This window comes from Ascaphus truei, unplaced genomic scaffold, assembly GCF_040206685.1.
Source record: "Ascaphus truei isolate aAscTru1 unplaced genomic scaffold, aAscTru1.hap1 HAP1_SCAFFOLD_536, whole genome shotgun sequence".
Lineage (NCBI taxonomy): Eukaryota > Metazoa > Chordata > Amphibia > Anura > Ascaphidae > Ascaphus > Ascaphus truei.
The window spans coordinates 1-72,089 of NW_027456867.1; the positions used below are offsets into that span (position 1 = coordinate 1).

Sequence of the window (72,089 nt, forward strand, 5' to 3'; positions counted from 1 at the left end):
GGGGGTGGTGTGTGTTCTCTAGCAGGGTTTCTAAGAATGTTACTGGGTTGCTTGTTTGCCAATCGATCTTGTCTAATAAAAACTACAACTCCCATGATCCCCTACCTGTGAGCATGTGCAGTAGAGCATAGGGCTGTGACCCGGATGTAGTAGGCTGTGAAGTGCACACAGATAGTCCCGTGAGAAAAGCAGAGGATCTGTGAGTGATGCAGCAATGTGAACTCACTTACTCGTGCTGCCCTGTCTGCAACAACCCGCCCACCCGGAGATTTCAGGGGCAAACCCGGAGCCCGGAGAAGGGGATGCCAAACCCGGAGTCTCCGGGTGAAACCCGGAGAGGTGGCAACCCCGAGTGGTGCCCAAAATTATACTCCATATTCAAGGTGTGGTCTTACTAATGCTTTGTAAAGGGGCATAATTATGTTTACTTCCCTTCCATCCACTGCCCGTTTGATGCAAGATAAGATCTTGTTTGCCTTTGCAGCTACTGCATGACATTGGGCACTATTGCTAAGCCAGCTGTCTACAAGCACTCCTAAATCCTTCTCCATCAAGGATTCCCCCAATATATCTCCATTTCATTTGTAAGTCGCCTTTTTATTTTTGCATCCCAAATGCATAACCTTACATGTATCTGTATTAAACCTCAGCTGCCATTTACCTGCCCACGTTTCCAGTCTCTCCAAGTCCTTCTGAAGAGAAATTACATCCTGCTCTGATTCTACTACCTTACACAATTTAGTATCATCAGCAAACTAAGTCATGTTGCAAAATGTGTGATTTTTACTATGCGGCCATAGACTGGAGCAATGAGATTAGATTACAACTAAAGAAAATCATTTTTTTGGGGGTGTTAAAAAACAATTGCATGACCCAAATTATTGAGGACCAACCAGGAGAGGGGCAATACTGAATTTGGTAATATCAAACAATGTAGGAGAAATAACAAACAGTGAAGTCCTGGAACAATTGGGAACAGTGATCATAACATGGTCTCATTTGAAAAAAAGTATTAAAAAAATATTATATGAGTTCAACAAAGACTTAACATTTTAGAAAGGCAGATGTTAATAAGCTGAGCAATAATAATAATGGGCCGTGACACAGGACATTTAAACTTGCAGGAGATACTGGAACCCGATACAGGGGCCTGATCCTCGGGAAACAGGGGTCCCGGACCTGAAATTAATGCAGTTCAGCTCCGCAGACTCCCTGTTTTAATCCTAGTAATAAAAATAAAAGCAGCACATTAGCCTGTAAGAGCTGTGCAGGGTGACAGAGAGAGGGACCGCTTCTCTCTGATCTCTCTGCTGTAAGAGCTGTGTGGGGAGACAGAGAGAGAGGGACCGCTTCTCTCTGCTCTCTCTGCTGTAAGAGCTGTGCGGGGAGACACAGAGAGAGGGACCGCTTCTCTCTGATCTCTCTGCTGTAAGAGCTGTGCAAGGAGACAGAGAGAGAGGGACCGCTTCTCTCTGCTGTAAGAGCTGTGCGGGGAGACACAGAGAGAGGGGCCGCTTCTCTCTGATCTCTCTGCTGTAAGAGCTGTGCGGGGAGACAGAGAGAGGGACCGCTTCTCTCTGCTCTCTCTGCTGTAAGAGATGTGCTGGGAGACACAGAGAGGGACCGCTTCTCTCTGCTCTCTCTGCTGTAAGAGCTGTGCGGGGAGACACAGAGAGAGGGACCGCTTCTCTCTGATCTTTCTGCTGTAAGAGCTGTGTGGGAGACACAGAGAGAGGGACCGCTTCTCTGCTCTCTCTGCTGTAAGAGCTGTGCAGGGAGACACAGAGAGAGGGACCGCTTCTCTCTGATCTCTCTGCTGTAAGAGCTGTGCAAGGAGACAGAGAGAGAGGGACCGCTTCTCTCTGCTGTAAGAGCTGTGCGGGGAGACACAGAGAGAGGGGCCGCTTCTCTCTGCTCTCTCTGCTGTAAGAGCTGTGCGGGGAGACAGAGAGAGAGGGACCGCTTCTCTCTGCTCTCTCTGCTGTAAGAGATGTGCTGGGAGACACAGAGAGGGACCGCTTCTCTCTGCTCTCTCTGCTGTAAGAGCTGTGCGGGGAGACACAGAGAGAGGGACCGCTTCTCTCTGATCTTTCTGCTGTAAGAGCTGTGTGGGAGACACAGAGAGAGGGACCGCTTCTCTGCTCTCTCTGCTGTAAGAGCTGTGCAGGGAGACACAGAGAGAGGGACCGCTTCTCTCTGCTCTCTCTGCTGTAAGAGCTGTGCAGGGTGACAGAGAGAGGGACCGCTTCTCTCTGATCTCTATGCTGTAAGAGCTGTGCAGGGTGACAGAGAGAGAGGAACCGCTTCTCTCTGCTCTCTGCTGTAAGAGCTGTGCAGGGAGACAGAGAGAGAGGGACCGCTTCTCTCTGATCTCTCTGCTGTAAGAGCTGTGCGGGGAGGCACAGAGAGAGGGACCCCTTCTCTCTGATCACTCTGCTGTAAGAGCTGTGCAGGGAGACACAGAGAGAGGGAATGCTTCTCTCTGATCTCTCTGCTGTAAGAGCTGTGCGGGGAGACACAGAGAGAGGGACCGCTTCTCTCTGCTCTCTCTGCTGTAAGACCTGTGTGGGGAGACACAGAGAGAGGGGCCGCTTCTCTCTGCTCTCTCTGCTGTAAGAGCTGTGCGTGGAGACACAGATAGAGGGACCGCTTCTCTCTGATCTCTCTGCTGTAAGAGCTGTGCAGGGAGACAGAGAGAGAGGGACCGCTTCTCTCTGATCTCTCTGCTGTAAGAGCTGTGCGGGGAGACAGAGAGAGGGGCCGCTTCTCTCTGATCTCTCTGCTGTAAGAGCTGTGCAGGGAGACAGAGAGAGAGGGACCGCTTCTCTCTGCTCTCTCTGCTGTAAGAGCTGTGCGGGGAGATACAAAGAGAGGGGGACCGCTTCTCTCTGCTGTAAGAGCTGTGCGGGGAGACAGAGAGAGAGTGGCCGCTTCTCTCTGATCTTTCTGCTGTAAGAGCTGTGCGGGGAGACACAGAGAGGGGGACCGCTTCTCTCTGATCTCTCTGCTGTAAGAGCTGTGCAGGGAGACACAGAGAGAGGGACCGCTTCTCTCTGATCTCTGCTGTAAGAGCTGTACGGGGAGACACAGAGAGAGGGGCCGCTTCTCTCTGCTCTCTCTGCTGTAAGAGCTGTGTGGGGAGACACAGAGAGAGGGACCGCTTCTCTCTGATCTCTCTGCTGTAAGAGCTGTGCGGGGAGACACAGAGAGAGGGACCGCTTCTCTCTGATCTCTGCTGTAAGAGCTGTGCGGGGAGACACAGAGAGAGGGACCGCTTCTCTCTGATCTCTCTGCTGTAAGAGCTGTGCGGGGAGACACAGAGAGAGAGTGACCGCTTCTCTCTGATCTCTCTGCTGTAAGAGCTGTGTGGGGAGACACAGAGAGAGGGACCGCTTCTCTCTGCTCTCTCTGCTGTATGAGCTGTGCGGGAAGACACAGAGAGAGGGACCGCTTCTCTCTGATCTCCGCTGTAAGAGCTGTGCGGGCAGACACAGAGAGAGGGACCGCTTCTCTCTGCTGTAAGAGCTGTGCGGGAGACAGAGAGAGGGACCGCTTCTCTCTGCTGTAAGAGCTGTGCGGGGAGACACAGAGAGAGGGACCGCTTCTCTCTGATCTCTCTGCTGTAAGAGCTGTGCGGGGAGACACAGAGAGATGGACCGCTTCTCTCTGATCTCTCTGCTGTAAGAGCTGTGCGGGGAGACAGAGAGAGGGACCGCTTCTCTCTGATCTTTCTGCTGTAAGAGCTGTGTGGGGAGACACAGAGAGAGGGGCCGCTTCTCTCTGATCCCTCTGCTGTAAGAGCTGTGTGGGGAGACACAGAGAGAGGGACCGCTTCTCTCTGCTCTCTCTGCTGTAAGAGCTGTGCGGGGAGACACAGAGAGAGGGACCGCTTCTCTCTGCTCTCTCTGCTGTAAGAGCTGTGCGGGGAGACACAGAGAGAGGGACCGCTTCTCTCTGATCTCTCTGATGTAAGAGCTGTGCGGGGAGACACAGAGAGATGGACCGCTTCTCTCTGATCTCTCTGCTGTAAGAGCTGTGCGGGGAGATACAGAGAGATGGACCGCTTCTCTCTGATCTCTCTGCTGTAAGAGCTGTGCGGGGAGACAGAGAGAGGGACCGCTTCTCTCTGATCTCTCTGATGTAAGAGCTGTGCAGGGAGACACAGAGAGATGGACCGCTTCTCTCTGATCTCTCTGCTGTAAGAGCTGTGCGGGGAGACACAGAGAGAGGGACCGCTTCTCTCTGATCTCTCTGCTGTAAGAGCTGTGCGGGGAGACACAGAGAGAGAGTGACCGCTTCTCTCTGATCTCTCTGCTGTAAGAGCTGTGCGGGGAGACACAGAGAGAGGGACCGCTTCTCTCTGATCTCTCTGCTGTAAGAGCTGTGCGGGGAGACACAGAGAGAGAGTGACCGCTTCTCTCTGCTCTCTGCTGTAAGAGCTGTGCAGGGAGACAGAGAGAGAGGGACCGCTTCTCTCTGATCACTCTGCTGTAAGAGCTGTGCAGGGAGACAGAGAGAGAGGGACCGCTTCTCTCTGATCTCTCTGCTGTAAGAGCTGTGCAGGGAGACAGAGAGAGAGGGGCCGCTTCTCTCTGATCTCTCTGCTGTAAGAGCTGTGTGGGGAGACACAAAGAGAGGGGCCGCTTCTCTCTGCTGTAAGAGCTGTGCAGGGAGACAGAGAGAGAGGGGCCGCTTCTCTCTGATCTCTCTGCTGTAAGTGCTGTGCGGGGAGACAGAGAGAGAGTGGCCGCTTCTCTCTGATCTCTCTGCTGTAAGAGCTGTGCGGGGAGACCCAGAGAGAGTGGCCGCTTCTCTCTGATCTCTCTGCTGTAAGAGCTGTGCGGGGAGACACAGAGAGAGGGACCGCTTCTCTCTGCTCTCTCTGCTGTATGAGCTGTGCGGGAAGACACAGAGAGAGGGACCGCTTCTCTCTGCTGTAAGAGCTGTGCGGGGAGACACAGAGAGAGGGACCGCTTCTCTCTGCTGTAAGAGCTGTGCAGGGAGACACAGAGATTGGGACCGCTTCTCTCTGATCTCTCTGCTGTAAGAGCTGTGCGGGGAGACACAGAGAGATGGACCGCTTCTCTCTGATCTCTCTGCTGTAAGAGCTGTGCGGGGAGACAGAGAGAGGGACCGCTTCTCTCTGCTCTCTCTGCTGTAAGAGCTGTGCGGAGAGACACAGAGAGATGGACCGCTTCTCTCTGATCTCTCTGCTGTAAGAGCTGTGCGGGGAGATACAGAGAGATGGACCGCTTCTCTCTGATCTCTCTGCTGTAAGAGCTGTGCGGGGAGACAGAGAGAGGGACCGCTTCTCTCTGATCTCTCTGCTGTAAGAGCTGTGCGGGAGACACAGAGAGAGGGACCGCTTCTCTCTGATCTCTCTGCTGTAAGAGCTGTGCAGGGAGACACAGAGAGAGGGACCGCTTCTCTCTGATCTCTGCTGTAAGAGCTGTACGGGGAGACACAGAGAGAGGGGCCGCTTCTCTCTGATCTCTCTGCTGTAAGAGCTGTGCGGGGAGACACAGAGAGAGAGTGACCGCTTCTCTCTGATCTCTCTGCTGTAAGAGCTGTGCGGGGAGACACAGAGAGAGGGACCACTTCTCTCTGATCTCTCTGCTGTAAGATCTGTTCTGGAAGAGACAGAGAGAGGGGCCGCTTCTCTCTACTGTAAGAGCAGTGTGGGGCGACACAGAGAGAGTGGCCGCTTCTCTCTGCTGTAAGAGCTGTGCGGGGAGACACAGAGAGAGGGACCGCTTCTCTCTGATCTCTGTGTTATAAGAACTGTGCGGGGAGACACAGAGAGAGGGACCGCTTCTCTCTGATCTCTGTGTTATAAGAACTGTGCGGGGAGACACAGAGAGAGGGACCGCTTCTCTCTGCTCTCTCTGCTCAGCTGTGCGGGGAGACAGAGATAGAGGGGCCGCTTCTCTCTGATATCTTTGCTGAGCTGTGCGGGGAGACCCAGAGAGAGGGACCGCTTCTCTCTGATCTCTCTGCTGTAAGAGCTGTGCGGGGAGACACAGAGAGAGGGACCGCTTCTCTCTGATCTCTCTGCTGTAAGAGCTGTGCGGGGAGACACAGAGAGGGGACCGCTTCTCTCTGATCTCTCTGCTGTAAGAGCTTTGCAGGGAGACACAGAGAGAGGGACCGCTTCTCTCTGATCTCTCTGCTGTAAGAGCTGTGCGGGGAGATACAGAGAGAGGGCGCGCTTCTCTCTAATCTCTCTGCTGTAAGAGCTGTGCGGGGAGACAGAGAGGGGACCGCTTCTCTCTGATCTCTCTGCTGTAAGAGCTGTGCAGGGAGACACAGAGAGAGGGACCGCTTCTCTCGGCTCTCTCTGCTGTAAGATCTGTGCGGGGAGACACCGAGAGAGGGATCGCTTCTCTCTGATCTCTCTGCTGTAAGAGCAGATTACTCTTTGACAAAGCGCCCTGTGCGTGAAACGCGTCAGAGTACCTGCCAAGACTATCCATGTACCTGTTTTTAGCTAATAAACGTTATTTTTGATTTTTGAATCCTGCTTCTACCAGTTCATTTGGTTAGCTGTGCTCTGGTTTTCCCTTTGGGACTATCTACTAACCTGAGCATGCGCACAGATGCACGCTGTGCTGGAGACCACTCTATCTGCTTTCTATCTCCTGCTTCCTGTTGATGGTGCAGAGAGTTCACATAGAAGCAAGGCTACGCAGCATCCAGCTGATTCCCCGGCGGCGGCCACACAAGGCTTCAGCTGACGCAGACGGTTCCTTAACCGTCGGGGCTCTCAGACACCTGTCAGCCTATCGAAGAGGGTCTTAGCAGCTACCAGGTCTCTCTTCAACAGCTGTGAATACAGCCTTGAGCTACGTCGCTGACACAGCTTTTTCCCTTCTCCACACCCCAGGACTCGCAAGCGGGTAACCGTGAGTACCACGCAGGCAAAATGTTGGTGCTATATGAGATTAGCCAGTTGCCTTTTTTTTTTCAACTTCAGTTTTTATTGGGTTTTACAGAGCATACAATGTGCCACATTCCATAGTTTGGTATCACATTACCCATATAAGTACAGCCTCCAATGCCGTAGGTGCAGGGATAGAGCACCAACATTTGTCAACTTTGACTCACAACATTTACACACTGGACTTGACAAACCTAACCCACATGACTTGGACAAGACAACAGTAGGTTTACATAGGAAGGAAAAAAGGGGGGGTGGGGGGGGCGGGACGGCCTTGAACCTGTTGTATGGATGTTGCATCCTTGATTTCATCCTTGCAGCTGTATCCTTCCTAGGATTGGAGGCTTCACTGCCCTGTCATCTAGTCTCGGGGCTTGTCCTACCTGTCTCCTAATTGATAGTGCCTGAGTCTTGTCCCGTCATCGGAGAACGCAATCAACTCTATTAATGCAGGATTGTGTCGGCATCTACCCCTGGGATGTCTGTTTGGGCAATCCATGGCGCCCATACTTTTAGGAAATTTGAGCCAGAGTCGTTGACCCAACTAGTCAACTGTTCCATCTGGCACACGTGCCAAATTCTATTCCGAATTCTGGGGATAACTGGAATTTCATCTCGTTTCCATACTGCTGCGATCTCACATCGTGTGGCGCTTTTTGGCAGTCCCTGGATTCGTCTGCCCAAAAGGAACAGCCACGGATCCAGCGGGATCTCCAAGTTTAGGATCCTCTGTAACCATTCCCTAATGTTTTCCCAAATCGGGACCACCCTCGGGCAAGACCACAGCATATGTTTCAAATCCGCTGATTCTCCACACTGCTTTGGGCAGAGCGGCGAATACCCTTTAACAAATTTAGATAGTTTAAGTGGGGTATGATACCAATGCATGAGGACCTTAAATGCGTTCTCCTTTAGCGTGGCACAGACCGAGCTTTTGGCTGCAGCCTGAAGGATATGATCCCAGTCTTCGTCTTCTAGTGTCTCCCCTAAGTCAGTCTCCCATCTCGTCATGTAGTTGAGTCTGGGTTCGTCAGTCTTTCCAGGACAGATCACTTCCATGTACATCCTAGAGGTTAGTCCCCTTGTGTCCGTTCCTCTAGAACACATTTGCTCAAAATTCATTCTTGGGGGTCGAATTGGGAATTTATTGTAAAAAGCTCTGATCTGGAGGTATCTAAATAGTTCCGAGTTTGGTACTCTTTTTCTGATTTAATTTGCTCAAATGTTTTAATAAATTTCCTCCCCTCCAGATCTTTGAGTCGTTTATAACCCGACTGAGACCAAATTAAAAAGTTTTTACTAAGCATCCCCGGAGCGAAATCTGGATTCTTGAGTAATGGGGTGATCAGGGATTGTTTAGTGGTAAGCGTATGTCTAAATTTGGAATTCTCCCATACCGCCAGAGAGTTCGGCACGGCCTGAAGCCGCATCTTTATTGTGTTTCCACACCTTTTGGGTAGCCAGATTAAATCGTGCAGCTCAACTGGTGCACAGCAGTCTCTCTCCAGTGCCACCCATCTCCGCAAAGGCGGGTCTGCGTACCACTGGACAATTTTGCTCAATTGGGCTGCCTTGTAATATGCCAACAAGCAAGGTACCGCTTATCCCCCTTTTGTGACTGGTCTTTTTAATATGCTCTTCACAATTCGCGGGCTTCTGTTGTTCCAAATAAAATTCAATATTCGAGACTGTAAGTAGAGGACATCAGCGTTAACCAACGGTACCGGTAGGGTCTGGAAGAGATAGAGCACCCTGGAGAGCAGGTTCATTTTAATACTATGAATTCTCCCGAACCGTGAAATACCATAACCGGCCCATACTCTGAGGTCCTCCCTTTGAGTCCTGAACAATTTCGGGTAATTTGCTTTATAGAGTGAATTATAATCTCTGGTAATATATACCCCGAGATATTTGATAGAGGAGGCTTGCCATTTGAAATTGAAATTTATTTCTATCAATTTTTCTACTAGTCATGGTAGATTTATGTTGAGGGCTTCTGATTTGGTCTGATTGATTTTGAACCCAGAAATTTGATTACATTTTCCCAAAATCCCAAAGACATTAGGCAGGGAGGTGAAGGGTTTAGACAGTGTCAGGATCACGTCATCCGCATACAGCGCTACTTTATGAGCTTGGTCCTTTACCTCTATCCCTGAGATATCGGGGCTTAAGTGAATATGCGCTGCTAGAGGTTCGATACACAGGGCGAATAACAGCGGGGACAGAGGGCACCCCTGTCTTGTCCCACTACAGATCTTAAATTGATCCAAGGGGAAGCCCTGGTGTCGGACCCTAGCTGTAGGGCCGTTGTATAATGCCAGGATGGCCTCGAGAATCCGTCCTTCAAAGCCAAATGCTCTCAATGCCTCCCTCAGGTAGGACCAATCTATTCTATCGAAGGCCTTCTCCGCGTCCAGACTCAATACCATTGACGGGATATTACGTTTCTTGGCCAAGTCAATCAGATCAATTATCCGTCTGGTATTGTCTGCCGCTTGCCTGCCTCCGATAAACCCCACCTGATCTGGGTGTATTAGTCTGGGAAGAACGATACCCACCCTGTTAGCTACAAGTTTAGAGAAGATTTTTACATCCGAATTAATCAGGGAGATGGGCCGGTAGCTCTTACAGTCTGCCGGGTCCTTACCCGTCTTATGGATCAGTGAGATGGAAGCCTGGAGCATCTGAGTTGGGAAGGAGGCCCCTGCGAGAATTTCATTGAATAATTTCAGTAGTTGGGGGGCTAAAGTTTTCAGGTATTTTTTATAATATTGAGAAGCCATCCGGACCTGGAGCCTTGGCTGGCTTAAGTGACTTTATTACCTCAGCTAGTTCTTCTGAGGTAAAGTCCCCCTGTAGCGCTTCTCTCTCTCCTCTGCTCAATTTGGGTAATCGTGCCTCTTTTAAAAAGACTTTAAGTCTCTCTCCTGTTTGTTGTGTGTGGCTGACCTTATCTCCATCATAGAGAGTTTCATAATATCGTTTAAATTCCTCCACGATCATTCTAGGATTGGAGGTAAGGTCCCCCCCTGGGTCCGAATCGATGAGATACAGTAATTTGGAAGCCTATTTCGTAGCTTATTGGCAAGTAAGGTATCTGGCTTGTTGGCTTTTTCGTAAAACTTACGCCTTGACCATGCCAACTCTCTTTCAGCCTCGGAGGTTAGCAACAGATTGGGTTTAATTTTGGTGTCCGATATCTCCTTCAGGATATAATCCTGTTTATGGGCGATGTGGGCCTCTGAGAGATGTGCCAGTCTCTCCCTCAGCTCTTTTATCTTAGTCTCTTTCTCTCTCTTTTTTTTGGCGGCCAAATTCAACAAAATCCCTCTCATCGTCGCCTTATGGGCTTCCCATAGTGTCGAATGTGAGGACACACTTCCCTCATTGATTTCGAAGTATTGTTTCAGTTTATCCCCTATCTCCCGTTCGGTTACCGGGTTTTTCAGTAGGAGCTCATTTAGTTTCCAGTTCACTCCGGGTCTGTCCAGCGAACTCAGTGTGCACCGCAGCTCTATGTGTGTGTGGTCTGACCAAGAGATGTCATGAATCCCTGTGCGGGAGACCACTGGGACCACCCTGTTTGATATCAGGAAGTAATCTATCCTGATGTATCTGTTATGGGGGTGTGAGAAGAAGGTATATTCCCTCGCTATAGGATTCTGCTCCCTCTAGATGTCCACTAATTGGCAATCCCTCATCCCCTGGGCGATTGTTAGTATGTCCTGTTTCAGTGGTTGGTTAGTCCCCGTGCATCTGTCCAAGTCTGGGTCTAGTGTTCTATTGAAGTCCCCCGCTAACAGAATATTACCTTGTGCTTTGCTGTGTAGCAGTTTGAAAAATTGTATATAGAACTCTGGGGCGTGCTCACATGGAGCGTATACTGTAGCTAATGTTAGGGGCTGACCCTGTATTGTCCCTGTTAATATGATATATCTCCCATCTTTGTGTACATGGGTCTTAGCTACTTGTAGCGATAGCCTATTATGTATTAAGATTGCTACCCCTCTTTTTTTAACAGGCGCAGAGGCCAAATAATACGATCTAAAATGTTTATCTAAGTATTTGGGGTGATTATTTTGGGAGAAATTAGTTTCTTGTAGGAAGACGATATCGGCATTTTTGCGAATGTAATCTCTGAATGCTATTTTCCTCTTGATGGGATTGTTAAAGCCTTTCACGTTATGTGAAATGACCATTATTTCCTTACTCATTTGTAGGGTGTCGCTGAGCTACTGCCTCGGTGTACCTTAACTGTGCCTCCGTGTGGTTCCTTGTGGTGAGGTGGCTCCAGCCATCGTCGCTCCTTTCGGGTGTCCTCAGCCTGGGTAGGGTTAGGGCTGGAGGAGTACAAGAGGAAACATGGGGAGAGACAAACACAAAACCACACAACTAACACACATATAATGACCTCGGATCCTTGGCCCAGCCAACTGGAGACCGAGTTCATCGCCTTTGGGTGCTGGAGGGGCAGGGCAGGGTACCGCTCACCTCGAGCCTCCCCCACCCTCCTCCTCCCCCCACCCCAAAGGACTTCGCCAGAGCCATGGGTCTGAATATCACCCGGCTCAGGCCTGAGGCCCATGCGGACCGCGGAGCAGGTCTCTGTCCTGATACCCCCGCCCGCCTTTAACACATGCAACTATATCAGAAAAAATATATATTTTGCTAACTGTAGCACCCTCCCGTTCTGCTATCTTTGTGCCAAACAGAACCCTCCCCACCACCTTCAGAGATTGCCTTCTTCTCCCTCCCTTTTGCTGAGACTTGGTACCCCCACCAGTCCCTTGAGCATCCACGCTGTGATGTCAGATGAATCCACTCTCTCGTGGTTTTAGTTTCCCTGCCGCTTCTTTGTTTTCTGCAACACTTCTCGGGGTAACCCTGAACCTTCCCAATCCAACTCCCCTCCCCCTCTCCACCGTCCTGCTGCACTTCACCTACTCACTCTGCATTATACCTCCATCATTAGCGCTCCTGTCTACTCGCTCATCCCTAACCCTGCCCTCCTCCTTCTTTCCTCACTTGCCACTGCTACCCCACTATTCCCTATCACTTACCTCCTCTGTCTTCCCTTAACTTCCTTGTGTCCCGTCTCCTCCTACTGCTCCCGCCCCCTACGCCACCTGTCTTCCCTGCTTCTCCTCCTCTCGCGTAACTTCCCCCATCCTTCTATTACTTACCTAGCCCCCCTCTTCTCCTCCTCTTAACTTCCTTGCCCTGTTCCCTCCACTGTCTCTATAACTTCCCCCTACCTTCGCTGGCTCCATTCACCTTCCTTTTAGATCCCTTACCTCCATTGTCTCCTTTTGCCTACCTACCTCCCTGGCCCTATCACCTACTTACCCCCTACCTTCTCACTAACTTGCCTTTGCCCCTCCCCCTCTCCCTCATCCCTAGCACCAACCAGCTGGGCATTTGTCCCCTTTGCCTGGTTTCCCCTTAGCAGCCGCTCTTCCATGCCCCTTCTCTCTGCCCCCTGCCACCCATTCTGTTCCCTTTCTTATTGCCCCCTTGTTTGGGCCGGGGTGTGCTGGGCCGTCGCCTCTGCCGCTCGCGCTGCTGTCCGGTTACTGTCTTGCGCCGGTATGCCTTGCTGCTGCCCGCCTCCACCACTCTCCCTACTTCCGGTGGCTGCTGTCCCTCACTATCAGTGGCACTTCTGCCACCTCCAAGATGGCCGCTCCCGCTCCGCCCTCTGACGTCACCGGACGTCCGGTCTCCGCCATCTTGGATCCCATTTCGCGACCAATTGAAGGGAAGCGCGCGCTCTCCTCCTCTGCTCCATGGGTATCCGGGGTTTGCGTGTCAGCAGGCGCCTCCATCAGCCTCGTGGCAGCCGCCATCTTCCAACTCGGGGCCCCAGGTACGTGCCCTTTGCTCTTGCGTCCATATAGGTGGGCCAATCCCCCTCTTCTCCCATTACTGTGGGGGTTCCTCAGCGTGGAGCGTGGTGTAAAGGCAACTTTAATTGTCTCTTGGGGGGTGTAATAACTTGGATAACTGGATAACTGGGAGACATTAAAACTGGCGACCCCTCTACCTCACGTCCTCCCCCTCAGTCTTTATCTTTATTAACACCAGGCCTGGGGGAGCATCCCGCTGTGGACCATGTGGGGTCCTGGGCTTCCTCTGCGTCGGCTGGTTTTCCTTCAGTCCCAGCTTCTGTAAGAAGGCATCCCCCTCCTCCAGGTCCCTCATGGAGACTGGCCTCCCATTCCGGACCACCAGCAGACCGAATGGGAAGGTCCAGCGGTACCGGACGGCCTTATCTTGCAAGATCCTTGTAATGGGGATTAGATTCCTGCGTCGTAACAGCGTGGTTGGGGACAAGTGCTGAAATATTAACAGGCGAGCTCCCTCAAAGTCCAGTGCGGGGCTAGCTCGGGTCTTGCGGAGTACAGCTTCCCTAGTGCTATAATAATGCAGCCACACTATTATATCCCGCGGCTGCTCTGATTCTAGGGGCCTCGACCGCAGCGCCCGGTGACAGTGGTCCATTTCCAGTCGCTCCCTGGGTAACTCCGTTAGCAGGGACTCCATCCAGCGCAGTACATATGCTTCACAGTCACCTTCTGTCTCGGGGACCCCTCTAATGCGCACATTATTCCGCCGATCTCGGTTTTCAGTGTCCTCCTGGCGCTCTCTAATCTCATTAATTTGATGTTGGAGATCGGTGTTTTTTTTGTCCACTTTCTTTGTGGCTTTGATATTGAGGTCCAGCTGCTTCTCAATATGGCCGGTCCGCTCCCCCAGGGATCCCACTTCTTTCTTTAACTCCCTGATTTCTGCCTGCAGCAGCGTTTTTAGGTCTGTATAAAGACGATTAAAGTCACAGACCCTAACTGGCATCAATTCAGGGTTGTCACTCTCCTCTTCTTCCCCGTCATGTTCAGTGTCAGATCCTTGATTTGAAAGCTGTGCCATTGCAGGGCCCGGTTTGCTTCTCCTAGAACTTCCAAAGTATTCCGGTAATCCCATTTGTTTCGGGGTCTTTGTCAGTTTCTTCGACATCCTCCTATATTGCTAAGCTTGTGGTGCACTTTCTGGGCTTATTTGCCTGCTTTAAAAGTTTCTTTCTTAAATTGTTCAGCAGCGGGGCAGAGAGCTCTCAGTCTAGACAACCATGCTCTTTGCCTCCCAGCATGCACCTTCAGCCAGTTGCCTTTTTGATTGTTCCACAACTATTATCATTTATCGGTGGATGCGAGGAGGGATATTATGACATTATTGATACACATATTTAGTACTTAGGGTCTCCAGACACCAAATTTGCATACTCATATGCATTCATTGAGCTCCGATATCTCTGAGGGCTGACATCAGCCCTGAGTGCAAGTTTCAGTCCTTACAGGATTCGTTTAGGAATTCTGAGCTCAAACGAATTCTGGAAGATGGGTGCGAGCCTTGGTTACGATGTAGTTAACCCCTCAAACTCCAGACCCGCTGACACTGTAACTTGGATGGATCTTGGTGAATCTCAGATGAATCTAACTACAGTAGAACTGGGCTGCAGGCATTTTTTATAGAGTTACGGGTCCTATCGCTAATATACCCAGCCAATCCTCCCGTGGGAACAACTTTTTCCACCTATCCCAGACTTGCCAGTAGCTCACAAAAATGGCAGAAGTTGCTTCCCGGTTTGCTACGAGCATGTGCTAACTTGACACCTAAGCTGCTTAGCATACTGGGCCCAACCCCTTACCTGGCAACAGTAAGTCTGGGGTTTGGCTACCAAGTGTTGATAGCCCATTGTCATGGATGTGCGCGCCACACACTGAGACCGGACTGCGGGGCTGAGGTGGGGTTACATAATCACCGACCTTAGGCCTCGGAGCCAAATCCGGAGTGCGAAGTTCATGGTCAAACAAGCCGGGGTCCGGACTGGAGAAGGCATCATAGTCTGAGGACAAGCCAGGGTCAGGATCGGAGAAGGCAGCATCATCGTGATTCAGGCAGGAGTTTGGCAACGGGTAGACAGGTGCTCTTTGCTTCAGCGTAGGAGCGAGAGCGTGGGAGTGGCCTCTGCGCGAGGAGCGGGCATGGCCCATGATGCCGGACTCTGTAGGGGGAGACAGCAGGCTGGCCAAAGAACACCGCAGGGCAGCGCCGGGGAAAAACCAGCGCTTCAGCACACGAGTCCAAAGTAGGCCTCTGCAAAAGGGATCGGTCAGCAGGCATCAGGAAACAGGTACACAGACCTCTGCATGGAGTGTAGCAGCAGGTCACAGGAAACAGGAACAGGGCAAGCCAGGGGGCTTGTGGCAGAACACTGTAACATCCAGAGTAGGATTATGCTCGGCACTGAATCAGTGCAAGAGCCTAGCATATAAAGGGCAGAGAACCAATCACAGGAGAGAGGTGTGTGAGCATTCCTCCAATGACGGAGCACAGGGCTGAAGCTGCAGTGAGAGGCAGCACATGTGCCATTGATTGCCAGAGGGAGACTTTGTAAACTGCACAGGTATGCAAGGCTAGAATCAAAGCCAGAAACGGATTCCTTACACCCATACTTCGCACCAATATCTGGTACTTTGTAATAATCCGGCCGCCCTAACACCTAGGGTCTCTGAGGCTTTTCAACTCCGGACTTCTCTAGACACTGGGGCACCAACTCAGCAGGGTGCCCATTGAAGTGTGGAGATGAAAAATTCCGCAGCTCATTCATCATTAACATATTGACATGTTAATGGATTCATTACCGGGCTGACAGGAAAAGGTTCATGTCTTTATATTTTAAAACATACCTGAAACACATTGTATTTTTATATGTACTTTCTATATGTGTGGGTGATATAAAAACAACATGTATGTGAATGTTACATTCTCAACTATCTGTATTTCAAAAATTAGAGTGCTAGCTCCTTCCTAGCAAAAGTTAGCTACTTAATTGAATATGCTCTGTGATGTGGTTTGCGGTTTGAGCTATGGCATACAATGTATCACTGCTTGCCGGAATCGGTAACTGCAGAAGCACTCCACCACTTGACCTTAATTGATTAACGAGACCGCAGGATACATTGTTGCATTCTGCCACTTCAACTGGACCGCAAACCACTTATCCACTTGAGTTTGTGGTTAAGACTTCCCCGTGGGTTTTGCGGTTTAGGAAGTGATTCAGAGCTTCAATGGAGCCGCTTACCACAGATGCACTTATTCAATTAACGCTTGGCACAGCGCTAGAAGCTCCCCCTTGTGTTGCGAATAGTTTGCACATTCAACATATATTCATAGAACTGCAGCTAGTTTCTGAGCTGCAAAACAGGGACATTACGAGGGATGTATAGGGGGAACATGGCATTATGGTGACCAACAATTAACCCCTTCATCCCCAACAATGTTTAGGGGTAACCAGCTGGGTATAAGACCTTTATTATTGGCCTGGTTAACCCCGTCACCGCCACAGTCGCTTCGCTCTGATCACTCTAAGCAGCTCTTCCAGACAGGTAGCGGCCCGGTAGGATTAACGCCACGGGAGTCCCATTCAGAAGCAGGGACTACAGCTGCATTAATCCGTATGTGAAAATCCCCCTGGTCTGCACTTTGGCTGCGATTGGGCCGCACATGGGTCACTGTCCAGGCGCTTCACGTGGTCGCATCTGTATACAGTGGCGGCCGACCTGAGTCTAAATCAGCTAGATCCGCGATTTTCAGATTATCCCGGTTATGTGCGTTTTTTTGTCGTTTTCGCCCGGAGTGAATTGCGTTATTTTAGCGCTCGAGATTTTAGCATTTTATTCTCGCTGTCTGCAATACTGCAATGCCGTGTAAAAACTCAGGGGGGCGTTTGCGAGCTGTTGTCTTGGAAGTCTAATACCTTTGCGGTTCAACCTACGTCAGTACACAGTCTGTGTGCGCGCGCAGTAATTGTAAATTTGCATATTTAAAGTATACATGCATTTGCAGTGCTGTTCTGCAGTACAGTATGTCTCATTTGAAAATTGTTGAAATGCATAGGTGTGTACTGTACTGTAACAGTGTCACATTTCGGCATATACAGCGCTCTCCCCTCGCTCAGGATAATTAACTGCACTGCAGGGTATTTCAACTTCTTATCTTCTGTGCAATACAGTACATCTCTCCCACACCATTCCTTTGAACGTGTGTCTGGTTTCAATCACATTCCTGCTTGACAGCAGGAATTTACTGCACATGCGCCTGTAACTTTGCCCACCACTGCTTGCTTGAGTGAGTGAAAAAAAAATTTTATTGTAATTTTTTTTTCTCCACAAGCCTGCAAAAAACATCGTACTTTATTACGATATTCAATCTGTGCTGTAGCTTTTGTCTGCGACCCTGTGCCTTTGACTGCACATGGTTGATTTGTGTGCTTTTTACGTACTGTATTTGGGGGTGTATTATTATGATGAACTGCCTTTTGAAATTAAAGTATGTCTTTAGCTTTGAACTTCATGCGGCTGTCTTTAATTTTTGGAATCTTACCATTGTGTTTTTAATCCGTCCATAGCCAAGCTTCAAAGCCTCACAGCGCCTGCGTGTAATCCTTGCTCAGATGGGAGCTATTTAGCTGCTTAGCTGCTTACTGCGCATGAGTCACCCAAACCCCCCCTCTCCACAGAGTAATTCAACAGACACCTCCACAGAGTCATTCATTTTCTGAAGTTAGTCATTGTGTTTTTAATCCGCCCCTAGCCGAGCGTCAATCGCCTCACTGCGCCTGCGTGTACTCTAAGCCTCTTTGAGATGGGAGCTAGCTGCTTACTGCGCATGAGTCACCCAACCCCCCCCCCTCTCCACAGAGTCGTTAATTTTCTGAATCTTGCCATTGTTTCTTATTCCGTCCATAGCCGAGCTTCAAAGTCTCACTGCGCCTGCGTGTGATCCTTTTTCAGATGGGAGCTATTTAGCTGCTTAGCTGCTTACTGCGCATGAGTCACCCAACCCACCCCTCTCCACAGAGTCGTTAATTTTCTGAATCTTGCCATTGTGTTCTTAATCCGTCCATAGCCGAGCTACAGTACAAAGCCTCACTGCGCCTGCGTGTAATTCTCTTTGAGACGGGAGTTTTGAGGCTTTGTTTACGGCAACGTTTTGGAAAATCCCTTCTCAAATTTGATTTTCACAGAGCATCATCTTGATATTATAATAATAATAATAGCATGTTTTTGTATAGCGCTGTTAGTTACAGTTTACGTAGCGCTTTCCAGAGACATTTTGCAGGCACAGGTCCCTCCCTGTCCCGTGGAGCTCACAATCTATTGTATGTTTTTGGTGCCTGAGGCACAGGGAGATAAAGTGACTTGCTTTTTATGTGCTGTATTTGGGGGTTGTATTTGGGGGTTTATTGATCAAATTATTATGATGAACTTCCTTTTGAAATTACTGTACTCTACAGTATGTAATTTCTTTGAACTGCAGCACAACTAATCCTTCATCCCTCCCCCACGCACACACAAACTCTTTTCGACAGACACCTCCACAGAGTCATTCATTTTCTGAAGTTAGTCATTGTGTTTTTAATCCGTCCCTAGCCGAGTGTCAATCGCCTCACTGCGCCTGCGTGTACTGTAAGCCTCTTTGAGATGGGAGCTAGCTGCTTACTGCGCATGAGTCACCCAACACCCCCCTCTCCACAGAGTCATTCGACAGACACCTCCACAGTCATTCATTTTCTGAAGTTAGTCATTGTGTTTTTAATCCATCCCTAGCCGAGCGTCAATTGCCTCACTGCGCCTGCGTGTACTCTAAGCCTCTTTGAGATGGGAGCTAGCTGATTACTGCACGTGACTCACCCAACCCCCCCCCCCCCCCCCAACCCTTTGAGGCTTTGTTTATGGTAACGCTTTGGAAAATCCCTTCTCGAATTTGAAATGTAAATCTGATTTGCACAGCATTGTGAGAATTGAGAGTAAAAAAAACCATTAACTGATTCATGTTGTTTTGTCAATCATTCTTATACTGTAGGGGTGGGGGGGGCGGTGGTTGTTGTCAATGATTATGATTACCAGGAATGTGAATAAATATTTATTTTATTTTATCAGGAACAAAAAAATACAAATATAAAAATAATCATGAATAATACATAATGCAGTCTTTATTAAGTTCTTCTGGCAGATTGAAATTGGATAAACATTTAGAAAACATTTGTAAAACATGGAGAAACATGAATTATGCACATTTATAAGAATATTATTTAATAATATATATACACTGTAATGTATAATATATATATATATATACTGTATATATATATACAGTATACTGTACATAGTAATATTTTTTTTTCCGTCTTTATCTTGTTCCTCATTCCGTGTAGAGTACAGGAGTTCATTGAGAGAGGAGAGGTTTTGTGTACATCAATACTGCTGTTTATATACTGTACATTTGACTGTACAAACAAATTAGACTGGACACAACAACCCACCTCCCCCCAGGCCACCCTTTTTTCCTGAAACGACAAGAAAACAAAATAGTGCAGTTACTGTATGTGCGTACTGTATTATGGCATTGTGTGATATGTAGTACTACTGTAGGTGGCTGGTGCTGCTTTCTCTGAAAAGAAAAAAATTGACCAGTTAGTAGGCAGTTACTGTACTACTGTCAAACTAGTCTACTGTATACTGGAACTACTGTATACTCTGACTACTGTTAAATACTACTGTATGTAACTGTTACGCCGGTGCTGCCCGCAGACCAGACTCGTCCCTTATACTGAGGTGGGGACGTATATGTGCACGCACCCGCAGCAGAAGGAGCGTGTCCGGAGTGTGGTGTTTTGGCGTTGCCAGGCCAGGTGTGAACAGGTGTAGCAATACTTGCCGGTACCGGTACTGAAGAAGCGAAGTGTTTGCCGTTAGCCAAAAGTCGGGGAGAGAGAGATCTGGAAGGTCGAGGTCCAAGCTGAGGTCGAGGGATGGAAGAAGCTGCAGGGTCAAGAGGGAGCCGGGATCCAGAGCCAGGTAAGTTCGTCCGCCAAGCCGGGTCGAAACCTGAATGCACAAAGACAAAGGGAGAGCCAGAATAGACGTCTGTAGCGGAGACTATGTCGAGCGATGTGAGAGAGGCAGAACAGGCATTAAGTACTGTGGCTGACCAATGGTTAACGGAGGCAGGCCTGGAGGAGCCCTAGGAGCAGTCCAGGATTGGTTTCCATAATAGGCTGCCAGGTGATAAGGTTTAGGGTTAACTAGTAACCAGCGTGTGGGAGGGAGGTGTGGCTTCACTGCAAGAGCAGTGAATAAATTAGCTGGTGCTGGAATGTGTTCCGTAACAGCAAGGGATGCACGCACAGAAGCAACGGCAGGCAGCCGAGCACTAGCCCTGCATGGGGCAGCAGCAGCCCGACGGGGAGGACGGGGGAGTTCCCTCAACAGGGAGGCCGGGCGAGAAGGGAGCCGCACAGCCACGGGAGTGGACAGAGGTGAGGGGAGGTCACGCTGCGACCGACGTGACCCCTGAGTCCTCACAGTACCCCCCCCCTTCAGGGTCGGCCTCAGGACGATCTTTCCATGGCTTGGATGGAAACTTCTTCCGGAAGCTTTTAAGAAGTCCTGGTGCGTGGATGTCACTAAGAGGTACCCAAGACCTCTCCTCGGGTCCGAAACCCTTCCAATGAACCAAGAAATGGACTTTCCCTCTGGAGAAACGGGAATCTAGTATGGTCTGGACCTCGTACTCTTCGTTGCCCTGTATGATCACAGGATCTGGTTTAAGAGTGTGGTCTGGGAACAGAGGGCTAGAGATGAACGGTTTGAGAAGTGATGTATGGAAAACATTAGGAATTCGCATGCTTGGGGGTAGTTGAAGACGGAAAGCCACCGGGTTGATCTGCTCCATGATAGGAAACCTAGGAGCCAATTTGGAGGAAGGGGTTTTGAGGCGGATATTTCTAGTAGACAACCAAACCTTGTCCCCTGGTTTGTAGTTGGGTGCAGGTCGGCGACGGCGGTCAGCCTGGACTTTAGAAGACAGGGAGGCCCTTTGAAGTGCAGATTGAATTCTGGCCCAAGAGTCCTGTAGGAGGGAGATGTGTTCATCCACAGCTGGAACTCCAAATGAGATCTTGTAAATAGGTAGGCAAGCCGGGTGATAGCCGTAATTAATGAAGAAAGGTGTCTCCCCAGTGGATTAATTCCTGGTGGAATTAAAGGCATACTCAGCCCAGGAAAGCAATTCCGTCCAATCATCCTGGGAGTCAGAGACGAAGCACCTTAAATACTTCTCGAGAGATTGATTGACCCTCTCGGTCTGTCCATTAGACTGAGGGTGATAACCCGAAGAGAAGGAGGAAGCAATGCCCAGTCTTCTTGTGAAGGATCTCCAGAATCTGGAAACAAATTGGGAGCCACGATCCGATACAATGGATGTGGGTATGCCATGGATCCGGAAAATTTATTTGGAGAAAATATCGGCTAGGGCGGGTGAGGAGGGTAATCCTTTGAGAGGAATAAAGTGTGCCATCTTGGAAAACCGATCCACGACTACTAGAATAGTGTTCATGCCATTTGACCTAGGCAATTCGACAATAAAATCCATGGATATGTGGGACATGGGGCGTTCCGGGATGGATAAGGGCAAAAGAAGACCATGGGGTCTCTGGCGAGGAATCTTGTTGCGTGCACATACCGGACAGACCCGGGTAAACTAAAGAATGGATTTGGCCATATTGGGCCACCAAAAGGTACGACGGATGAGATCCAAAGTCTTCTTGTAGCCTGGGTGTCCTGCCGAACGGGAAGCATGTCCCCATTCCAGAATCTCCGGAATAAACTTGGCCTCCACGTATAAGGTATCCTTCGGGATCTCAAGATCGCTAGGAAGGTGGCTTTGAGACTTGATGATCCTCTCAAGATTTTTGAATGTAGCGACCGCGAGGATTTTTTGTTTGGGAAGGATAGACTCTGAAGTTTTCTCTGGTCTCTCATCAGAAGAATATTGTCAAGAGAGAGCATCCGCCTTGACGTTTTTGGTGCCGGAAATGTAAGACAAAATAAAATTAAATCTGGAGAAAAATAACGACCAGCGGGCTTGGCGGGGGCCTAAGCGACGGGCATTCTCGATGTATAAAAGATTTTTGTGGTCCGTGAGAATAGTGAACGGTCTTTTGACCCCTCCAACAGATGTCTCCATTCCTGAAGTGCCAACTTGACGGCCAAAAGTTCTCTATTGCCCACATCATAGTTCCTCTCAGCTGGGGAAAACTTCTTCGAGAAAAAACCGCAAGGGTGAAATTTATCCTGGGGAGAAAACTTTTGGGATAGGACAGCGCCGGCCCCGCAGTCTGAAGCGTCTACCTCTAGGGTGAAAGAAAAAATGGTGTCCGGGTGTCGAAGAATGGGAGCTGAGACAAAAGCTTGTTTTAGTGTTTCAAAAGCTATGACTGCCTCAGGCGACCAAGACGAAGGATCAGCTCCTTTCTGGGTCAGTGCTGTGATCGGGGCGATGATTGTGGAGAAGTTACGAATAAACTTCTGGTAATAATTGGAAAAGCCTAGGAACCGCTGAATAGACTTGAGGGAGTTAGGTTGCGGTCAATCGATTACGGCTTTAAGTTTTTCAGGATCCATGGCCAATCCCGTGTTGGAAATAATATATCCCAGAAAGAGGTGGTAGACTGGTGAAAGAGACATTTCTCCATCTTGGCAAACAAACGGTTCTCTCGGAGACGGGAGAGTACAAACTTGGTATGGATGATATGGTCCTGTAGATTCTTGGAAAAGATAAGGATGTCACCCAAATAAACAATTACAAACTGATTAAGGACATCCCGAAAGACGTCGTTGATAAAGTCCTGAAAAACCGCCGGAGCGTTGCATAATCCGAAAGGCATCACGAGATACTCGTAGTGGCCGCTACGGGTGTTGAAGGCAGTCTTCCATTCGTCGCCCTCCTGGATGCGATTGAGATTATACGCCCCGCGAAGGTCAAGCTTGGAGAACACGTTAGCACCTTGAAGTCTGTCAAATAATTCAAAAATGAGAGGAAGTGGGTAACGGTTCTTCACCATGATGCGGTTCAGTCCCCGGTAATCAATACACGGTCTGAGAGTACCGTCCTTTTTCTTGACGAAGAAGAATCCAGCTCCTGCGGGTGAATTGGAGTGCCGAATAAAGCCCCGTTTAAGGTTCTCACGGATATATTCATTCATGGCTTCCATCTCAGGAAGAGAGAGGGGGTAGGATTTGGATTTGGGCAATGTGTATCCAGGTACCAAGTCTATAGGACAATAGTAAGATCTGTGAGGAGGTAGTAGTTCGGATTAGGTTTTGCAGAAGACATCCAGAAAAGCAGCATATGGAGCGGGCAATCCTCCCCTAGGGTTGGATGCATTGGCCAGCAGTCGAGGCGGAAGTACGGCTGGTGGAAACGGCTCCTCCGACTTCGACCTCCAAGCAATAGGATCTTGGGATGTCCAGTTGATGAGAGGATTGTGCTTCTGTAACCAGGATAAGCCGAGAGTGACCGGAGTACCAGGGGCGTGGATTACATCAAAGGCCAAGGTCTCCTTGTGTGAATGAGAGGAAAGGTTGATGGGGCAAGTCTCCAAGGAAATATATGCCGGGGTGAGCGGACGCTCGTCAATCCTGACCAAGGCAACGGGAGACTTCTTCCTAACGAGTGGAATCTGGTTCTTTTCAGAGAAAGCTTGGTCCATGAAATTTCCTCCCACGCCGGAATCGATAAATGCCGCAGTGGAGGTACGGAAGGTAGGACCCGAGAGAGAGACAGGAATGGTCAATTTTTTGGGAAGTTCCTTCCTGGAAAGGGGACAAAGAGATTTAGCACCCAGGGAGAGCCCCTTTGTACTCACTGGGTTTGGTCGTTTCCCGGGCGTAGTGGACATTCACGGATCAGATGCTCGGAGGATCCGCAGTAATAACATAATCCACCGACTTGGCAAGCTTGCTGTATTGGTGTCCGGGAACGCTGGACTCCAAGTTGCATCGGCTCCGGAGCCTCCAAAGCAGGTAGTGGGGTGACGGCAGGTCCTGTGGTTGGAGAGAATCTCGGAAAAGGAGCACGGAAGGGTGTAAATCGGGGAAGCTGGCGTTGGAGGCGACGTACCTGAAGGCGCTGATCCACTCGATTGGCCTGGGAGATGAGTTCCTCCAGAAGCCCTGGCCTGGGTTGTGAGGCGAGCTCGTCCTTGACGGAATCCGTTAAGCCTCGCCAGAAGACTGAAACTAAAGCCTCCTGGCCCCATCGTGTCTCAGCTGCTATGGTCCGGAACTCCAAGGCGTATTTGGCCACGGAACGACGTCCCTGGGAAAGTTCAATCAAAGAGTCAGAGGCAGTTTCTTGGCGTGCGGGGGTATCGAAGACCTGTCAAAAGTCTCGTCTAAAGGCTGCGTAAGCACGGGTGATATCAGGACGGAGTTCCCAAATTGGGGAGGCCTATGCCAGTGCTTTCCCTGTAAGCAGGCTGTACACATATGCCACTTTCTTACGACCAGTGGAGTACTGCTGTGGAGCCATCTCAAACTGGATCTCGCACTGATTGAGAAAACCGCAACAGGCGTGTGGATCCCCTGCATACGGTTTAGGTGCCGGGATCTTCGGGCCGGAAGTCACGGCAGTACGCGGTTCTGGCGACAGTGGCGGTGTGGTCCCAGGTGGTGCCTGAAAAGAAACGTCCTGTACCTGTTGAGTGAGGAGAGCCATTTGGTCAGTTAGGGCCTGGACTTGTTGATACATGGCCGTCATCATGGAGGCCATGTCAGTCTGGTCTGCGTCTTGTGGGCTCGACATAATGTTACGCCGGTGCTGCCCGCAGACCAGACTCGTCCCTTATACTGAGGTTGGGATGTATATGTGCATGCACCCGCAGCAGAAGGAGCGTGTCCGGAGTGTGGTGTTTTGGCATTGCCAGGCCAGGTGTGAACAGGTGTAGCAATACTTGCCGGCACCGGTACTGAAGAAGCGAAGTGTTTGCCGTTAGCCAAAAGTCGGGGAGAGAGAGATCCGGAAGGTCGAGGTCCTAGCTGAGGTCGAGGGATGGAAGAAGCTGCAGGGTCAAGAGGGAGCCAGGATCCAGAGCCAGGTAAGTTCGTCCGCCAAGCCGGGTCGAAACCTGAATGCACAAAGACAAAGGGAATGCCAGAATGTCGAGCGATGTGAGAGAGGCAGAACAGGCATTAAGTACTGTGGCTGACCAATGGTTAACGGAGGCAGGCCTGGAGGAGCCCTAGGAGCAGTCCAGGATTGGTTTCCATAATAGGCTGCCAGGTGATAAGGTTTAGGGTTAACTAGTAACCAGCGTGTTGGAGGGAGGTGTGGCTTCACTGCGAGAGCAGTGAATAAATTAGCTGGTGCTGGAATGTGTTCCGTAACAGCAAGGGATGCGCGCGCAGAAGCAACGGCAGGCAGCCGAGCACTAGCCCTGCGTGGGGCAGCAGCAGCCCGACGGGGAGGACGGGGGAGTCCCCTCAGCAGGGAGGCCGGGCGAGGAGGGAGCCGCACAGCCACAGGAGTGGACAGAGGTGAGGGGAGGTCACGCTGCGACTGACGTGACCCCTGAGTCCTCACAGTAACCTGATGGCTGGTGCTGCTTTCTCTATAAAGAAAAAACTGTAACTACTGTACTGTATACTCTGACTATTGGGAAAGAAAAAATCTGTGCCATACTTACCTGTATCATACTGTACTTACAATACTACTGCACAGTACTACTTTCCTGATGCTTGAGCATTACGCGCGATCACAATGGGCAACACTGTCGCAATATGGTCTATAGATTTATTGCAGCGTTCCACGGTGAGTACATTGTTCCAAAAACTCATTATGCCTTTCAACAATTCGTCCTTTTTGGAGGGTTTCGCCACTTTCCGGTTATGGTCCTTGAACTGATGCCAGACCATTTCGATCGGATTGAAGTCTGGCGATCTGTCATTGGGAAAAAAGGACAATTAGTTTAAGAGATACAGTACACAGTAAAAACAGTGGGGGAAAAAATGAGACACGGTCTACTGCACTTACTCCGCTGGCGTCTTCACCCAGTTGATACCGCGCTCAAGGATATGCGCTGTTGACGCGGTGTGCTTCGGAAACGTTGTCCTGGTAGAAGCGGTGACCATTGGGGAACTCACGTGTGATATATTGCACTATCTCAGGGACAATGTTGTCTTGCAAGAAAGCTTTATTCATTATTCCAATAGCAAGAAAAGAAAAGTGCTCAAAAAACTGCACAATAGTACAGTACAGTGCATACAGTAAGGCTACACTAGTAAAGTACAGTGCATAAGGCTACATTATATTTGATATATTTTACCTTCAAAGATGACAATGCATCCTGGTCCACTCCTAGAAATGGCACCCCACACATGCAGCTTCACGGGGTGTTTTGGCCGCGGCTTCAAAGATATGCGGCCTTTTTTGTGGAATGCAAAGCTTGCAAATCTCTCCAGCGACACAGTAGACTCATCAGTGAAGATGCAATCCTGGAAAGTCCCCCCACTGTCGATCCATGCCTGGGCCTGGACCACTCTTTTGATTTTGTTTGCGTCCCGTATCATGGGGTACGCTCTGTAATGACAAGGAATAAATAATTTTAGCGGTACAGTACAGTTTCCTAAACAACACTTTTACCTTCTGTACTGTCCAGTATTAACCTCACACGTCCATATTTCCATCTAATGCTGCGTCTCATCTTCTTTTCTCATCCTGGTCTTGGGTACAGTCAGATTGCGCTTTTCCTGCAGAGTGTATTTGACGCTTACTGCACTCTTCTCATCATTATCCTCACTTATTTTGTCCACCAGAAGTGTTGTCTCCCTACAATGTAAAGAAAATATATTGTTTTATTAATATGCAGCAATATAAAAATTATATATAAATATAAATATACAAAATATATATACTGTTGTAATATAAATATACAAAATATATATACTGTTGTAATATAAATATAAATATACAAAATATATATACTGTTGTAATATAAATATAAATATGCAAAATATATATACTGTTGTAATATAAATATAAATATACAAAATATATATACTGTTGTAATATAAATATAAATATAAAAAATATATATACTGGTGTAATATAAATATACAAAATATATATACTGTTGTAATATAAATATAAATATACAAAATATATATACTGTTGTAATATAAATATACAAAATATATATACTGTTGTAATATAAATCAACAGAAATAACAAAAATATTAGATTTAAATTAAAATTAAACATTTTTTTAAGTTGTATAAATATACTTACACGTTAGTTACCCTTGGTGCCCTTTTGCGGTCTCTGTTTTTTCCGTGTGCATGATAGCTCACGGTGGTTGCTGGCACAACGATGCCAGAAGTAGCTAACCAGCGTTGGATAGCAGCAATTCGGTGTCCGCTCATGAAGGAAAACCTAATTTCCTCGCCTATGCTTCAGAACTGAGAGGAGCCTTTCCTCTGCCAAGAAAACTGAAGCCTTGTGACTGGATTCACCATCTGCACCGTTTGCAGCAGACTTCCCCGGGAAGCTTTCACGCCCTGTCACTGTTATTTTTGATGAAATTTCAGGCCTGGTAGATGAACGAAATGAAACGTAACGCAAGCCAGGTTTCAAATCCTTTGTCTCAATTTATTACTTATAGGGTAAAGACTTTTATACAGAAAAAAAAAGATATTGGTTAGAGGCATAACATAGGCGTAACATAGGCATATCCTAGGTGTCTCTTGGGCGTAGCTTTGATTAGAGGCGTGATTTAGGGGCAGGACATATTAGTGGCATGATTTTTTGGGACATGTCTTTCCCAATACGAGCAATGTCTGAATACATAGCTTATTCATTGTCTGTTATCAAAAGAGACCTTGAATCATTAGCAACTAATTATACTATTTTGCTTCTTGCAGAGAACCATTCTATTATATTCTAACTAGAACAGTATGAGACTGTTCATACAAAAAGTATTTTAGCAATATCCTGAGCAGGAAGAAAGGAAATGCAATTTGGCAAAAACTGAGTGCATTTAGGAATTATATTTCAGCAAAAGGCTGACTACAGAATCTTAACTAGTTATGACCAGACATAATGGAAGCTTAACACAAGTGCAGATTCTGGCCTGACATACTGGTCCTAACAGCTCATGTACATGTCCTTAATTCGCATGCTGAGCTCCTTGGAAATCTTTTTAACAGGCATTGCTGCGAGTAGAAAGAAATACAAACACAAGAATGTATATTCGATGTTTAGTCGATGTGTATACAATGTGCAGTGAATCCAGTGAATCCACAAAATGGATGGTGTATTTATACGGTAATAACTCGTATTGTATTGTATTGTATTGTATGTCTTTATTTATATAGCGCCATTAATGTACATAGCGCTTCACAGTAGTAATACATGTGGTAATCGAATAAATAACAGATAATATAAATAACAGATCATGGGAATAAGTGCTTTAGACAAACATAACATTAAGGAAGAGGAGTCCCTGCCCCGAGGAGCTTACAATCTAATTGGTAGGTAGGGAGAACGTACAGAGACAGTAGGAGGGAGTTCTGGTAAGTGCGTCTGCAGGGGGCCAAGCTTTATGTATCATGTGTTCAGAATGTTCACAGTGCTATTCGTATGCTTCTTTAAGCAAGTGTGTCTTAAGGTGGGTCTTAAAGGTGGATAGAGAGGGTGCAAGTCGGGTACTGAGGGGAAGGGCATTCCAGAGGTGTGGGGCAGTCAGTGAAAAAGGTTTAAGGAGGGAGAGGGCTTTAGATAAAAAGGGGGTAGAAAGAAGACATCCTTGAGCAGAACGCAAGAGTCGGGGTGGTGCATAGCGAGAAATTAGGGCTGAGATGTAAGGAGGGGCAGAAGAGTGTAAAGCTTTAAAAGTGAGGAGAAGAATGGAGTGTGAGATGCGGGATTTGATTGGAAGCCAGGAGAGGGTTTTCAGGAGTTGAGATGCTGAGACAGATCTAGGAAAGAGTAGAGTGATTCTGGCAGCAGCATTTAGGATAGATTGTAGGGGAGACAGGTGAGAGGCAGGAAGGCCGGACAGCAGGAGGTTACAGTAATCAAGATGGGAGAGAATGAGGGCCTGAGTCAGAGTTTTAGCAGTCGAGCTACAGAGGAAAGGGCATATCTTTGTTATATTGCGGAGGAAAAAGCGACAAGTTTTAGAAATGTTTTGAATGTGAGGGGCGAATGTGAGAGAGGAGTCGAGTGTGTCCCCTAGGCAGCGTGCTTGGGCTACTGGGTGGATGATTGTAGTTCCAACAGTAATGTGGAAGGAGGTAGTAGGGCCTGGTTTGGGAGGAAGTATGAGGAGCTCTGTTTTAGCCATGTTGAGTTTAAGGCGACGGAGGGCCATTCAGGATGATATAGCAGAGAGACATTCAGAAACTTTGGTCTGTATAGCAGGTGTAAGGTCAGGTGTTGAAAAGTATATTTGTGTGTCGTCAGCATAGAGGTGATATTTAAACCCAAAAGATGTTATTAGGTCACCTAGAGAGAGTGTGTACAGAGAAAAGAGAAGAGGTCCCAGGACAGAGCCCTGGGGTACCCCCACAGAGAGATCAATAGAGGAGGAGGTGTTAGCAGAAGAGACACTGAAAGTACGATGGGAGAGGTAGGATGAGATCCAGGATAGAGCTTTGTTCCGAATACCAAGAGTATGGAGAATGTTAAGGAGAAGAGGGTGGTCCACGGTGTCAAATGCTGCAGAGAGGTCGAGTAATATGAGCAGAGTGTAATGACCTCTTTCTTTGGCAGCATGGAGGTCGTCAGTTATTTTAGTGAGGGCTGTTTCCGTGGAGTGAGCAGTGCGGAAGCCAGATTGTAGAGGGTCTAGGAGAGAATAGGTGTTGAGAAAATGGAGCAAGCGAGAGAATACAAGACGTTCAAGGAGTTTAGAGGCAAAAGGCAGGAGGGAGACAGGTCGATAGTTAGAAAGACAGGTAGGGTCAAGCTTGCTGTTTTTGAGTAATGGTATGACTGTTGCATGTTTGAAGGAGGATGGAAAGGTTCCAGAGCAGAGGGAGGAGTAAAAAATGTGTGTGAGCGTAGGGATTATAGTAGGAGCAAGAGGTTTTAGGAGATGGGAGGGAATGGGGTCAAGAGGGCAAGTGGTAGAGGGAGAAGTGGCGATCAACAGCGACACACCCTCCTCTGAGTCTCCTCCAGGGTCTAGGGTTAGAAGGGCGAGTGCGGCAGAGAGAAAGTGGGGCATGTAGATCAAGAGAGGAGGACAAGACAGAGTTGTAGTTCCTGACCAGGTTGTCGGGGTCTGTAGCAGAGCTGAGAGAGGAGAGGGAGGAGCGTAAAGTGGACTCAAAGTCAGGTAAGTGAATAGAGCGCAGGTTTCTGCAGAACCGGGGTGTAGATGGAGGTGGAGAAGGGGAGAAGCGAGATAGAGAGAATGAGATGAGATGAGATATTAGATGAGATGAGATATTAGAATATGCCCACTTTCAATACCTGTACTTGGTCGCCATGCATAAAAGGTTACACACTTTGCATAGCCCACCACTCGATGATCTTTATCTGAACTTGCCCTTGTCCAGATACTGCATTGTGCCACCTGCTTCCATGGAGCAACCCCGATTCTACGGACGCAGGAACCCACTCGCCTCTGCCGTGCCTGTCAAGCAGAAAAAGCGAAAGGCGGTTGCCGTTTCCACGCCAAGGCAAAAGCGACAGGCTAAGGCCAATAAAGAAAACCTTCTGCTGACCCCAAAGTCTAAGCGTTTTCATAGCCGTCAGCCTTATTATGTCAAGAAGATATACAGTGATGTACTCTCGACGCAAAACGATTGGCAGACAACCCATCGAACCCGCAGACCACTTCCTCACATACGCTTCGACGACTCTGCCGCCGCTGTCCCGGAAATCTTGAGCCCGTCTTCTCCACCCCTCGTCCTTGACGCTGCCGCCGCCCTCACGGAAACCCACAGGCCATCTTCTCCAGTTCTCTCCGACGACGCTGCCTCTGAAATCCACGGGTCATTTTCTCCTTTGCTCTTAGACGACTCTGCTTCTCGCCCGGAAATCCAAAGGTCACTTTCTCAAATCCCTCTTCGACGACGCTGCCGCTTCTCCTCTACCGGACATCCACAGGTCACCTCCTCCACCCTTCTTCGACGTTGCTGCCGCTTCTCTCCATGGAACCCCCATCTCATTCTCCGTTGCACCCATCCACCCAGATTTCCAGACGCCATGCACAAGAAGCAGCTCGTTAGACCGGATGCTGAATGGGATAACTGTGGCTCTCCCCGGGAACTCTATTGTGCTAGCAAAGATAGATTTGCTTCTGGAGACCATGCTAAATGTGGAGCAACGGATGGAGAAGATAGAGGCTGACATAGCGGGTATTCATCATTTGCTCGGTGTTAATGCCCCTGTTTCCCCGACGCTGGAGCAGGGGGATGACATGGATGTGATGAATGGGACCTTCCACCCCCTTCCATCACCAAGCGCACCACCTCCACCAGAAGATGTAGTGTACATGTATGCCGTTGAGGAGGACATGACAACCCCGTCAAGACCACGCCAGGAGACAACACGGCGACAATGACCGGAGGAATGCTTCCTCCCAGACAACCTACCATCGCCCGTCGCCTCAAGCACAACCGCTACCAAAAGACCTACATTCGCTTGCATCAATACAGTGCCCGACATCACCCTGTGCAATCTGCCACCGGCGCTCAGGGAGAAGTATAGGGTGAAGAGTGCTGGTGCACCCCACAAGTATGCCTTGTTACTTTTTAAGCACCATGTTCCCTACTCGTTGTACTGCGACTGGGCCTTCAAAGTGAACTACGAAGGAAATCGTGTTAAATAGGCGCTTCCTGCCAATTTAAGAAAGAACATTCTGGATGAAATGCGGCGCTTTTATCCAATTACAGATCCTGTAATGAAAGGCTTTCGAGACTGCATTAATGGCGTTTTGCGCCATGCAAGGAATCGGCCATGGACGGACAATGCGGAGGACTTTCTGTAAGACCATACTGTTGAGCTGAACTGTATTGTACTGTACATGATTTGACCTGCTATACTTAAATAAAGGAGATGTTGTTGTGTGTTTTTTTACTTGTATTTATACAGAAATGTTTTAACTTGCTGTCCACACACACAGGACCTGCACAATTCCAGTCCCTGGAGGGCCGCAAACAGGCACGGTTTTCAAAGGTTACCAGGAAAACCCGCCCTGTTTGCTGCCCTCAAGGACTGTACTGGTGCAGACTGTTTTGCACACCATCCTGTTGATGTTTTGAATTGCTGTGCACTTAAAATGTTTTTACATTGTACAGTATTTGTAAATAAATGTTTTTGTACTTACTCCACCAATAAAAGAACATGTTGATTTGTTTTACATTGTTCCATTGGCTCCTTTGCTACTGTAACAAAATACAGTGTTTCTAGAATGTCGAGGCATACTGCACTGTATACTGTAGGCATGCTCAGTATGAGTATTAAAAAAAATAGAAGACACAACCTGTACTGTACTGTATGTACTGGCACTGTATACTGTAGAAGACACATAATTTATGTGATACATGTAGAAAAAATGCATAGTTTTTATTTTTTCGGGTTTATTACACAGTATACTGTACTGTATATAAAAAAGTATTGTACAGTATACTGTATGGCCGGAAAGCATCAGCATACTGTTTCAGGTACAGTATTACAGTATTCTATCCTAATCAATAACTACGGCCGCTAAACTGTAGACTCCGGTTCGTGGTTTTTTAAATCCGATTCAGCAGGCATTGTTACACAACGTGATATTATCCATCGAAATCCCTCCATTAGCCATTTTCTTTTCTGAGGAAAAACAAAAAGAAAGGTTTTACTGTAATGGTCAGCCCCCTAAAGAAGTTCTCAGCCAGTCCCACCAATAATTTTCTTGGGGGGCGTCTCACATGCGCATGCGCCTACCGTAGATGTAATGACACGCATACTGTATGCGTTTCAAGAAGGTTCCAATGCGCATGCGCCTAGTGTTCCACCAATACAGTATTTCAGTATCTGCAGTACAGTACTGTAGAAGCCGCTCAGCCAATGATATTGCTTACAGGAGAATCGCTTGACTTTTGAATCACACCAATATTGATACTGTATTGTCAAAATAAAAAAAACACAGAAAATAATACGGCAACAATACTCACCATAGAATTTCCCATTCAGCTGGCGCCGGCGCCGGTCCACTGCCAGTCCAGCGTTCTTGATCATCCACGTCGATAGTTTGCAGCGGGACAAGTCCACCTGTAGTCAGCTGATGAGGCTGGAAATTGCTTAGGTACATGCAAGCTTGATCGAAACTGCACGCGAAATCCGGCTCAGGCTCAGGGTTGTCACTGACGGCAGGACCGTCATTGGAAGCCGGTGCTGGTGGATTGCTTGGCAGCGACTGTCGTTTCTTAGTTGGTTTTAACACGACCCTTCGCCTTTTGCCGTCTGCATGATCATAGATACAGGAAAAAGCCGGTGATACACACCAATACCCTCCAACAAATTGAGTCTCAATACGATAAAAACAGGGATCGCTACATAACCTTTTCCTTATTGCACGCTTCCACGTATGAGGAGCTGGCGAAAATTTGTAAAAGTCATAGTTTTCGACAAAATATTGATAAACTGTTGCCATCTTATCCTCTGTTGCATTAATCGCGGCCCATATCAAATACGCGTAACTTCTGTTGGGTTTTTGGAAAGTGGGCTGCACTTGAACACTCATGGCGGGTGGGTCTCTGGAGAATACTGTAACCGAAACTGGTCTTTGTCTTTCTTTAATATGAAAAGCCTAAATTGATACATTATTGTAACCTCTTCCTTCAGTCTCAAGGCCAAGTTACAATAGCACACTGTGGTATCTTTTTTAAATGAAACACCTGCAAGTCGACACATTACTGAAGCGCATGCGCATTATAATTCATAAATATCTGCCATCTGGCGGACACGCGAAGAATTGCAACCTATTAAATCCGAACCATTCTCAGTAAATGCATCAACCGCGCATCAGCCGCGCATGACCCGTGGCTGGGAACGCAAAATGAACGCGGCATGCGCCAGGTGAAGTGCGTCGCATTCCAGGAAAAAGCCAGGGAAAAAACGGCGATGTGTTAGAATAAAAGCTGCCGCAGCAGTACCTGGTGTTAGATGCTTCCAGAAGTTGCAGATTTTTTTTTGCCTTGTCCAGGGTGCTGAAGTGGCCCACTCCGGCTTCCTATGTTGCGTTAGCAATATAGATTGTCTTAACAATACAGGAAGCCAAAGGAAACACCTTGGACTGGGCCATAACAATTAGTCAATACTTATGTATTTAACAACTAGGAAGCTTTTGTGGCCAATATTACTTTGAGGGGTTAATACATTATTATTTTGCAATACAATATATACATAGCATCTTCCTTAGAATATGGCTAACACAGAATTTGGTTAGTGTGCCAGATGGAGAAGTTAAGCCTAGTTAAAGACTGGCAATAAATTCCAAAAAGTCTGGTTGGCCCAGACAGACATCCCAGGAGTGAATACCACCACAGTATTGCTATGATAGCTACGATGCATTCTCCTTTGACTAGTAGCAGGAATATTCAGTGAATAGGTGTAAGGAATCCGTTCCTGGGTTTGGTGGAAATCCTATCCTTACAGAACTGTGCTGTTTCCAGACAACCTCCCCTCACATCCACCTGTGCTGGCAATTACTGCCACCCTGGCTCAGTGCTCTCTCATTGGAGGAATGCCCTCGCACCTCTCTCCTGGGATTGGCCCGCTGGCCTTCTTATACTGGACTCTCACACTGCCTCAGTGCCGAGCATGGTCCTATCTCTTAGGATGTTACTGTGTTTGCCACAAGCTACCTGTTTGGTCGTCCTGTTCCTGTATTCCTGTTCCTGGTTCCTAGATCTGGTTCCTGGTTCCTGTGACCTGCTGCCTTTTCCCTTAGCAGAGGTCTGCCTACTGAGTCCTAGGTCTGCTGCTCTCTCCCCTCAAAGAGGCCTCTTTTGGACTCCTGTGCTGAAGCGCTGGTTTGTCAGCGCTGCCCGGCGGTGTTCCTGTTCTGGTCTCCTACACCCTTTGCTGTGACCGGTACCATGGGCCGTTCCCGCTCCTCATGCAAAGGCCACTCCCGCGCTGCTGCTGCTCCTCCGCTGATGCGGAGCACACCTGACTTCCCGTTGCCGAACCCCTGCTTGGATTATGATGTTTCTACTGTCCCCAACCCTGACCCTGTCGTGTCAAAAGATTACCCTGGCCTCTCCAACCCTGACCCTTCTATGAACGACAACAAACAGCGCAATCCAGAACCAGCTTTGTGGCCTAAGGTCGGTGTATTCACATCCCCACCTCAGCCCCGCGGTCCGGTCTTGGTTTGTGGCGAGCACAAGCGTGACAATAGGAGAGGTATAGGGCCGTGCACGAACCAGAAAGGACTGATGACATTGACATGCTGGGGTTCACCAATAGAGACTAATACGAGACCAGAAGTAAAAAAAGACCTTCGATGCACCACCCCCTCCCCACCTTTTCCCTTTTTATGATTTGTCTGTACCAACTGTTGTGTTCAATTCTACTTTCATATGTTGCTGAAAGAATTAGATGAAATATCATGTATTATCTGTGCAGAAAACCAATAAAATGTACGGCTAACAGTATTATTGGCAGCTAGTGCCTGGGTGTCTTATCCCGACGTTAGCTGGCTACCGCTGCGTTAGCTATATGCTAATGAGGACCCTAATGGCAGGTGTTTTCGCATAGAATTAGCTTTTTAAATACCCATTAAACTCTGGGAAGTTAACGTTCGTTACCTATTTAGGTAATGTTACGTTATTTGCCCTGATTTAATGGAACTTTGTGGACATTTCTCATCATCTTCTTTCCATGCAGTACTTACTGGTTCATAATCAATATGTCTATTAATAATATTACCTTTAATAATGGACCAATTTAATTGCAGGCTTTATTCAGTGATGCAGGTTGTTCATTGTATCTTTCAGTCCAGGTAGATTGTAATTATTTATCAGCAGACTAATTTCCTTGTGCCTTTCAGCTCAGGAAGGCCACGTAACATGTGATATGATTGAGAGGATTTTTCCTGCCACGGATAATGACATAGCGCTGGTTTATAACACTCGTATCCTTTGCCTTTCAGCTGCAGGAAGGCTTTGGATGGGAACCTTTCATACAGCTCTTCTCAGACTACCAGAAAATGTCAATTAAAAAAGATGTAAACACCTACAAGATGAACCTGTGGGCTGAGAAGTTCTCTCTGCAGGTGAAGAAGAACCTGGTGCCGTTCTTTAAGATGTGGGGCTGGCCCATAGAGGATGAAGTCTCCAAGAAGGTGTCCACCTTACCTGAGTGGGAGGAAAACCCCATGAAGAAATACATAACCCTCTAGTGGATGTACTGACATCCAAATTCATGGAGATTCTGGCAAAGTCTCAATAAAGTTTGCTTGAGAAGAGCCATGTGTCTGTGTCCTTTAATTGAACAAATGGGATATAGGGTTAGATTTCTAAACACATTCTATATCAGACTTCTGTACACATGATATAACTGGATGCTTATTTGTAAAACTAGTAAAAATGCAAAAATGGGTGCACTGGGAGATCAACACCTTTGATAAGGGTACTATAATCAAGCCCTTCTTAAAATGGGATTTTTTAAGGTCTCAATTTCAGAGAAAGGTGGGTGATTGTGGGAGAGTTGATGAAAGTGAATGAGTATTATTTGAATTATGTTGTGACAGGTGGAATGCCTCCACCTCACTTGTGACGATGTGACGGTGTGACGATGTGACTGTTTAAATGTAGCACAACCAACAGTGACATAGGGGCCTATGCAGAGAGCAGCGCTAGAATAAATTGGAGAGTTTAAGAAAAAGTAGCTTTAATGGAGAGTTTTATTCTCCATATGCAGAAATGGGCGAAATCCGCTATTTTTAGCATTACTGCATGTGGAGAATTGTAAATGAGGAGATGCGCGCAGCTGAAAGGGAGAAAAAAAAATGGCGCATTTTTTTCCCCCTATAGTCGGCAAGCTCCTGCTTCTTGCCAACTTTAGTTGGCGGAGAAAATTGACGAAAATCGCGCCAAAAACAGCCGCTAGATTGCGAGCGCGCCTTTCTGAATTTGGATATTTTTCAGACTGGCGAGATGTAGGTTCTCGCCAGCCGCGCGGCGAGATTTATAAATAGAAAAAAAAAATGGCGCTTTTTTTATACCTCTCCATTTTCGGCTGTTTTTAGCGCGATTTTCACCGGAAAATGGTGAGATTGTTAATAGCGCTGCTCTCTGCATGAGGCCCTTACTTTCTTATGCAAATTATGCTGTATGACATGAACCACTATGGAACGTGTGTGTATTATATATATATACAGGCACACCCCGCATTAATGTACGCAATGGGTCCACAGCATGTATGTAAAGCGAAAATGTACTTAAAGTGAAGCACTGCCTTTTCCCCACTTATAGATGCATGTACTGTGCTGCAATCGTCATATACGTGCATAACTGATGTAAATAACGCATTGTAACATGCTCTATAGCAGGGGTGGGCAACCTATTTTACAATGTAGCCACAGGTGTGCGAATTAGAAGTGAAAATAGCCACACCATGTAAAAATGCAGGTATTATGTTGCGCATGCGAACATTTTAAAAACCACAAACTGTTTGAACAAGTTTATAAATTCTCCGACCGCAACCCCGCTCATCGTCTTACCCCCCTTGTCCCCCTCCCCCACTCACCCCCCTCTTCATCCTCCTCTCATGCCACCACCACTACCCTCATCATCATCACCTCACCCCATCATCATCTCATTTAACCCCCCCTCATCACCATCTCATTTAACCCCCCCATCATAATCATCTCCCCTCCAGCACCCTTGATCTCCCTCAGTCCCTTTCAGCAGTCCCCCTCCTCAGGGGGTAACTCTGCAGCAGCAGTGGGGGGCAGGGTGGGTGCCGGTGTGGGCAGGTTTGGTGCAGCTGTGGAGGGGTGGTCTGGGCAGCGCGAGAGGGGAGGGTCAGGGCAGTGCGAGAAGGGAGGGTCAGGGCAGCGCGAGAAGGGAGGGTAAGGGCAGCCTGGGGGGGGGGGGGGAGATCCGGGCAGCCTGAGAGGGGTTGGTCTGGGAGCATGCTTCTCAGTGCTGCTTCTCCTGTCCCTGTGGCTGCCAGTGCAGTAAGAAGCAGGGGGGGGGGGAGAGGAGGAGAGAGAGCTTCCTCTCCGTGCTACTTCTCCTGTCCCTGTGGCTGCCAGTGCAGTAAGAAGCAGGGGGGGAGAGAGGAGAGAGCTTCTTCTCAGTGCTGCTTCTCCTGTGTCTGCCGGTGCAGTAAGAAGAGTGGGGGGGAGGGAGGAGAGCGCTTCCTCTCAGTGCTGCTTCTCCTGTGTCTGCCGGTGCAGTAACAAGAGGGGGGGGGGAGGGAGGAGAGAGAGCTTCCTCTAAGTGCTGCTTCTCCTGTGTCTGCCGGTGCAGTAACAAGAGGGGGGGGGAGGGAGGAGAGAGAGCTTCCTCTCCATGCTGCTTCTCCTGTGTCTGTCTGCCGGTGCAGTAAGAAGGAGGGGGGGGAGAGGAAGAGAGAGAGCTTCCTCTCCGTGCTGCTTCTCCTGTGTCTGTCTGCCGGTGCAGTAAGAAGGAGGGGGTGTTGAGAGGAGGAGAGAGAGCTTCCTCTCCGTGCTACTGCTGCTGCTTCTCCTTCCCTGTGGCTGCCGGTGCAGTAAGGAGGGAGGTGGAGAGTGCGTCACACCTCTGGAGCGCGCTCCTTCCCTACCAAGGGAGGAGGGAGGGGGTAGAGGGGGCCGTACACAGAGTCCCAGCAGCTCTATTCGTCACAGTTTCACTGCCAATTCGCCACAAGTGGCGAATGGCGACAGGGTTGCCCACCCTGGCTCTATAGTCTCCCCCCATGCGCACAGCTTCGGTGCAGGTAGGGAGCGGTATTGCTGTTCAGGACGTGCTGACAGGCGCATACGTGAGCTGCCGTTTGCCTATTGGACGATATGTCCTTACTCGCTAGTGTACTTAAAGATATATATATATTTGAAATACGATACTATTGTTGAGACGAAATCACACGGGCAGCAATCAGTTGTAAGGTCAAAAAAGAGTATATTGTGAAACAAAGACACAGAACCAACGTTTCGGTCCACCAGTGGGAGCTTTGTCAAGGTGGTGCAAGTTACATGAAAGTAGTGCATGCTTATAAATACCAAACAAAACAGGTGCCACAGATCACACTGATTGCATTAAACTCCAGTAGCAGTAGTTCAAACCTGCTTGGAAGAAAAAAAAGGGGAGGGGGGAGGGAAGAGAGGGAAGGGGAGCAATACAGAGTGTGATACTATGTGTATAAATCGTGTCACCCACGTGTGGACAGTGTGAAGAAAACAACCCTAACCCTAATAATAAAGCAAAAATATATACAATGATGATGTGGCGGAAAATAAAAGTGATCTTTGCCAAAATACATATGCAAATTCATGTAAGGGGATATACTGGCCGTTTAGTACAGTGACTGAGCCAAAATGCAATAATAATATTTGGGATATACATGATCGGCTAATAAGTGTACATGCAACCCACATATATAACAATAATAAAGCTGAATTTCAAAGGGGCAGTGCACCCCAAAATGAACTGCAGAAGGTCCGAGATAACACAGCTTGTAGTGGACAGCAACACGTGGCTGATTCCATTGGTGTAACTGCTGTGGAAATAACGGTCTTCCTAATGTCAACAGTACATGTATCATAGAAACAAAGGTAATCCAGAACCTTCCGAAATGTCCTGCTGCTGTGGAAATGGCGGCCTTCCTATATATCAGCAGTGGGCATAGTGTGGCACGGGTTGCAATGGGCCAGAGAGGAAAGGCAAAGTGGCCACGTCCAGTTGTGGTAAAAACCTGCTGTGGTAGAATGGCTTCTCAGAACAAACCATGACGGGTCAGACAAGGAACTGAAGGGAGATATAACAGGGTACCTCAACCCAACTGGTCACCCAGGGTCGTGCTGTAGTGATGCAGCTCGTTCTGTGCATCAATGCCAGATAGGGTATAAATCCAACTGGATAGGAGGGGAAGCCTGTGATGAAAACCGAAAGGCTGACAAGAACATCAGAGTTAGAGGAAACAAGCCAATTTGAAGTCCTCATTGAGTCCACGTGGGCTCAAGGTGTCCAACCCATATATGGTCTTTGCCAGAGCATTTGTTTAAAATCTCAATCCACTTCTTACAGAATAAGGGGTTACCCCGGCCAATAATGGGTTGATTGTTGATACGAAAACCCCTAGGTATGAATTTTTCTGTATGATAATGAGAGAGTGTCACCCCGTGTAGATAGAAATCAACTTCTTTTTTCTTCAACTTAATTAAATTATTGTATATATCTGTGGGCTTATCTGGACCAAACACGGCTTCAATCCCCTCTGTATATCTTATTTTCGAGATCTCTGCGTCACTGAAACTAGCAAAGATCCCAGTCACATCATCAAATTCCCCCATGTAGCAGCAAGTAAATGTCAAAAAACGTCACAGAGAAATCAATTGGAATTCTTCAGCCTGCGTGTCAACAGGGCACAAAGTTCATCAAAGTCCTGGGTGCACTAAGCTCATAAACATAATATAGAACACGCGCACAGCAGGCACGCCACTGGAAAATAATGTAGGTGCTAATCCCATAAGGCAATCATAGGAAATACGATACCGTTGTTGAGACGAAATCACACGGGCAGCACTCAGTTGTAAGGTCAAAAAAGAGTATATTGTGAAACAAAGACACAGAACCAACGTTTCGGTCCGCCAGAGGGAGCTTTGTCAAGGTGGTGCAAGTTACATGAAAGTAGTGCATACTTATAAATACCCAACAAAACAGGTGCCACAGATCACACTGATTGCATTAAACTCCAGTAGCAGAAGCAATAGTTCAAACCTGCTTGGGGGAAAAAAAGGGGATGAGGGAGGAGGGAAGAGAGAGAAGAGGAGCAATACAGAGTGTGTGCCATCAGGAAGGCGCTTGCTGACACAGAGAATAAGGAAGATTTGACCCAGCAACCTGTGGCGAGACACTTTAAAGAGATGAAACACAGCATGGCTACACTTCGGTGCCTATTTCTCAAGTTCCCGCATCCCCAAGGGGTGGTGACCGTAACAGAGATCTATTACAGCTGGAAACAAAGACCATATATGGGTTGGATACCTTGAGCCTCAGTGGACTCAAGGAGGACTTCAAATTGGGTTGTTTCCTCTAACTCTGATGTTCTTGTCAGCCTTTCGGTTTTCATCACAGGCTTCCCCTCCAATCCAGTTGGATTTATACCCTATCTCAGAGGTGCGCAAACTGGGAGGCGCAGTCTGGGGGGGGGGGGGGAGGATTTTGCAGAGAGAAAGGCAGTCTGTAGCTGCAATTTCTTCTGCAGCCATTAGGTGGCGCTGTGCTGCACAGCTCATGCAGCAAAAGGCTTTGACTCCCTCAATGCCGGTCATGAGGTAAGTGTGTGTGTGAGTGTGTGTGTGTGTGAGTGAGTGTGAGTGTGTGTGAGTGTGTGTGAGTGAGTGTGTGACAAAGAAAGACAGAGATGTGGGAGACATATTGGGGGGAGGGGGAGAGAGACATGGAGAGGAGGGAGATATATTGGGGGGAGGAGAGAGAGATATGGAGAGGTGGGAGACATATTGGGGGGATGGGGAGAGAGGGACATGGAGAGGTGGGAGACATATTGGGGGGAGGGGGAGAGAGAGACATGGAGATGTGGGAGACATATTGGGGCTAGGAGAGAGAGATATGGAGAGGTGGGAGACATATTGGGGGAGGGGGAGGGACATGGAGAGGTGAGAGACGTATTGGGGGGAGGGGGAGAGAGAGACATGGAGAGGTGGGAGACATATTGGGGGAGGGGGAGAGAGACATGGAGATGTGGGAGACATATTGGGGGGAGGGAGAGAGAGAGACATGGATAGGTGGGAGACGTATTGGGGGGAGGGGGAGAGAGAGACATGGAGAGGTGGGAGACATATTGAGGGAGAGAGAGACATGGAGAGGTGGGAGACATTGAGGGGAGAGGGAGAGAGACATGGAGAGGTGGGAGACATATTGGGGGGGAGGAAGACATGGAGAGGTGGGAGACATATTGGTGGGAGGGGGAGATAGGGACATGGAGAGGTGGGAGACATATTGGGGGGAGGGGGAGAGAGGGACATGGAGAGGTGGGAGACATATTGGGGGGAGCGGGAGAGGGACATGGAGAGGTGGGAGACATATTGCCGGGAGGAGGAGAGAGAGACATGGAGAGGTGGGAGACATATTGGGAGAGGGAGATATGGAGAGGTGGGAGACATATTGGGGGGAGGGGGAGAGAGGGACATGGAGAGGTGGGAGACATATTGGGGGGAGAGAGGGACATGGAGAGGTGAGAGACATAGGTGAAGAGAGAGACATGGAGAGGTGGGAGACATATTGGGGGAGGGGGAGAGAGAGACATGGAGAGGTGGGAGACATATTGGGGGGAGGGGGAGAGAGGGACATGGAGAGGTGGGAGACATATTGGGGGGGAGGAAGACATGGAGAGGTGGGAGACATATTGGGGGGGAGGAAGACATGGAGAGGTGGGAGACATATTGGGGGGAGGGGGAGAGAGGTAAATGGAGTGGTGGGAGACATATTGGGGGGAGTGGGAGAGAGGGACATGGAGAGGTGGGAGACATTGGTGGAGAGAGAGACATGGAGAGGTGGGAGACATATTGGGGGGAGGGGGAGAGAGGGAGGTGGAGAGGTGGGAGACATATTGGAGGCAGGGGGGAGAGAGCTATGGAAAGATGGGAGACATATATTAGGGGGAGAGGGAGAGAGGGAGGTGGGAGACATATTGGGGGGAGGGGAAGAGAGAGACATGGAGAGGTGGGAGACATATGGGGGGAGGGGCAGAGAGAGACATGGAGAGGTGGGAGACATATTGGGGGGAGGAGAGAGAAATATGGAGAGGTGGGAGACATATTGGGGGGATGGGGAGAGAGGGAGATGGAGAGGTGGAAGACATATTGGGGGGAGGGGGAGAGAGAGACATGGAGATGTGGGAGACATATTGGGGCTAGGAGAGAGAGATATGGAGAGATGGGAGACATATTGGGGGTGGGGAGAGAGGGACATGGAGAGGTGAGAGACTATTGGGGGGAGGAGGAGAGAGAGACATGGAGAGGTGGGAGACATATTGGGGGAGGGGGAGAGAGACATGGAGAGGTGGGAGACATATTGGGGGGAGGGAGAGAGAGAGACATGGATAGGTGGGAGACGTATTGGGGGAGGGGGAGAGAGAGACATGGAGAGGTGGGAGACATATTGGGGGGAGAGGGAGAGAGAGATATGGAGAGGTGGGAGACATATTGGGGGGAGGGGGAGAGAGAGACATGGAGAGGTGGGAGACATATTGGGGGGAGAGAGAGACATGGAGAGGTGGTAGACATATTGAGGGGAGAGGGAGAGAGAGACATGGATAGGTGGGAGACATATTGGGGGGGACGAAGACATGGAGAAGTGGGAGACATATTGGTGGGAGGGGGAGAGAGGGACATGGAGAGGTGGGAGACATATTGGGGGGAGGGGGAGAGAGGGACATGGAGAGGTGGGAGACATATTGGGGGGAGCGGGAGAGAGGGACATGGAGAGGTGGGAGACATAAGTGGAGAGAGAGACATGGAGAGGTGGGAGACATATTGGGGGGAGGGGGAGAGAGGGACATGGAGAGGTGGGAGACATATTGGGGGGGAGGAAGACATGGAGAGGTGGGAGACATATTGGGGGGAGGGGGAGAGAGGTAAATGGAGGTGGGAGACATATTGGGGGGAGTGGGAGAGAGGGACATGGAGAGGTGGGAGACATAGGTGGAGAGAGGGACATGGAGAGGTGGGAGACATATTGGGGGAGGGGGAGAGAGAGACATGGAGAGGTGGGAGACATATTGGGGGGAGGGGGAGAGAGGGACATGGAGAGGTGGGAGACATATTGGATGCAGGGGGAGAGAGCCATGGAAAGATGGGAGACATATATTAGGGGGAGAGGGAGAGAGAGGTGGGAGACATATTGGGGGGAGGGGAAGAGAGAGACATGGAGAGGTGGGACACATATTGGGGGTAGGGGCAGAGAGAGACATGGAGAGGTGGGAGACATGGAGAGGTGGGAGACATATTGGGGGGAGAGACATGGAGAGGTGGATGACATATTGGGGGAGGGGGAGAGAGACACTGGGGGGAAGGTGAGAGAGAAATATACTGGGGGGAAGGTGAGAGAGAAATACACTGAGTGGAAGGTGAGAGAGAGACTGGTGGGAAGGTGAGAGAGAGACACTGGGGGAAGGTGAGAGAGAAAGACACTGGGGGAAGGTGAGAGACACTGGGGGAAAGTGAGACACCGGGTTGAAGGTGAGAGACACTGGGGGGAGGTGAGAGAAAGACACTGGGGGGGAAGTTGAGAGAGAAAGACACTGGGGGAAGGTGAGAGACACTGGGGGAAGGTGAGAGAGAGACACTGGGGGGAAGGTGAGAGAGAAAGACACAATGGCGAGATACAGAGAGAGAGAGAGTGTGAGAGAGAGTGAGTGTGAGAGTGTGTGTGTTCGGGCATGGGAGGAGGTGAGAGAGAAAGACACAATGGTGAGAGTGTGAGAGTCTGAGAGTGTGTGTTCTGGCACGGGAGGAGGTGAGAGAGAAAGACACAATGGTGAGAGAGAGTGTGAGAGTCTGAGAGTTTGTGTTCTGGCACGGGAGGAGGTGAGAGAGAAAGACACAATGGCAAGAGAGAGTGTGAGAGTCTGAGAGTGTGTGTTCTGGCATGGGAGGAGGTGAGAGAGAAAGACACAATGGTGAGAGAGAGTGTGAGTGTGAGAGTGTGTGTTCTGGCATGGGAGGAGGTGAGAGAGAAAGACACAATGGTGAGAGAGAGAGTGAGTGTGAGAGTGTGTGTTCTGGCACGGGAGGAGGTGAGAGAGAAAGACACAATGGTGAGAGAGAGAGTGAGTGTGAGTGTGTGTGTTCTGGCACGGGAGGTGAGAGAGAAAGACACAATGGTGAGAGAGAGAGTGAGTGTGAGAGTGTGTGTTCTGGCACGGGAGGTGAGAGAGAAAGACACAATGGTGAGAGAGAGAGTGAGTGTGAGAGTCTGAGAGTGTGTGTTCTGGCACGGGAGGAGGTGAGAGAGAAAGACACAATGGTGAGAGAGAGAGTGAGTGTGAGAGTCTGAGAGTGTGTGTTCTGGCACGGGAGGAGGTGAGAGAGAAATACACAATGGTGAGAGAGAGTGTGAGAGTCTGAGAGTGTGTGTTCTGGCATGGGAGGAGGTGAGAGAGAAAGACACAATGGTGAGAGATAGAGAGTGAGTGTGAGAGTGTGTTTTCTGGCATGGGAGGAGGTGAGAGAGAAAGACACAATGGTGAGAGAGAGAGTGAGTGTGAGAGTGTGTGTTCTGGCACGGGAGGAGGTGAGAGAGAAAGACACAATGGTGAGAGAGAGAGTGAGTGTGAGTGTGTGTGTTCTGGCACGGGAGGTGAGAGAGAAAGATACAATGGTGAGAGAGAGAGTGAGTGTGAGAGTGTGTGTTCTGGCACGGGAGGTGAGAGAGAAAGACACAATGGTGAGAGAGAGAGTGAGTGTGAGAGTCTGAGAGTGTGTGTTCTGGCACGGGAGGAGGTGAGAGAGAAAGACACAATGGTGAGAGAGAGAGTGAGTGTGAGAGTCTGAGAGTGTGTGTTCTGGCACGGGAGGAGGTGAGAGAGAAATACACAATGGTGAGAGAGAGTGTGAGAGTCTGAGAGTGTGTGTTCTGGCACGGGAGGAGGTGAGAGAGAAAGACACAATGGTGAGAGATAGAGAGTGAGTGTGAGAGTGTGTGTTCTGGCACGGGAGGAGGTGAGAGAGAAAGACACAATGGTGAGAGAGAGAGTGAGTGTGAGAGTGTGTGTTCTGGCACGGGAGGAGGTGGTTCCCTTTTCAGACCAATGAGCTGCACACCCACTGGTAGCAGGGCCCTCCAGCACCAGGAGGAGCAATAGCAGGCCCCTGCCTCATGATCACCTATCCCCAGGAAGCCTCAGCAGGACCAGAACGAGATCAATGGAGCGCCCCCCCCCCCCCCCCCTCACCCCCAGCTAAACGGAGGGATGAAGGTCAGGCAGAGATGGCAGAATTGAGGGACTTGGGAGGAGAATGAGTTTTGGGGGGCTGAGGGTTATTCGTTGGGCTCGGGGGATCACTTGGGAGTATTGATCAGCAGGGGAGATTCATCAGTACCCCCCTTGAGTTTGGTTATGGGGATCCCAGGTCCCTGGGCAGCATTTAAAATGGGAATAAATAAATAATACTTAAAACTGGTAGGCAGGAGTGGATGACACTGGGGAAAGCAAATGGGAGAAGGAAAAAAGGGGGGGGGAGCTGTGTGTGCTTCTTTGACTTTTGTCACAGAAATTGTATTTGTGTTTGTGATGTTTTAATTAAAAATCAAAATACAATTTAATTGACAAAACGCAAATAAATTTGACTTAGAGCGTGCGTACACATCCCCTGTATTTGCACTAAGCGTGAATTCCTCGTGTGTGTGTGCGTGCGTGCGTGCGTGTGACTGTGTGTGTGTGTGACTGTGTGTGCGTGTGACTGTGTGTGTGTGTGTGCGTGCGTGTGACTGTGTGCGCGTGTGTGTGTGTGTGTGTGTGTGTGTGTGTGTGTGTGTGTGTGTGTGTGTGTGTGTGTGTGTGTGTGTGTGTGTGTGTGTGTGTGTGTGTGTGTGTGTGTGTGTGTGTGTGTGTGCGAGTGTGCGAGTGTGTGTGTGTGTGTGTGTGTGTGCACGTGTGACTGTGTGTGCGTGTGACTGTGTGTGTGTGTGTGTGTGTGACTGTGTGCGTGCGTGTGACCGTGTGCGTGTGTGTGACCGTGTGCATGTGTGCGTGTGTGCGTGCGAGCGCGCGACCGCGTGACGTATGCACAGCCCCCCTGCACCTCACATATCCCCCTAACCTATTCACCCCCAATACAGCTCCATGAATCCCACCCCAATACCCCCTGCCCTCCCCCTAATGATACACCCGAATAACCCCTGCCCCCAACCCCAAATGATATAGCCACACCAATACCCCCTGCCCTCTCCCTAATGATACACCCGAATAACCCCTGCCCCCCACCCCAAATGATATAGCAACACCAATACCCCCTGCCCTCTCCCTAATGATACACCCGAATAACCCCTGCCCCCCACCCCAAATGATATAGCAACACCAATACCCCCTGCCCTCTCCCTAATGATACACCCGAATAACCCCTGCCCCCCACCCCAAATGATATAGCAACACCAATACCCCCTGCCCTCTCCCTAATGATACACCCCATCTCCCCAATCCGGGTACGCATTCACCGGGCGGCAGGAAGAGGCAGCCCCGGACCCTTCCCTCCCCCACCGGGCTCCGTGTCACCCCCTCTCACATGAAGCTCCTCCCCTGGGCGGCCGTGGCCAGCAGGCGGCAGGACGGCTCGTGGGACGGGTACAGAGCGAGTTCCAGGCGGAGGGGGGTCTGCACATCGCTCCGGAGCAGCCTCCTGAAGGGAGTCCGCGGCTGCAGGGACCACAGGAGCCCCTTGGGCTCTACCCCACAGAAGCTGCCACCCTGCAGGGCCGGGGAGCGGCTCAGCGGTGCTGCATCATTACTGCGCATGCGCGGCGTGGGCATGTGGGGGGAACGCTGCCAGCCATATGCGTGTCTTTCCTCTGCGTCCCCATGATTACTGCGCATGCGCGGCATGGCAGTGGACATGTTGGGGGAACGGCGCCGCTGCCAGCCGCTTCTGTGCATGCACGCCATTGCAGCGGACGTATGGGGAGAATGGCAGCCGTTAAGAGCGGCGCCGGCACCTATAGCCGCCGCATGTCACGGGAAGCGTGTGAGGGGAGGGGGATGGGGAGCCGTGATGTCACTTCCGTTTCACATTTCGCCCCCAACTCTCCCGTTTTACCCCCATCACAATAGGTGCCACTAAAGAAGTTTCACTTCAAAAAAGGGGGGGGGAGAGGGAAGGGGGGTAGCAAAGAGGTGGATGAATGCCCCCCCAAAAGGATTGCCTTTGTGCACCAGAAAAAAAATATTACCAGATGTCAGCAAACAATAAAATAAACAGTGATCCAATACTAGTATACGCCTGCGCGCACGCCTGCGCGCACGCCTGCAGCCCAAGTGATTTGTGAACTTGGCTGCAGGAGATTGTAGATGCGTGGCGGACGCGTCACAAAGCGGGTTTGTCCTCATTGTCTGAACCAACTCACGTGCGCTGACGTCATGTGATTTTGATTACATCAGGCAGGGTGGGCCCGAGAAATTTCATGGATGAAAAGGGGGGCTCAGCATAAAAAGTTTGCTCACCCCTGCACTATCTGACATTGATGCACTGAATGAGCTGGACCGTGTTATTAGCACCATCTGCTGATAACAGGATCATGGCATCTCTACAGCACGACCCTGGGCGACCACAGGAGTTGAGGTACCCTGTTCCATCATCCTGGCAGTTCATTGCCTAAACCGTCATGTTCTGAGATGCTAATTTACCACAGCAGGTTTTTTGTTACCACAACTGGACTTGGACACTTTACCTTTCCCCTCTGGTCCATTTTGTGAACTTGTGCCACACAATGCGCACTGCTGACAATAGGAAGGCCGCCATTTCCACAGCAGCCCGACTTGTCGGAAGGAGGATTCACGCTGATACAGTTGAACACACACGATTCATACCCTATCTGGCATTGATGCACAGAATGAGCTGGACCCCCGTGGTACTAGCACCAGCTGCTGGTAATAGGATTATGGCATCACTACAGCACGACACTGGGTGACCAGTTGGGTTGAGGTACCCTGTTATATCTCCCTTCAGTTCCTTGTCTGACCCGTCATGGTTTGTTCTGAGAAGCCATTCTACCACAGCAGGTTTTTACCACAACTGGACGTGGCCACTTTGCCTTTCCTCTCTGGCCCATTGCAACCCGTGCCACACTATGCCCACTGCTGATATATAGGAAGGCCGCCATTTCCACAGCAGCAGGACATTTCGGAAGGTTCTGGATTACCTTTGTTTCTATGATACATGTACTGTTGACATTAGGAAGACCGTTATTTCCACAGCAGTTACACCAATGGAATCAGCCACGTGTTGCTGTCCACTACAAGCTGTGTTATCTCGGACCTTCTGCAGTTCCTTTTGGGGTGCACTGCCCCTTTGAAATTCAGCTTTATTATTGTTATATATGTGGGTTGCATGTACACTTATTAGCCGATCATGTATATCCCAAATATTATTATTGCATTTTGGCTCAGTCACTGTACTAAACGGCCAGTATATCCCCTTACATGAATTTGCATATGTATTTTGGCAAAGATCACTTTTATTTTCCGCCACATCATCATTGCATATATTTTTGCTTTATTATTGTGTGTTTTCTTCACACTGTCCACACGTGGGTGACACGATTTATACACATAGTATCACACTCTGTATTGCTCCCCTTCCCTCTCTTCCCTCCCCCCTCCCCTTTTTGCAAAAGAGGTCTGATATTATCATTAAGAATGCGGATAAAGGGGGAGCAGTGGTGATTATGCATACGGAAGCTTATCGTACAGAAGCCTTGAGACAGCTCTCCAATACACAGGCATACTGTAAGCTTGATAGGGACCCTACACAGTCATATCTGGCGGAGATTCGAGACCTGTTTGATCTGGGCAGGGAGTTGGGGGTACTTAACAGTCGGGAATCAACTTATCTGTACAATCTGTTTCCCATCGTGCCTATTTTTCACCATCTCCCAAAGATCCACAAAACCTTAGTCTGCCCTCCTGGCAGATTTATTATTTCAAGCATTGGATCTTTGGGAGATGGTCTATCTAGGTACGTTGATAATTTTTTACAAACATTGGTCAAAACATTACCTGCATATTTGAGGGATTCAGCGGATTTGCTTCAGGATATTCAAAAAATCAAATGGTTAAATGGTTACATGTGGGTTACGCTCGATGTAACCTCTCTATACACTATAATTGATCACACCCTGGGCACGAGAGCAGTCAGTCACTTTCTCAATCACTCCAACTTAAATTTGGCACAAAGCACGTTTCTATTGGACTCAGTTATTTTTTTATTACAGCACAATTATTTTATGTTTGACACCCAATTTTACTTACAGTCACAAGAGACAGCTATGGGCACATCATTTGCACCTTCATATGCAAACCTATTCATGGGATTCTGGGAGACCACTCACATTTTTGGTGAAACTAACCCCTTTAGAGAACATATTATTTTTTATCGTCGTTTCATTGATGACTTATTATTTATCTGGAACGGGGACACTGATACACTGCACGGCTTTTTTGAATATCTTGAAGCAAACACGTACAATTTGAAGTTTACACACTTGTACCACGATACACAGATTGATTACCTAGACTTACATTTATACATAGATGTTGGTCAACAAATACAGACTAACATCTACAGAAAAGCAAACTCCAAAAACTCTCTGCTCAGATCAAACAGCGCCCATCCTAGATCACTAATCAAGTGCATACCGAAAGGACAATTCCTGAGGTTAAGGAGGTTATGTTCCACACAAGAGTCCTTTATGGAACAAGCAGAAGACCTTAAGAACAGGTTTAGAGATCGTGGTTATGGAGAGAGGGACATAGAAACTGCATTTAACCATGCTTTAGAAATGGACCGGGAACACCTCCTCAAAAAGAGGACCCCCCAAAAAAGAACTACAAAAATCATGAACAAAAATGCAATAGACCAGTGTCCACTGTTCATAACCACATTTTCTAAACAATCGGAGCAGATTAGATTCATATTACAGAAGCATTGGGGAATCTTAAAATTAGATACAGACCTAGATCAGTATACTAAATTTAATCCGAGAATGGTCTTCAGAAAGGCGAAGACCATTGGTAACTATGTTTCTCCTAGTATGTATGGGTCTAAGAAGACTAGCAAAAAACAACTACCAAAGGGATTCTACAAGAGTGGACTATGTAATCTCTGCAGATATGCTGAACCAATCAAATCTCTTAAAGATATCCATACTGGTCATATATACCGTATAGAGTCATTTATGACATGTAACACAAATTATGTCATTTATTTGTTAAAATGTGCATGTGGGAGTGGCTACATAGGCAGGACCATAAGAGCACTCAAAATCAGAATTAATGAGCATATTCGCAGTATTAGGAACCGTGATGATCGTTTTCCTGTGGCGCGCCATTTCAATATATGTCCTGTAGGATCTATAAAAACATTCACGTACAGCGCAATTGAAAACATCCCCATACACCCTAGGGGAGGCCACAGGGAGGCATCATTGAATTGTAGGGAGATGTTCTGGATTTATGCCCTTGGGACATTGGCACCCAGGGGCATGAACCAGGACTGGGAACTCAAACACTTCCTTAAATAAATGTACAAATATTGGTCACAGTTCCCTAGACTCAATGGATATTCTGGCTCTATGTGGCTACTAAAATTAACATCTGTGTCCACATGGACATATAAGTTCAAATCAATGTGTTGCAAAAACAATCTTTCCATATACCACCGGTCAGATTGCACCTCAATATCCATTATGATATAGGTATACTCCAAATAAGCAATTGGCGTGGAAAACCTGACTTTATCCTCTCATTTGATCAACATTTTTGAGAAAGGATATAACATACATGGGGGCAATATGAGGCTCCCCACATAATGCATTGTGTTAAAATAGGGGTAGATATATGTCTCTCCCAACATAGTATAAATAAAACAAAACAAATTAAGGTTATCAAACAAATACACATAGACTGAATAATTTAATTCATAAATATCCTTAATCTATAGTCACTTGAAACAAGACACATTCTAATATTGTTCCTTGAATTTCATGTATTGCCTCCATTTCAGCTTTTAGATTTGCTATTCGATGATCTATTGTTTTTAATATGTTGTTGTCAATGTTGTTATGTATATAGCCTAGTATTTATTGCTATGCTAATGTTAATGTTACTGTATTTTCCTTCTCCTCCTTAACAGTCTTATTGTTTTATGTGTGCTCCCCACATAATGCATTGTGTTAAAATAGGGGTAGATATATGTCTCTCCCAACATAGTATAAATAAAACAAAACAAATTAAGGTTATCAAACAAATACACATAGACTGAATAATTTAATTCATAAATATCCTTAATCTATAGTCACTTGAAACAAGACACATTCTAATATTGTTCCTTGAATTTCATGTATTGCCTCCATTTCAGCTTTTAGATTTGCTATTCGATGATCTATTGTTTTTAATATGTTGTTGTCAATGTTGTTATGTATATAGCCTAGTATTTATTGCTATGCTAATGTTAATGTTACTGTATTTTCCTTCTCCTCCTTAACAGTCTTATTGTTTGTCCTTCTCTTCCCCCCCCCCCAACACCCCCCCTCCTTCCCCTGTTGGTCATTCTCCGTTCCCACCCGCCCATCCGTTTATATATGGTTTCATGCACCTTAAGGGGAGGCTCTTTGTTGTTGTTAGGAATTAGGAATGGTAACCATACAGCGTTGCTATGCACAATGGCGGAGAGGTTGCCGCGCCGGCGAGAGCAGCGCGTCATCATCCTCGCTTTGCAATACACCATTCACATGGAGCCTTCCCATTGGTTGCTGGTCGTGACCAATAAGGTTATACCTCGGCGGTTTTCGCGCCAAAATCACGCAGCGCGATGACGCAGGTGGGCGGGGTTTGTCCTATAAGACTGCAATGGGGGATAGACGCAAATCAGCTCTTTGATAAAGGACATTTCTCGTCCGAAACGCGTCAGAGTGTGTTAGCCCGATATCATGTACTAATAAAGTAATTTTTTAACCCACACCTTGCTGGTCCCCTCCACCTGTTTTGGCTGTGCACCGCTGCAATCCCAGGATTTCCTTTCTACAACAACAATGAGCGTGATGCACGCACCATAGGAAGCTGCCAATCGTGAGTACGGTTTGTCTCCTTCATGTGGAGACTTGTTGACCAGTAACAGTGTTGCAGCCAAAGTGTTCAGTTCAGCAGAGTACACAATACAAATGGTATGTTAACCCTTTATTTACTCCTGCCTATGGACGATTATATCTCATAAAATCACTGCTGCACTTCAAACACTGGGTCCAATACTCTATTATTCTGGCTTCATATGCTTCCTTTACACCATGATATGTGGACAATTTATTTTACCAAGTGATACAGAGTCCAACTCGGATTGAGCACTGTTATTGGGACTTGTCCCAAACCTTTTTACTGTAAGTTTATTTTAGACAGTATAACTTTTATCCTAGAACATAACACTTTTTGGTTTAACGATGTGATATACCTCCAATTGTGCGGTACTGCTATGGGGACCAGGTTTGCTCCCAGTTTCGCCAACATTTTTATGGCAGACTGGGAGGAAAGCAATATTTGGTCCAATAATCCATTCGGCGCAAACCTGGTCTCCTGGCATAGGTATATCGATGATGTGTTATTCTTATGGAAGGGCAGTGAAGACTCGTATATTAACAGTAACAAAATTAACTTAGAATTCACATCGGAGCATAGTAAGGAATCAATTAATTTTCTGGATCTTACAATTTATATAGAGCGTGAAGAAATCAAAACCAAGACTTATTTTAAAACCACAGACGCAAACAATTTCCTTCTAACCTCTAGTTGTCACCATCCAAAGTGGCTTAACAACATTCCTTACGGCCAGTTTAGGAGAATTAAGAGGAATTGCTCGGATAACAAAATTTTTAAAGGACAAGCGCATGTATTACAGGGGAGGTTTTTGGAACGTGGGTATCAACCTAGGGTAGTTGAGGCAGCTTTTAAAAAAAACAGAGTCCATGCCAAGAGGGGATCTATTGAAACAGGCTATAAAAAAGAAAGATACCTGTACAAGCTTTAATACAGCCTTTGTCACTACCTACAGCACAGATGCAGTCAGAGTTAGAGACATAATTAAGAAGCATTGGCACATAGTGCAGAAGGATCCAGTTTTAATGGGACATATCCCTGAGGTACCTAGAGTAATCTTCAGAAAAGCACCGTGCATAAAATCGAAATTGGCACCAAGCACGTTTAGGAAAGAAAGTACAAAAAATAACTGGTTATCCTCCCCAGTTGGTTTTTATGGCTGCCATGGTTGCAAGGCCTGTAAACAGGTAACAGAAGGGGATAAAACACTCTTCACCTCAAACGTCACTAAAGAAAATGTTAAGATTAAACAAATGATAAATTGCCGTATGGACTATGTCGTTTACCTGCTTGCAACATACGGAAACAGGTGATGACACACAGTGTTTCCAGGCATTTTAGCTTACATCATGGAGGAAACCCAGAAGGGCTAAGTTATAAGGGGATTGAAAGGGTCATTAAACACTGGAGAGGTGGAGATAGACTCCAGAAGCTTTGCCAACGGGAGACTTACTGGATCTATAGATTGAAGACTCTAACCCCTAGGGATCTGAACATAGATATAGATCTTGGAGCCTTTATCTAGGATCCAGTCCCACCTCTGTATAGACTAGGGCATATACTCAATATTCGGTATAGTTATCATAGGACCTCTATTCTATTTTATTTTACTTCATTTTATCATAGGGCATACAAAGTGCTTAACCAAAGTGAATGCAGTAATTACCTTCTTTATACATTTCTTTGGGGATTTATGTTTCATGCACACTGACACATTTTTACGATCTATTTCAGACGCAATCAACCCTTGCCTTATATGAAGTATAGCTCATAGGATTTTAAAATGATATATTTAGTATTAGATTATTCATATTTATGGAGTACTGATTGCATGTGTCTCTTAAGTATTTTAAAGCAGCAATTATTTACATTGCAAGAGTCCCTAAATGTACTGACTTCGTCCATTTATAAAAATGTTTTTAAGTTCGGCCAAATGAATAAAGATTAGGCTAAGTGAGTTTAGAATAAATGTGCTATAACATTAATGAGTAGTAATGGATGTACGTTCAGCTACTCATTTATGAAGCTCACCATATAGGATCTTAAACAATTTAATATCAGAGTATTTAGATCCATGGAGCACTGATTGTATGTGTCTCGTAAATATTTTAAATTAGCAACCATTTGCATTAAAAGATTCAACAAAAGTACATAAATGTACAAACTTCATTTTTCCATGAAAAGTTTTTAACTTTAGAATTTATTGTATGTTCCAAACAAACATTATGCAAATTGAGCTCGGAACAAATGGGTTTTTTATCAGACCTGAATGAATTACAGGCATATTATAAGCAGACTTTAAGGTCCAAAATCGCACTATGTTCGGTGCAATGGTAGTTGATTAGTACCCGTTTTTTGAACCTTTTAACGGAACGATCCGGGATGGAATACGAAGTGAGAGGGGAGGTGGTTCTAGGGAGACGGTAGGATTGGTCACTGAGGGACTATATATTCCCAGGAGCCCCAGTCAAACCTAACTACGAAGCCTGAGGAAGCCCAAACGAGGGCGAAACGCGTAACTCAAAACCCTAGAGCCTTTTGGATGTTCGTGGCCACCGTCGGGAGTAGGAAGCAGGAACACAGCTCAATGCCCGGACGCGGGCAGAGTCAGCTGAGAGCCGAGCTACCTGCGCAAGTTCCCGCAAGGACTGGCATTTCGTGCCGCATTTGGTTGTGTAAACCGAGTGTTTTTAGACTGTTTTTATATATGTTTATGTCCATTAAAGCTTAATCTAGTTCATAATATCTCGTTCTGCCTATTTTTTGTTTGGCAGCAGCGCTGGATTCTTAAGCAGGAGCTTTAAAGATACCTATTCACGGTGTGAGCTCACACGTGGCCGCGTGAGTATTTTAGTTTTAGCATTGTTTAATTTCTCTCCCTTCCCCCATCAATTGACTTATTGTGTGGAGGATTAAAGTTCCGATTGCGAACTCTAACTTAGGAGGAGGATAAAGATACCTTCCCCCAGGACCGCACTCACACTTGCCCATGTGAGTGCTTGCAGGATTTACTGCATATATTGTTAAAAATCACAATACCTGTTGTATCTTTGTATTATCTGTCCCTCAAAACTTTTATTTACTCCTTGCTCCGAGGGTGACATCATACGATTGAACCTCATTGAGAGATTGAAGGGACGTGCGTTTGGACGAAAGCAGAACACCTATAGAACGGAAAAGAACGAAAAAAGGAGGAAGAAGGAAGGAGAAGAGGAAAGAGACACTTACGTGACAGTGCTTACACAAGGCCGTGTAAGGGTTTATGATATTATTTTATTCTATACACCATCACCCCTGCACCTATTAATCTAGGAGAATTTTTTCCCTTCACCTTGAATATATACGTTTAATATTTCTCAAACCTGTGCTCCCCCGTTCTCCCTTTTTCTGTACCAATAAGGATCCTGGATAGGTCCTACGGGGGTTTTAGAGTCATAGGAAGAGACTTCGGAAGCAGCAACGAACCTTAGTCAATATATAAGGTCGCTACGTTTTATTATACATTTATTTTCTTATTGTATTTTATCCAGAGGGAGTGCCCGGGTACTTTTTCTTTGCTATACTGAAAATTTGTAAAAGTCATAGTTTTCGATAAAATACTGATACATTTGAACAACTGTTGCCATCTTATCCTCTGTTGCATTAATCGCGGCCCATATCAAATACGCGTAACTTCTGTCGGGTTTTTGGAAAGCGGGCTGCACTTGAACACTCATGGCGGGCGGGTCTCTGGAGAATACTGTAACCAAAACTGGTCTTTGTCTTTCTTTAATATTAAAAGCCTAAATTGATACATTATTGTAACCTCTTCCTTCAGTCTCAAGGCCAAGTTACAATAGCACACTGTGGTATCTTTTTTAAACGAAACACCTGCAAACCGACACATTACTGAAGCGCATGCGCATTACAATTCATGAATATCTGCCATCTGGCGGACACGCGAAGAATTGCAACCTATTAAATCCGAACCATTCTCAATAAACGCATCAACCGCGCGTCAACCACGCATGACCCGTGGCTGGGAACGCAAAATGAATGCGTCATGCTCCAGGTGAAGTGTGTCGCATTCCAGGAAAAAGCCAGGGAAAAACCGGCGATGTGTTAGACTCAGATGAGCCGCAGCAGTAGATATATATATAGATAGATATATATACATACGTGTGTGTGTGTATATATGTGTGTTTGTGTGTATATATATGGACTGCAGTGTGTGTGTGTGTGTGTGTGTGTGTGCTGTGCCTGTTGGTTGTCTGTGTGTGTGTGTGTGTTGTGATTGAGTGTTATGTGTGTTGGTGGTGATTATGTGAGTGTTGGTTGTGACTGTGTGTGTGTAGTGATTGAGTGTGTGCTGTGTTGGTTGTGATTTGAGTGGGTGTTGTGTGTGTGTGTGTGCTGTGCCTGTTGGTTGTCTGTCTGTGTGTTGTGATTGAGTGTGTGTGTTGGTTGTGTGTGTTGTGATTGTGTGTGTGGGTGTTGGGATTGAGTGCAGCGTTGCACAAACTGAGGGGGGACGCCCCGGGCGCAAGATTATTTAGGCGGGGCGCGTGCCGCAGAACCTGGGTGCGCAGGCAAAAAAGATGTGCGCGAGCGGCCAAACAGAATAGTGCAGTAGGGGCCACGTGATTCGGAGGTACGGGGGAGGAGCACGCCCCAGCGCTGTGATGTCAAACACCCCTCCTTCCGGTGTCTGCCCTACACTTCGCTGCGATCCTCCCCAAGTGAGAGGGTCGGCTGCCACTATATCAGTCATAGTATGAATGTACAGAAATAATTAAAAAAAAGTGTAAACACTTCCCCGCTCGTGCTTGCAAAATTATTGAGGACACCCTGTGCTCGTGCTTGGAGAGTTGGTGATGTCACCGCTCTCAGCGGCAGCGTGGACGCAGCCTAATTTTGCAAGAGCGAGCTGTTGAAGTATGTAAGTATTTAGGCTGCGCTTATAGTGCCAGTGACGCGACGTCGCCCGAAAACAAATGCATTGTCGCCGCCGCGTGCGCTTATAGTAAGCGTGACGTGGCGACGCGATTTTTTGAAGCCGGCAATATTTGATTTTTTAGGGGCTGTCGCCTCATGTGACAGCCTCTGAACCAATCAATGGCCTGGTCGCCAACGCCGCCGCAAAGCGAAATACATCTTTCGCTAGCGGCGACGGGTGACGTCACGGGCACTATATGCGCGGCCTTAGATATATTTGTATTTACATTGTATACCGTTTAATAAAAGGGTGATTTTGATTACATCAGGCAGGGGGGGGCCCCAGAAATGTCATGGATAAAAAGGGGGGCTCGGCATAAAAAATTTGCTCACCCCTGTCCTAGTACTCCCTCATACAGTACGTCATTATTCCCTGACGAAGTCGGCTTAGAACGACGTAACGCGTAGGACTGACGTCACCACGTCGATCACGTGGTGTCGAGATCATTGTGGACACTAATATTGGATGCCTACTGAGGTGGTATGCTGTGGTGAATAGATCTGTTGGACTGTAACACTACCTTGAAAGATCTTGACATCGGTTCCTGCTGGCACAGTTTGTTACTGTTACCTACAGGCTTCTGGCGGTGCTCCACGGGTCGGCAGAGGTGTGAGTATTGGCTGATGCCCCTACCCTGACTCCACATATTGGCCAAATATCAACTCTCTGCGACCTCCAGAACTGGAGATACAGAAATGCACTATAAAACATTAAAATACAGGATTATAATGAAACATGGGAACAGGGGAACATACAGTTTCCTGACATGACAAGGTGTAAGCCACATTCCTGAACCGCAGTCCAGTTAACCCCTTGCCTCCCTGGTGAGGTCAGGGGGTAGCCATATGGGGTTCAACTCCTTTAATACTGGGCCAGCCCCCTCTCCCTCTACACCCGGCTAATCATACTGTTTACCAAAGAACCCTTTATGTGAATTTATTCTATATCCATCTTGTAAGTGTGCACTTTTTATCACTCATCGATTTTATTAAATAATTTTATTCTATGTCCTGGAAGTTATTGCACTAGCTATGGGGTGCGCGTTTTCCCTTTTTCTTTTCTTCTTAGTTACCAGGGAGTGATTCTCCCTTGGATCCAGCAGCCCCCCTAACCAATTATTAAACTGGCTTTCTATTCAACACACTGCTACCAAACGATTTTGATGACATTTTGTGTCTGAACACTTTGGACTGGACTTTGTTCATTGTGTGGTATATTTTTTTTTTTTTCAACAAAAAAGTTTTTATTGGGACATGAAACAGTGCACACATTGTCTAACAACCCATAAGCATACATGGATAGTTTCAAGCCCAATATTTTGTTTTTTTGAAAGTCGAACAGCATAGGTATTGACATATCATAAGGGAAAAGAAAAATGAAAAGAATAAAAATGACAGACAGACTAGACGGACAAGACGAACACAGGGGGGGGGGGGGTAAGGGAAGGCCAAGCGAAGTGCACCTCTTGCTTGTGATCTACGACCGCCGGCTTCGTGTCTGTTTTACCAGGATTTTCTCCCCACAGTCATATTGTTCGTCGGCTTCTGCCCTACCAGTATTCTGGTCTGTCATTGTCTGTGCCTCCTCCTCCCAGGAGAATGCATCTCTTGTTATCATAGCAGGATATTGGTGGCATTCACCCCTGGGATGTCTGATTGGTCTAGCCAAGGGGCCCAAATTTTTAGAAAATTTGTGCCGGTGTCATTGACCATACTCGTCAATTGCTCCATCCGGCAAACATACCAAATTCTGTTTCGAATTTTCATTATTGTGGGTAATTCTGGTTGTTTCCACAATGCTGCTAGTTCGCACCTCGTGGCTGTTGCAAAATGTGCAATCAGTCTTTGTGCCGGTCTGCTTAGCCCCCGCCTGCGCCTGCCCAGCAGGAACAGCCAAGGGTCCAAGGGGACCAGGCGCCCGAGAATTCTCGTCAGCCAATTTTGGATTTCCTCCCATAAAGGAGCCACTCTGGTGCAACCCCACAACATGTGCAACAAGTCTGCAGGCTCCCCACATTGTTTGGGGCACAATGGGGGGTAATCTTTAACAAACTTTGCTAATCGTATTGGGGTGAGATACCACCTCATTAGGACTTTATATGCGTTCTTCTTCAAGGTCGTGCAGATCGAGCTTTTGGCTGCTGCAAGCACTATTGAGTCCCAGTCATCGTCTTCCAAGGTCTCCCCTATGTCAGCTTCCCATGCACGTCTGTAGTTTAATTTGGTGTCGTCTGTGAGTATAGGACAGACCTCCCCTCTGTAGATCGTAGAAGTAAGTCCCGTAGTGTCCGTACCCCTTGAACACAGCTGCTCAAAATTAGTACGCTTAGGGAGGTTAGGGATTTTGTTGTAAAAGGCTCTAATCTGGAGGTATCTAAAAAATTCGGAATTTGGTATCCCAGTTTCAGATTTAATTTGGTCAAAGGACTTTAACAATGGGCTACCTTTCAGATGTAGAAGCTTTGTGAGGCCCTTCTTTTTCCAGGCCCCTAAGGTCCCACTTGACATGCCCGGAGCGAAATCAGGGTTCCCTACAAACGGGGTCATGTATGTGTGCTGGGTGGTGAGAGCACATTTATATCTGGTGGCCTCCCAAACTGCCAACGAGCTCTTCAGTGCCGCCAGCGGCACCCGTATAGATTTCTGGACCCTTTTTGGGAGCCAGATTAAATCCTGCAAGTCCACAGGGAGGCAGCATTCTCTTTCTAGTTCCACCCACCGTCGGAGTTCCGGCGGCATGTGCCCTGTACTATTTGTGATAGTTGCGCCGCCTGGAAGTAGGCCATCAAACAAGGTACCCCAAGTCCTCCTCGTATTGTTGGGCGAATTAATGTGCTAGCTTTGATTCGTGGCTTTTTATTACCCCAGACAAACTTCACCATGGAGGACTGCAAACGGAGGATGTCAGCCCCGGCCACCTGTACCGGGAGGGTCTGGAAGAGGTACAGGATTCTGGGAAGGAGGTTCATCTTAAGGCTTTGGATCCTGCCGATCCAGGAAATTGCATAGCCCGACCAAAGCCTGAGATCCTCCATCAGTGTCCTTATCAGTCTGGGGTAATTGGCTTTATAGAGGGCTCTATATTCTTTGGTAATATTTACCCCTAGGTATTTAATAGAGGAGGCTTGCCATTTGAAATTAAAATTTAGTTCTATCAGTTTTGCTGTGACCTTTGGCAGGTTTAAATTTAGAGCTTCTGACTTTGTTTGGTTAATTTTGAACCCCGAGATCTTGTTAAATGAGTCTAGTAGGCTAAAGACGTTCGGCAGAGAGGTAAGGGGCTTTGACAACATTAAAATAATGTCATCAGCATACAGGGCCACTTTATGTGACTGGTCTTGAATTTGGATACCTGTTATATCTGGGTTATTACGAATATGTGCCGCCAAGGGCTCAATGCGTAGTGCGAATAATAATGGGGACAGGGGGCAACCCTGTCTGGTGCCGCTCCTTATCGGGAATTCTTCCGAAGGGAAGCCCTGGTGCCTGATCTTCGCCTTCGGTTCGTTATACAGAGCTAGAATGGCGCCCAGCATTCTCCCTTCCACCCCAAACTCCCCAAGCGTCTCTGTGAGGTTGGGCCAATCAATTCGATCAAAGGCTTTTTCGGCATCTAAACTAAGAGCCATAGACGGGATATTATGTTTTTGGGCCACATCAATTAAATCTATGATCCGTCTGGTGTTATCCGCCGCTTGCCTCCCGCAGATGAACCTTACTTCATCTGAGTGGACCAGCTTAGGCATGAACGTATTTAGGCGGTTTGCCAAGAGTTTGGAAAAAAAATTTGTGTCGGAATTGATCAATGAAATCGGGCGATAACTCTTACAGTCAGCTGGGTCCTTCCCTGGTTTTGGGATCACTGAAATGGACGCTTGAAGCATTTGGCCGGGTATAGGGGCACCCTCTAGGAATGAGTTAAATAGTTTAGTCAGATGAGGGACTAACAATTTCCGAAATTTTTTGTAATATAGGTTAGAGAAGCCGTCCGGGCCTGAGGCCTTCGACGGCTTCAGTGATTTGATTACCTCAGATATTTCCTCATCTGTAAAATCTTCCTGTAGCGCCTCCCTTTCCTTTCTGCTCAATTTGGGTAAGTTCGCCTCCTTCAAAAATGTCTTTAGTTGCCTACGCGTGGCCTCACAATGGGAGACCTTTGCCCCATCATATAGGGTCTCATAATATGTTTTAAACTCTTCTACAATTTGTCTAGGGTCAGAAGTTAGGCCACCTTTGTTGGTTCGAATTGACTGTATATGGAAATTACTACTCGCGTTTCGAAGTTTGCGGGCAAGCGGGGTATCCGGTTTGTTGGCGCGTTCATAAAATTTCCGTTTGGACCAAGTCAGCTCCTTCTCAGCTCGGGAGGCCATCAGTAAGTTGAGTTGTGTTTTGGCGTCCAGCCATGCCTTAAGGGTCTGTGTTTGTTTATGTTGTTTGTGTAGAGCGGAGAGGGTTTTAAGGTCAGATTGTAAAGTGAGAATCTTTTTTTCCCTTTCTTTCTTCCGCCTACTTGCGATCCCTATGAGTTCTCCTCGTAATGTCGCCTTATGGGCCTCCCATAGGGTAGACTGAGATGCCACGCTACCCGTGTTCTCATTGAAGTAATCCCTGATCTTTCCCCCAATTGATTGTTCCACCTCGGGGATTTTAAGTAAAAACTCGTTGAGTTTCCAGGTCGCTCCCGGCCTGTTCAGTGTAAAATCGGTGCACCGGAGCTCTACTGGTGCGTGATCAGACCATGAAATATCATGGATTCCCGTGTGGGAGATCTGCGAAACCATTCTTTTGGTCACAAAGAGGTAGTCTATTCTGCTGTAACGGTCGTGCGGGTGGGAATAAAATGTGTATTCTCTATCCCCTGGGTGTTGCTCACGCCAGATATCAACCAGATTATTGGCCCTGGGGCCTCTGATCCAGGCAGCTCTACCCTGTGGATTTTTCTGTCCGCCCTGGGTGCATCTATCTGTGTGTGGGTCAAGTGTATGGTTGAAGTCCCCTCCTAGTATTATTGCACCTTGTGCTATCTTGTGTAGGATCGTGAAGACTCTGTCAAAGAATGAAACTGCGCGGTCGCTAGGGGCATAAACGTTCGCTATGGTGATTGGTTGGCCCTGAATGGTCCCAACCATTATTATAAACCGGCCGTTTGCGTCTTTCTTAGTGGATTTTATATCTATTGATATGCGATTGTGCAACAGGATTGCGACTCCTCTTTTTTTCTTATTGGCTGAGGCAGCCACCCAGGTCTGGTATCTGCTATCTAAGTATTTAGGGGAGTTACGTCGGGAAAAGTGTGTCTCTTGTATAAGGATAATGTCAGGATTCAGTCGTTTGTAATCTGTCATGGCCAAACGTCGTTTTTGTGGACTGTTAAAGCCCTTTACATTGTGTGATATGACTGTGAGGTCCTTACCCATTGGTGCTTCTTATGCGAGTCGCTGCGGTGGCGGTCCAGGCAATGGTTCCGCATTGGCGGAGTGTTTGGAGGCGATGCTTGCACGTCTTGTGATCACAGGTGTTATTGGCCTGGGAGCGGGGAGAACAATAGGGAACATAGATAGGGAGAACATGAGGGACATTAAGACAACAACACATATAGGGTTTGGTGAGCCCAAGGGGTCGATCCCCATTGGGTACCAAAGTTGCCCCTTCTGGGTGTCTGGTCTGGGTCCTTTCGCCCCTCTCAGAGGGAGGTGGCTCCCTGCCCAAATGCACCAGCCCAGTGGGGTCTTGTGCGGGTCTCCCTGGGGATAAGCCCCAGATTCCCGCCTGGAGTCCCATGCCGACAGCGGGCGTAGTGCTGCCCGTCCCCGCCTTTGAACACAGAAAAAAACATATTAAACATTGCTATAAACATTTTCAACTCAAACTTGTGCCATTTCCCTAGTTAAGAGAATATTAGGTCTCTCACCCTTCACCTTTCATCATTGAGGGCCATTTTTGTGTTTTTTCCCCCTTCAGTGTGTACCTGCAATTATGTGTTGTCTTATCTGAGCAATCTGTAAGCCCTGTAGGTATCTTGGCAGGAAAGTTTGTCAAACACTCTCTTAACATGGAGGTGCGCGGGGGGGGGAGGGGGGGAAAGGAGAGGGAAGGATTGGGGGGGGGAGTGGGGAGGGGGGGGGGTGTTTGAGGTGGGGGACGTTTGCTTTTATATTTTCTGGTCGTATCTAGGCTTAGTGTTGCTCCCTATAGGGCTATCCACCAGAGGCTTGTTTGCTAACGTGTCCAGATATAGTCTCCCTCCTACATCTGTGACCTTAGAGCCTGGGACAATGAATTAGTACACCATAGAGCACTTCATATGCAGTCATCCTATTGTCCAGGATCTCTCAAATAGTTGTGTCCCCGAACTGGTGACTTGAGGACTGGGGGGAAGAGGGGAGGAAGGAGGGGGGGGGAACATGTAAGGGAAGGCAGGGTCCAGGTGGTAGGGGAACTTGGAGGGGTAGATGATGGGGGGGGGGGACTGGGTGTGATGGGTTAGTTGGGAACGTGAGTTGGGAATACTGGGGGGGAGGAGAGGGGGGGTGGGGGGAGAGGGGGGGTATAGGGCCATAGTAGGGGGGGGATGGGGGAGCTGGGTGGGAGGGGAACGTGAGCTGGGAATATTGGGGAGGAGGAGATGGGGGGGTATAGGGTCGTGGGGGGGGGGGGAGGGGAAGGGGAGGGAAAGTGGTCTGGAGGCATGAGGGGGGGGAAAGGTGGGGGGGGTGGGGTGTTGTTATGGTGTGTAAGGGTGCAGTATGAATGGGAGGGGGGGGGTAGGGAGGGGAGACGAAGCATGGGTGTGATGTGGGGGGGATGGGGTATGGGGGGGGAGGGAGTTATGAGTATGGGAGGAAGGGAAAAGGGATGAGGTGATGGGGGGGAGGGGGGGGAGTGAAATAGACCGGGAGCCCTGGGGAGGGGAGGTGAGATGGTGGCCTGGTATTTGCATAGGGTGTATAAGGGGGGGGGATTGGGGTACGAGGGTGTGGTATGCGAGATTAGGGTATGTGGGAGGGGTGGGGTATTGGGGGGTTGAGGGGATCTGCTGCTTAATTCAAACTTTTATTCATTAACTGTGTGTCCGGAGTTCCTTCTATCGGTGTGACAGTCTCTTTCTGTTGTTCTGGAAGTGGTAATCTGCCTGCAGCGGGCCTCGTAGTCTGCACTAACGGTGCCGGGAGTGAGTTGCCTCTACCAAGATGGCCGCTCCTCTTCTTCCGCCGACGTCTTTCCGGTTGCCGCCATTCTGTCGCCGGACGTCGGAGGAAGCGGATGTCTCTCTTCAGTTCTTCCCGCGTCTCACCCTTCTTCATCCGGTGAGTGATGGAGGGCCTGCCACGCGGCGTGGCGACGCCATCTTCTATAGTGTGCGTGTCACGGCTGATTTCCGGGTTCGCAGAATGTTCAACATCTGGATCCGCAGGTACGGTAAGTGGTACAGGTATCTGTAGTGTCTGTTATCGTTGGTATAATAGTCCCGGGGTCATTAGGAGTTGGTGAAAGGCTTGTTTTTTCAGATTTCAACGTCCTCAGGGTGGCCCTATGTAGAACTTGAACAGTGGCTCAACCATAGCCAAAAAAGAAAAACCGCCAAACACTCCTAAGTTCAGTCTTCTTCTCCCTCCGCTGCCCGGTCTTTATGTTTTTTGGAACTGGGGGCCTGTTGCCATTCTGTTGTGGGGCTTTGGGCCTTCCTGGAAGCCGGTGCTGGGCCCTCTTCTAGTCCCAGTTTGCGGAGGAACTCCAGGGCGTCCTCAGGCTCCTTCATAGAGATGGCCCTCACATTCTTCAGGACCAGGAGTCCGAATGGGAAGGTCCATCTGTATCTGATCGCCCGGTCCCGCAGTAATTTAGTTACCGGCAGTAGTTTCCTTCGTCGGGCCAGGGTAATGGGGGATAGGTCCTGGTATAGCTGGATTGAGGTCCCCTCAAAGTTGCAGGTCCCTGGGCCCCTTGCTTTTTGCAATGCTGCCTCCCGGGTGCTGTAATAGTGCATCCTCACTATCACATCTCGCGGCTGGTCGTTGGTTGTTGGGCGGCTCCGGAGGGCCCGATGGCAGCGGTCCATCGCCAACTCCGCCACCGGGACCTCCGGTATTAAAGCAGACAGCCAGCGGGAGACAAAGTCCTTTATTTCTGTGATGTCTTCTGTTATTCCTCTGAAGCGGAGGTTACACCTGCGGTCTCTGTTTTCGGAGTCCTCTTGTCTGTCAGCCAGTTCTGTGATCTGGGCCTGTAGATGGTTTGCCCGTTTCTCGGCCTTCCTCGCGGTGGTAGTAGTGGCCGCCATACTGTCCTCTAGTGCTCCGGTTCGTTCCCCAAGGCCCTTGACCTCTTTTTTTAGTTCTTGGATTTCAGCGCGGAAGAGCGATTTCATGCTATTATATAGCCGGTCGAAATCGCATCTTCTGACCGGCAGCTGACCCGCTGTGTCCTCCACCTCCTCTTCATGCTCCGATTCAGAGCCCGGCGCCATTTCTGCCTCGGCCCCCTTCGTTGCCGTCCGGCTCATATATTTGCGTAAGTCGCCGGTCTCTTTCTTCTTTGTTGATTGTGGAGCCATCCTGTGGTATTCACCTAGCGATATTTGGCACTTTTGAGTTTGAAGATGTATTTAATATTTCAAATAATTATATATTTCGCGTGGCGGGGACGGGAGCTCTCAGCCTAAGCATCTACCTCCCTTGCCATCGCGCATGCGCCTCTTTGTGGTATATTTTTATTTATTCATCATCAGATTTATGTGTTAGCGCTGTTTTGTTTCTCTTGATATATATATATGTAGCCCTTTTTCTGAACCCTCCCAAAGGAACTACTGGTCGCTGTACAACACCTGCGGCTCCAGGAGATCTGAGCCTCCGCTAGCTGGGAGCCTGGGGTAATACTTACACATTTACATAGCGCAGCGCCTCCACTTACCCAGGATCCCCGTGACGTGAGATTCCCCTGGGCAAGAAATACATATACACACATGTGATGCAACCAACTTTACTGTATATGATAATGCATGGCAACCTTATCACTCTAACATGCAATTAGCAATAACACTTATCATACTTATACTGTAACAGTATAACTTTAGTGGCTGCCCCCTCATCAGGGCAACGTCTCCGTCCCCTCACCGCGTGCCCCACACACGTGTCCATATATTAATGTGATGGTACTATATGGTATAGGCTCAGTCTTGTAACCACTCGCTCAGTGTTCCTACAAAGAGTTTAGCCTAAGGCGGGATCAGCGCCTGATGACCTGTGTTGGTGCACTTGATGATATAGTACCTGCAGTGCTCGGATCTGCAACTGCTTCACAAAGGATCCGTCGAGTTCCTGCCCGACATCCAGGATCCACCGTCCGGGAAGACCCCAACAAGATGGCCTCTGCAACCGCAACGAAGAGCAGCGCCCAACCTTCTGCACGGGTACGCAGCGTCAATGGAGTCCCTATCTGACTCCGTGAACTACCGTGACATTTGCTGCACTATAGGTCGTCCCTACAGCACAGCAACCTTGGATGGCTTTAGGGGAAAACTCCTAGGGGCCTACAGGGTAGCCTATCCTATGCAGGTGGGTCACTGACCCCCTGCACCCACACTACCTCTCCCGTACCCACCCGGGTCCCCTCTGGCTAACTTCTCCCTAACCTCTGCAGCAAGCACACCGCACACACACGGTACATGCAGCAACAACACACAGCACACGCTGCACACACTGTGCCTACTTGTCAGCACTCACAGCACTACCACCCGTGACACTGACAAGCCTGCACCCTCACACACCTAAGGGCAGAGTCCCTAACCTATGGGCCCTCCCTCAGTACCTACCCCCTACCCTGGTGGGGATTGGGGCCTGCCTGGGATCTGGGGAATCCTTACCTGGTGTAGGAGCCACTTGCTCCCTACACCCTTCCTCCCCCTTCCTGCTCCCAGCTCCAACTGCCAAACGTGGTCCCCGCAACATTGTAGCCTTCCTCCACAGGAGAAGCGGCAAAACCCTATTTGCTGGCTGGCTGCACGTGATGTGGGTGAAAGGGCAATCCCCAGAGGCTGCTGGGAATTGTAGTCCACTCAGGGCCTCTTCAGCATTGGGACCGTGTGCGCTACCCTTACTGCGCCTGCGCGACCAATGCGCACGCTCGCGCAACCTGTCATGGCGGCCCCCGCTAGCTCGGCATGCCACAGAGGGGGTCCCTGGAGGCAAAACAAGACCGGGGCTACATATATACACACACACACACACACACATACATATACAGCTCATTATAATTATATATATATATATATATATATATATATATATATATATATATATATATATATATATATATATATATATATATATATATAGCCATGCATAATAATGGTATATTGCTTTCCTCTCTGTTAGCAGTAAGTCCTGGTAAGAACAGGTATGCCAGCAGTAGTTATGGAGGTTTTCCCTCACACCATGGTGAGGTGCCCTATGTATGGAGGGGAGTGGCTGTATGCTCTGAGTCCCTGGATAGTGACATCAGGGATGCGCCTGCCTCCTGAAGTATATAAGGCACAACACAGTTAGTTACAGTGTGTTCTAGCAGCTGTGGGAAGCTATTGGGAAGTTGTATTCTCCTGCATAAGGGATTGTAGGAACACTTTGTGACCCTAGTGAAGTAACTAGCGGTCCGGGTTGACCAATCAGCCTGTCTAAGCCACTCTGTGTCCAGGGACCTGGCACAGAGAGGATCTCCCTAGGAGAAGAGGGGATCCCACTTCAATTCGGGAGGGCGTACCTGGCGAAGGGACAGCACGGAGAGATGTGCGGCTAGAGCCGGCAGCTGCATGGGGCAGTCTGCTACATCACCGTCTGCAATAAAGATGACCTTGTTAACGATACCCCCACTGTGTGAGTGTGAAATTACTCAGCAGTGGATGGCACCACCAAGAAGGAGTTCCTCACCAGGACCATCTCCCTGCGGAAGCACAGATCCTGATGAGGTGGAGGCGCTGCACATGATGTAAGTTGAACTCGCACCCACTACCTCAGCTACCTGTTCTGATGACATCCCCTACTAACATCAAGTGGGAGACTCAGGAGTTCTGTTGCCTACAGGTGCACCACCAAACACAAACACGTAATGGGGGGGTTGGTTATTAGAGTACCCGGGCCAATGTGAGATTGGGGGGGGGGGGGAAACCCGTTACAATTGGAGGCGCTGCTGAGAGATATATCTGTCAACAGGACAGGCTTTTGCTAGGCACACGCTAGGAAACAGGGAGAGTGTATGCTGCCACTTTGTGCTGTGTTGGGATGGAACCGCAGGGATACCCTGGGAACCTGAGAGGAGTTAGTGGATCTGGATAGGGGCTATAGCTGTCCGAGTCACCGTGAGGTCGCGCTAGGGGTAGGACGCCAGAAGGGAGAGCCTGTTAACTAGGTCAGGAGTCCTGGAGAGGGTCTGCACTAGGCTGACCAAGAGAGGTAGACGCCCAAGTACTGCATGGAAGCCCCAGAGTACTCTAGCCATTCCAGATCACTTACCGAAGGGAGCACAGACTGGGAGGAAGGAGATACAGTAGACACTGAGAGAGTGAGTAAAAACAAAAAACAAAACTGTGCGCTACTACCTAACTACTTATAAAGTTTAAATATATAAATATATACAGTGCAGTGACTATACCATCAATTTAGTGATAAAAAATTTATAAAAAATTAAACCACAACTCCCACAGTGAGATAATTATACATTAAATAATAAGTGCCACATAACCGTGTTGGGGATAATGGCGTCTGCAGCTGTAAACGCAGGGGTGGCTCAGCACCCCACACACACTAAGAGAATGGAAACAAAAGAAAACAGCGCACAACGCCAAATAGTGAAGCAAATTCAACAATATATTATAGAATTAAAAAGGGGGTAATATATCTGCGTACATGAAAAAAGTTGGTAAAAGGCATGTAGTGTGTATCACACTGTTTACCACTCGGCAGCTGTTAACTGTAGAATCGGGTGCTTGCTTCCCTCTGCTGATGCAGCTCAGTTGATTCTGGGGCAGGACGTCAGTCTTTCACTCCCAAGGGGATTTCCCTTCATGCAGCCAGGTTCAGCAGCTGGTACTGGGGCTCGGTGAAATCGCTCCTGCTTCCTGGCCGATATGAAGCTGCTCCTGTACCTCGGTAGGTGTATCCTCTGCACAGAGGTTAAAACGCAGCTTGCTGGGGTGCCCTCAGCGTGCCACGATGCCGCTCCGTCGCGGGACGCTGTGTAATGACGTCACTGTCTACACAGCAGTGGTGGATTCAATAGGGAAGTTTGAACAGTCTTACAAAGTCTCTCACAAGTGTCCAAAACAGCACACAGGATGAAATAAAAACAGGACAGGCCAATACATACACAAAGGCCAATGTAAGCAGATATAAGGCAATAGAATGTTACATCCAACTAGTTTCGTAGAATTAACTACTTCTTCAGGGAATAATTAGGCCATTACCCAGAGGTCTTAAATACCTCACATAGATACCTTATTGGTCAACCAATTAGGGATAGACCAATCATCTATAATAGGTAATGGTCTGCGTGATAGGGAAGATGTGTAGTTTACTTTTAAAACAACAACTTTATTAACCAAAAAAAAAAAAAAAAAACAATACCTATTTAATATAAACTTACATATAGACAAAACCTAGCATAAATAATTAAAAACATGCTGGAATAAAAGAAACACAATATTAGTCGACTTAAAATAGACACCATCATTACTTGCATAAAAAGATGTAACTAGAAAAAAGCGTAGGATAAAGAAAGGAAAACAGAGATACAGAGATAAATGATACATCCCCTAGGTACAGAGGGGTGGTGAGCTAAAGATTCAATAAAGTGCCCAAATATCCACATCCTCATTTAACCCCTTAGGGGACATAGTATCTAACTTATGTATCCAATATGTCTCTTTAGAAGACAATGTTTTAACTCTGTCCCCTCCTCTTCTATTTACAGGAATCAACTGAATCCCCTTAAAAGTGAGACTTGACAGATGTTTATTATGGTGTATCAGGAAGTGTCTAGATACACTATGTTTTTCAAAACCATTTTTAATATTTCTGACATGTTCCTGAATCCGAACTTTAAGGCTGCGTTTGGTTCTGCCTACATATTGATACCCACACGCACATTCCAATAGGTATACAATATGTGTAGTGGTACATAGAATAAAGTCATCAATATTAAAAACTTCCTTCGTTACTTGTGAATAAAAAGTGTGTTTGTCAGGATGTTGGTATTTACAAATCGTGCAATTACCACAGATATAGTTGCCTTTTGGTTTAGGCCCTAGCCAGTTCTTTTTCGATGTAGTATTGCTCTTACTTATATAAACATCACTAGGAGCTAACAAGTTTTTGATATTTTTTGCTCTCCTGTAAATAAACCGTGGTTTAACGTCAAGATGTGATCCCAAAATGGGATCATTGCACAATATACCCCAGTGTTTGTTAAAAACCTTTTCAATGTCTCTATGAACCGAATTAAAGTCTGTAATGAAAGCCACATTAAGAGTGTCATTTTTTGTGTTTTGACCTTCTTTATTTTTAATCGTGGATCTATTTTGAACTAACATATCCTTACGATCCATATTACGTCCCCTTATGATCTCTCTTTCTAGAAGTTCCTTAGGATATCCCCTCTCTCTAAATCTCCAAAATAATTTGTTAGCCTGTTGGTTGAAAACCTCTAAACTACTACAGTTACGTCTGAGTCTCACAAATTGCCCCCCTGGTATGTTGTTTATCCATGTCTTTTTGTGATTACTATTCGCCATCAGCACATTGCTGGTATCCACCTCCTTAAAGAAGGTCTCAGTCTCCACGGTGCCATCCATTTTGGAAGTTAATCTTAAGTCCAAAAAGTCTATCTGGGTGGCATCCACCTTGTGTGTGAACTCAAGGTTGTAGTCATTCCTATTAAGGTTGGCTACAAACGCACTGGCTGAATCGTAATCACCATCCCACACACACAGGATGTCGTCTATGTAGCGTCTCCACACAACGACATTCCTGTGGTATGGTTGGTCGGGCATGATAAACTGAGACTCCCACCTTCCCACGTACAGGTTTGCGAAGCTGGGGGCAAACCTAGTACCCATTGCAGTTCCGCAAACCTGTAGGTAGAAAGTGGAGAGAAACAGAAAATAATTATGTTTCAATATGAAACTGATAGACTCTAGAATAAATTCCCTATTTAATGGATGCAGATCAGAGTCTGATTCCAGAAAGGAATTAACAGC

At 47.9% G+C, this 72,089-nt stretch overlaps 1 protein-coding gene across 1 annotated transcript; it reads left to right on the plus strand.

The window, feature by feature from the left end:
• Positions 1-205: 205 nt before the first annotated feature.
• Positions 206-36,305, plus strand: LOC142485096 (TRPM8 channel-associated factor homolog). The gene is made up of 2 exons (XM_075584306.1): positions 206-383; positions 35,991-36,305. Exons 1-2 carry the CDS (start codon positions 207-209, stop codon positions 36,237-36,239), a joined length of 426 nt encoding a protein of 141 aa, XP_075440421.1. The 5' UTR covers position 206; the 3' UTR covers positions 36,240-36,305.
• Positions 36,306-72,089: the final 35,784 nt, after the last annotated feature.

Bases quoted from the DNA above. Each gene is read 5' to 3' on its own strand.
- LOC142485096 (XM_075584306.1), top strand. From the start codon at position 207: ATGCAGCAATGTGAACTCACTTACTCGTGCTGCCCTGTCTGCAACAAC. The intron at 384-35,990 runs GTGTGGTCTTAC...TTTGCCTTTCAG, and splicing joins AATTATACTCCATATTCAAG to CTGCAGGAAGGCTTTGGATG.